This window comes from Blennius ocellaris (assembly GCF_963422515.1).
Source record: "Blennius ocellaris genome assembly, contig: SCAFFOLD_34, whole genome shotgun sequence".
NCBI classification, from domain to species: Eukaryota; Metazoa; Chordata; class Actinopteri; order Blenniiformes; family Blenniidae; genus Blennius; species Blennius ocellaris.
Window position 1 is genome coordinate 175604 of NW_027662125.1, and position 68564 is coordinate 244167.

A 68564-nucleotide genomic window follows, 5' to 3' on the forward strand; every position below is an offset into this window, starting at 1 on the left:
CCTCACCTTCTTGAGCCTTCAGCTCCTCACCTTCTTGAGCCTTCAGCTCCTCACCTTTTTGAGCCTTCAGCTCCTCACCCTCTTGAGCCTTCAGCTCCTCACCTTTTTAGCCTTCAGCTCCTCACCTTCTTGACCCTTCAGCTCCTCACCTTTTTGAGCCTTCAGCTCCTCACCCTCTTGAGACTTCAGCTCCTCACCTTTTTAACCTTCAGCTCCTCACCTTCTTGAGCCTTCAGCTCCTCACCATTTTAGCCTTCAGCTCCTCACCTTCTTGAGCCTTCAGCTCCTCACCTTTTCATCCTTCATCTCCTCAACTTCTTGCGCCTTCAGCTCCTCACCTTTTTAGCCTTTAGCTTCTCACCTTTTTAGCCTTCAGCTCCTCACCTTCTTGAGCCTTCAGCTCCTCACCTTTTTAGCCCTCAGCTCCTCACCTTCTTGAGCCTTCAGCTCCTCAACTTTTTAGCCTTCAGCTCCTCAACTTCTTGAGCCTTCAGCTCCTCACCTTTTTAGCCTTCAGCTCCTCACCCTCTTGAGCCTTCAGCTCCTCACCTTTTTAGGCTTCAGCTCCTTACCTTTTTAGCCTTCAGCTCCTCACCTTCTTGAGCCATCAGCTCCCCACCTTCTTGAGCCTTCAGCTCCTCACCTTCTTGAGCCTTCAGCTCCTCACCTTCTTGAGCCATCAGCTCCCCACCTTCTTGAGCCTTCAGCTCCTCACCTTCTTGAACCTTCAGCTCCTCACTTTTTTAGCCTTCAGCTCCTCACCTTCTTGAGCCATCAGCTCCCCACCTTCTTGAGCCTTCAGCTCCTCACCTTCTTGAGCCTTCAGCTCCTCACCTTCTTGAGCCATCAGCTCCCCACCTTCTTGAGCCTTCAGCTCCTCACCTTCTTGAACCTTCAGCTCCTCACCTTTTTAGCCTTCAGCTCCTCACCTTCTTGAGCCTTCAGCTCGTCACCTTCTGAGCCTTCAGCTCCACCTTTTTAGCCTTCTGCTCCTCACCTTCTTGAGCCTTCAGCTCCTCACCTTTTTAGCCTTCTGCTCCTCACCTTCTTAACCCTTCAGCTCCTCACCTTTTTAGCCTTCAGCTCCTCACCTTCTTGAACCTTCAGCTCCTCACCTTCTTGAGCCTTCAGCTCCTCACCTTCTTGAGCCTTCAGCTCCTCACCTTTTTGAGCCTTCAGCTCCTCACCCTCTTGAGCCTTCAGCTCCTCACCTTTTTAGCCTTCAGCTCCTCACCTTCTTGACCCTTCAGCTCCTCACCTTTTTGAGCCTTCAGCTCCTCACCCTCTTGAGACTTCAGCTCCTCACCTTTTTAACCTTCAGCTCCTCACCTTCTTGAGCCTTCAGCTCCTCACCATTTTAGCCTTCAGCTCCTCACCTTCTTGAGCCTTCAGCTCCTCACCTTTTCATCCTTCATCTCCTCAACTTCTTGCGCCTTCAGCTCCTCACCTTTTTAGCCTTTAGCTTCTCACCTTTTTAGCCTTCAGCTCCTCACCTTCTTGAGCCTTCAGCTCCTCACCTTTTTAGCCCTCAGCTCCTCACCTTCTTGAGCCTTCAGCTCCTCAACTTTTTAGCCTTCAGCTCCTCAACTTCTTGAGCCTTCAGCTCCTCACCTTTTTAGCCTTCAGCTCCTCACCCTCTTGAGCCTTCAGCTCCTCACCTTTTTAGGCTTCAGCTCCTTACCTTTTTAGCCTTTAGTTCCTCACCTTCTTGACCCTTCAGCTCCTCACCTTCTTGAGCCTTCAGCTCCTCAACTTTTTAGCCTTCAGCTCCTCACCTTCTTGAGCCTTCAGCTCCTCACCTTCTTGAGCCTTCTGCTCCTCACCTTTTTAGCCTTCAGCTCCTCACCTTTTTAGCCTTCAACTCCTCACCCTCTTGAGCCTTCAGCTCCTCACCCTCTTGAGCCTTCAGATCCTCACCTTTTTAGCCTTCAGTTCGTCACCTTCTGAGCCTTCAGCTCCACCTTTTTAGCCTTCTGCTCCTCACCTTCTTGAGCCTTCAGCTCCTCACCGTTTTAGCCTTCTGCTCCTCACCTTCTTAACCCTTCAGCTCCTCACCTTTTTAGCCTTCAGCTCCTCACCTTCTTGAACCTTCAGCTCCTCACCTTCTTGAGCCTTCAGCTCCTCACCTTCTTGAGCCTTCAGCTCCTCACCTTTTTGAGCCTTCAGCTCCTCACCCTCTTGAGCCTTCAGCTCCTCACCTTTTTAGCCTTCAGCTCCTCACCTTCTTGACCCTTCAGCTCCTCACCTTCTTGAGCCTTCAGCTCCTCACCTTCTTGAGCCTTCAGCTCCTCACCTTCTTGCGCCTTCAGCTCCTCACCTTCTTGCGCCTTCAGCTCCTCACCTTCTTGCGCCTTCAGCTCCTCACCATTTTAGCCTTTAGCTCCTCACCTTCTTGAGCCTTCAGCTCCTCACCTTCTTGAGCCATTAGCTCCCCACCTTCTTGAGCCTTCAGCTCCTCACCCTCTTGAGCCTTCAGATCCTCACCTTTTTAGCCTTCAGCTCTTCACCTTCTGAGCCTTCAGCTCCACCTTTTTAGCCTTCTGCTCCTCACCTTCTTGAGCCTTCAGCTCCTCACCGTTTTAGCCTTCTGCTCCTCACCTTCTTAACCCTTCAGCTCCTCACCTTTTTAGCCTTCAGCTCCTCACCTTCTTGAACCTTCAGATCCTCACCTTTTTAGCCTTCAGCTCGTCACCTTCTGAGCCTTCAGCTCCACCTTTTTAGCCTTCTGCTCCTCACCTTCTTGAGCCTTCAGCTCCTCACCGTTTTAGCCTTCTGCTCCTCACCTTCTTAACCCTTCAGCTCCTCACCTTTTTAGCCTTCAGCTCCTCACCTTCTTGAACCTTCAGCTCCTCACCTTCTTGAGCCTTCAGCTCCTCACCTTCTTGAGCCTTCAGCTCCTCACCTTTTTGAGCCTTCAGCTCCTCACCCTCTTGAGCCTTCAGCTCCTCACCTTTTTAGCCTTCAGCTCCTCACCTTCTTGAGCCTTCAGCTCCTCACCTTCTTGAGCCTTCTGCTCCTCACCTTTTTAGCCTTCAGCTCCTCACCTTTTTAGCCTTCAACTCCTCACCCTCTTGAGCCTTCAGCTCCTCACCCTCTTGAGCCTTCAGATCCTCACCTTTTTAGCCTTCAGTTCGTCACCTTCTGAGCCTTCAGCTCCACCTTTTTAGCCTTCTGCTCCTCACCTTCTTGAGCCTTCAGCTCCTCACCGTTTTAGCCTTCTGCTCCTCACCTTCTTAACCCTTCAGCTCCTCACCTTTTTAGCCTTCAGCTCCTCACCTTCTTGAACCTTCAGCTCCTCACCTTCTTGAGCCTTCAGCTCCTCACCTTCTTGAGCCTTCAGCTCCTCACCTTTTTGAGCCTTCAGCTCCTCACCCTCTTGAGCCTTCAGCTCCTCACCTTTTTAGCCTTCAGCTCCTCACCTTCTTGACCCTTCAGCTCCTCACCTTCTTGAGCCTTCAGCTCCTCACCTTCTTGAGCCTTCAGCTCCTCACCTTCTTGCGCCTTCAGCTCCTCACCTTCTTGCGCCTTCAGCTCCTCACCTTCTTGCGCCTTCAGCTCCTCACCATTTTAGCCTTTAGCTCCTCACCTTCTTGAGCCTTCAGCTCCTCACCTTCTTGAGCCATTAGCTCCCCACCTTCTTGAGCCTTCAGCTCCTCACCCTCTTGAGCCTTCAGATCCTCACCTTTTTAGCCTTCAGCTCTTCACCTTCTGAGCCTTCAGCTCCACCTTTTTAGCCTTCTGCTCCTCACCTTCTTGAGCCTTCAGCTCCTCACCGTTTTAGCCTTCTGCTCCTCACCTTCTTAACCCTTCAGCTCCTCACCTTTTTAGCCTTCAGCTCCTCACCTTCTTGAACCTTCAGATCCTCACCTTTTTAGCCTTCAGCTCGTCACCTTCTGAGCCTTCAGCTCCACCTTTTTAGCCTTCTGCTCCTCACCTTCTTGAGCCTTCAGCTCCTCACCGTTTTAGCCTTCTGCTCCTCACCTTCTTAACCCTTCAGCTCCTCACCTTTTTAGCCTTCAGCTCCTCACCTTCTTGAACCTTCAGCTCCTCACCTTCTTGAGCCTTCAGCTCCTCACCTTCTTGAGCCTTCAGCTCCTCACCTTTTTGAGCCTTCAGCTCCTCACCCTCTTGAGCCTTCAGCTCCTCACCTTTTTAGCCTTCAGCTCCTCACCTTCTTGACCCTTCAGCTCCTCACCTTCTTGAGCCTTCAGCTCCTCACCTTCTTGAGCCTTCAGCTCCTCACCTTCTTGCGCCTTCAGCTCCTCACCTTCTTGCGCCTTCAGCTCCTCACCTTCTTGCGCCTTCAGCTCCTCACCATTTTAGCCTTTAGCTCCTCACCTTCTTGAGCCTTCAGCTCCTCACCTTCTTGAGCCATCAGCTCCCCACCTTCTTGAGCCTTCAGCTCCTCACCTTCTTGAACCTTCAGCTCCTCACCTTTTTAGCCTTCAGCTCCTCACCTTCTTGAGCCTTCAGCTCCTCACCTTCTTGAGCCTTCAGCTCCTCACCTTTTTAGCCTTCAGCTCCTCACCTTCTTGACCCTTCAGCTCCTCACCATTTTAGCCTTCAGCTCCTCACCTTCTTGAGCCTTCAGCTCCTCACCCTCTTGACCCTTCAGCTCCTCAACTTCTTGAGCCTTCAGCTCCTCACCTTCTTGAGCCTTCAGCTCCTCACCTTCTTGACCCTTCAGCTCCTCACCTTCTTGAGCCTTCAGCTCCTCACCTTCTTGAGCCTTCAGCTCCTCACCTTTTTAGCCTTCAGCTCCTCACCTTCTTGACCCTACAGCTCCTCACCTTCTTGAGCCTTCAGCTCCTCAACTTCTTGCGCCTTCAGGTCCTCACCTTCTTGCGCCTTCAGCTCCTCACCATTTTAGCCTTCAGCTCCTCACCTTCTTGAGCCTTCAGCTCCTCACCTTCTTGACCCTTCAGCTCCTCACCTTCTTGAGCCATCAGCTCCTCACCTTTTTAGCCTTCAGCTCCTCACCTTCTTGAGCCTTCAGCTCCTCACCTTTTTAGCCTTCAGCTCCTCACCTTTTTAGCCTTCAGCTCCTCACCCTCTTGAGCCTTCAGCTCCTCACCTTTTTAGGCTTCAGCTCCTTACCTTTTTAGCCTTCAGCTCCTCACCTTCTTGAGCCTTCAGCTCCTCACCCTCTTGAGCCTTCAGCTCCTCACCTTTTTAGCCTTCAGCTCCTCACCCTCTTGAGACTTCAGCTCCTCACCCTCTTGAGCCTTCAGCTCCTCACCTTTTTAGCCTTCAGCTCGTCACCTTCTGAGCCTTCAGCTCCACCTTTTTAGCCTTCAGCTCCTCACCTTCTTGAACCTTCAGCTCCTCACCTTTTTAGCCTTCAGCTCCTCACCTTCTTGAGCCTTCAGCTCCTCACCTTCTTGAGACTTCAGCTCCTCACCTTTTTGAGCCTTCAGCTCCTCACCCTCTTGAGCCTTCAGCTCCTCACCTTTTTAGCCTTCAGCTCCTCACCTTCTTTAGCCTTCAGCTCCTCACCTTTTTAGCCTTCAGCTCCTGACCTTCTTGACCCTTCAGCTCCTCACCTTCTTGAGCCTTCAGCTCCTCACCTTCTTGAGCCTTCAGCTCCTCACCTTCTTGAGCCTTCAGCTCCTCACCTTCTTGCGCCTTCAGCTCCTCACCTTCTTGCGCCTTCAGCTCCTCACCATTTTAGCCTTCAGCTCCTCACCTTCTTGAGCCTTCAGCTCCTCACCTTCTTGACCCTTCAGCTCCTCACCTTCTTGAGCCATCAGCTCCCCACCTTCTTGAGCCTTCAGCTCCTCACCTTTTTAGCCTTCAGCTCCTCACCTTCTTGCACCTTCAGCTCCTCACCATTTTAGCCTTCAGCTCCTCACCTTTTTAGCCTTCAGCTCCTCACGTTCTTGAGCCTTCAGCTCCTCACCTTCTTGAGCCTTCAGCTCCTCACCTTTTTGAGCCTTCAGCTCCTCACCCTCTTGAGACTTCAGCTCCTCACCTTTTTAACCTTCAGCTCCTCACCTTCTTGAGCCTTCAGCTCCTCACCTTTTTAGCCTTCAGCTCCTCACCTTCTTGACCCTACAGCTCCTCACCTTCTTGAGCCTTCAGCTCCTCACCTTCTTGAGCCTTCAGCTCCTCACCTTCTTGAGCCTTCAGCTCCTCACCTTCTTGAGCCTTCAGCTCCTCACCTTTTTAGCCTTCTGCTCCTCACCTTCTTGACCCTTCAGCTCCTCACCTTTTTAGCCTTCAGCTCCTCACCTTCTTGAACCTTCAGCTCCTCACCTTTTTAGCCTTCAGCTCCTCACCTTCTTGAGCCTTCAGCTCCTCACCTTCTTGAGCCTTCAGCTCCTCACCTTTTTAGCCTTCAGCTCCTCACCTTCTTGAGCCTTCAGCTCCTCACCTTTTTAGCCTTCAGATCCTCACCTTCTTGAGCCTTCAGCTCCTCACCTTTTTAGCCTTCAGATCCTCACCTTTTTAGCCTTCAGATCCTCACCTTCTTGAGCCTTCAGCTCCTCACCTTTTTAGCCTTCTGCTCCTCACCTTCTTAACCCTTCAGCTCCTTACCTTTTTAGCCTTCAGCTCCTCACCTTCTTGAGCCATCAGCTCCCCACCTTCTTGAGCCTTCAGCTCCTCACCTTCTTGAGCCTTCAGCTCCTCACCTTCTTGAGCCTTCAGCTCCTCACCTTCTTGAGCCATCAGCTCCCCACCTTCTTGAGCCTTCAGCTCCTCACCTTCTTGAACCTTCAGCTCCTCACTTTTTTAGCCTTCAGCTCCTCACCTTCTTGAGCCATCAGCTCCCCACCTTCTTGAGCCTTCAGCTCCTCACCTTCTTGAGCCTTCAGCTCCTCACCTTCTTGAGCCATCAGCTCCCCACCTTCTTGAGCCTTCAGCTCCTCACCTTCTTGAACCTTCAGCTCCTCACCTTCTTGAGCCTTCAGCTCCTCACCTTCTTGAGCCTTCAGCTCCTCACCTTTTTGAGCCTTCAGATCCTCACCTTTTTAGCCTTCAGATCCTCACCTTCTTGAGCCTTCAGCTCCTCACCTTTTTAGCCTTCAGATCCTCACCTTCTTGAGCCTTCAGCTCCTCACCTTTTTAGCCTTCTGCTCCTCACCTTCTTAACCCTTCAGCTCCTCACCTTTTTAGCCTTCAGCTCCTCACCTTCTTGAGCCTTCAGCTCCTCACCTTTTTGAGCCTTCAGCTCCTCACCCTCTTGAGCCTTCAGCTCCTCACCTTTTTAGCCTTCAGCTCCTCACCTTCTTGAGCCTTCAGCTCCTCACCTTTTTAGCCTTCAGCTCCTCACCTTCTTGACCCTACAGCTCCTCACCTTCTTGAGCCTTCAGCTCCTCACCTTCTTGCGCCTTCAGCTCCTCACCATTTTAGCCTTCAGCTCCTCACCTTCTTGACCCTTCAGCTCCTCACCTTCTTGACCCTTCAGCTCCTCACCTTCTTCAGCCTTCAGCTCCTCACCTTCTTGAGCCTTCAGCTCCTCACCTTCTTGACCCTTCAGCTCCTCACCTTCTTGAGCCTTCAGCTCCTCACCTTCTTGAGCCTTCAGCTCCTCACCTTTTTAGCCTTCAGCTCCTCACCTTCTTGACCCTACAGCTCCTCACCTTCTTGAGCCTTCAGCTCCTCAACTTCTTGCGCCTTCAGGTCCTCACCTTCTTGCGCCTTCAGCTCCTCACCATTTTAGCCTTCAGCTCCTCACCTTCTTGAGCCTTCAGCTCCTCACCTTCTTGACCCTTCAGCTCCTCACCTTCTTGAGCCTTCAGCTCCTCACCTTTTTAGCCTTATGCTCCTCACCTTCTTAACCCTTCAGCTCCTCACCTTTTTAGCCTTCAGCTCCTCACCTTCTTGAGCCTTCAGCTCCTCACCTTTTTGAGCCTTCAGCTCCTCACCCTCTTGAGCCTTCAGCTCCTCACCTTTTTAGCCTTCAGCTCCTCACCTTCTTGAGCCTTCAGCTCCTCACCTTTTTAGCCTTCAGCTCCTCACCTTCTTGACCCTACAGCTCCTCACCTTCTTGAGCCTTCAGCTCCTCACCTTCTTGCGCCTTCAGCTCCTCACCATTTTAGCCTTCAGCTCCTCACCTTCTTGACCCTTCAGCTCCTCACCTTCTTCAGCCTTCAGCTCCTCACCTTCTTGAGCCTTCAGCTCCTCACCTTCTTGACCCTTCAGCTCCTCACCTTCTTGACCCTTCAGCTCCTCACCTTCTTGAGCCTTCAGCTCCTCACCTTCTTGAGCCTTCAGCTCCTCACCTTTTTAGCCTTCAGCTCCTCACCTTCTTGACCCTACAGCTCCTCACCTTCTTGAGCCTTCAGCTCCTCAACTTCTTGCGCCTTCAGCTCCTCAGCATTTTAGCCTTCAGCTCCTCACCTTCTTGAGCCTTCAGCTCCTCACCTTCTTGACCCTTCAGCTCCTCACCATTTTAGCCTTCAGCTCCTCACCTTTTTAGCCTTCCGCTCCTCACCTTCTTGAGCCTTCAGCTCCTCACCTTTTTAGCTTTCAGCTCCACACCTTCTTGAGCCTTCAGCTCCTCACCTTTTTAGCCTTCAGCTCCTCACCTTTTTAGCCTTCAGCTCCTCACCTTTTTGAGCCTTCAGCTCCTCACCCTCTTGAGCCTTCAGCTCCTCACCTTTTTAGCCTTCAGCTCCTCACCTTCTTGACCCTTCAGCTCCTCACCTTTTTGAGCCTTCAGCTCCTCACCCTCTTGAGACTTCAGCTCCTCACCTTTTTAACCTTCAGCTCCTCACCTTCTTGAGCCTTCAGCTCCTCACCATTTTAGCCTTCAGCTCCTCACCTTCTTGAGCCTTCAGCTCCTCACCTTTTCATCCTTCATCTCCTCAACTTCTTGCGCCTTCAGCTCCTCACCTTTTTAGCCTTTAGCTTCTCACCTTTTTAGCCTTCAGCTCCTCACCTTCTTGAGCCTTCAGCTCCTCACCTTTTTAGCCCTCAGCTCCTCACCTTCTTGAGCCTTCAGCTCCTCAACTTTTTAGCCTTCAGCTCCTCAACTTCTTGAGCCTTCAGCTCCTCACCTTTTTAGCCTTCAGCTCCTCACCCTCTTGAGCCTTCAGCTCCTCACCTTTTTAGGCTTCAGCTCCTTACCTTTTTAGCCTTCAGCTCCTCACCTTCTTGACCCTTCAGCTCCTCACCTTCTTGAGCCTTCAGCTCCTCAACTTTTTAGCCTTCAGCTCCTCACCTTCTTGAGCCTTCAGCTCCTCACCTTCTTGAGCCTTCTGCTCCTCACCTTTTTAGCCTTCAGCTCCTCACCTTTTTAGCCTTCAGCTCTTCACCTTCTGAGCCTTCAGCTCCACCTTTTTAGCCTTCTGCTCCTCACCTTCTTGAGCCTTCAGCTCCTCACCGTTTTAGCCTTCTGCTCCTCACCTTCTTAACCCTTCAGCTCCTCACCTTTTTAGCCTTCAGCTCCTCACCTTCTTGAACCTTCAGATCCTCACCTTTTTAGCCTTCAGCTCGTCACCTTCTGAGCCTTCAGCTCCACCTTTTTAGCCTTCTGCTCCTCACCTTCTTGAGCCTTCAGCTCCTCACCGTTTTAGCCTTCTGCTCCTCACCTTCTTAACCCTTCAGCTCCTCACCTTTTTAGCCTTCAGCTCCTCACCTTCTTGAACCTTCAGCTCCTCACCTTCTTGAGCCTTCAGCTCCTCACCTTCTTGAGCCTTCAGCTCCTCACCTTTTTGAGCCTTCAGCTCCTCACCCTCTTGAGCCTTCAGCTCCTCACCTTTTTAGCCTTCAGCTCCTCACCTTCTTGACCCTTCAGCTCCTCACCTTCTTGAGCCTTCAGCTCCTCACCTTCTTGAGCCTTCAGCTCCTCACCTTCTTGCGCCTTCAGCTCCTCACCTTCTTGCGCCTTCAGCTCCTCACCTTCTTGCGCCTTCAGCTCCTCACCATTTTAGCCTTTAGCTCCTCACCTTCTTGAGCCTTCAGCTCCTCACCTTCTTGAGCCATCAGCTCCCCACCTTCTTGAGCCTTCAGCTCCTCACCTTCTTGAACCTTCAGCTCCTCACCTTTTTAGCCTTCAGCTCCTCACCTTCTTGAGCCTTCAGCTCCTCACCTTCTTGAGCCTTCAGCTCCTCACCTTTTTAGCCTTCAGCTCCTCACCTTCTTGACCCTTCAGCTCCTCACCATTTTAGCCTTCAGCTCCTCACCTTCTTGAGCCTTCAGCTCCTCACCCTCTTGACCCTTCAGCTCCTCAACTTCTTGAGCCTTCAGCTCCTCACCTTCTTGAGCCTTCAGCTCCTCACCTTCTTGACCCTTCAGCTCCTCACCTTCTTGAGCCTTCAGCTCCTCACCTTCTTGAGCCTTCAGCTCCTCACCTTTTTAGCCTTCAGCTCCTCACCTTCTTGACCCTACAGCTCCTCACCTTCTTGAGCCTTCAGCTCCTCAACTTCTTGCGCCTTCAGGTCCTCACCTTCTTGCGCCTTCAGCTCCTCACCATTTTAGCCTTCAGCTCCTCACCTTCTTGAGCCTTCAGCTCCTCACCTTCTTGACCCTTCAGCTCCTCACCTTCTTGAGCCATCAGCTCCTCACCTTTTTAGCCTTCAGCTCCTCACCTTCTTGAGCCTTCAGCTCCTCACCTTTTTAGCCTTCAGCTCCTCACCTTTTTAGCCTTCAGCTCCTCACCCTCTTGAGCCTTCAGCTCCTCACCTTTTTAGGCTTCAGCTCCTTACCTTTTTAGCCTTCAGCTCCTCACCTTCTTGAGCCTTCAGCTCCTCACCCTCTTGAGCCTTCAGCTCCTCACCTTTTTAGCCTTCAGCTCCTCACCCTCTTGAGACTTCAGCTCCTCACCCTCTTGAGCCTTCAGCTCCTCACCTTTTTAGCCTTCAGCTCGTCACCTTCTGAGCCTTCAGCTCCACCTTTTTAGCCTTCAGCTCCTCACCTTCTTGAACCTTCAGCTCCTCACCTTTTTAGCCTTCAGCTCCTCACCTTCTTGAGCCTTCAGCTCCTCACCTTCTTGAGACTTCAGCTCCTCACCTTTTTGAGCCTTCAGCTCCTCACCCTCTTGAGCCTTCAGCTCCTCACCTTTTTAGCCTTCAGCTCCTCACCTTCTTTAGCCTTCAGCTCCTCACCTTTTTAGCCTTCAGCTCCTGACCTTCTTGACCCTTCAGCTCCTCACCTTCTTGAGCCTTCAGCTCCTCACCTTCTTGAGCCTTCAGCTCCTCACCTTCTTGAGCCTTCAGCTCCTCACCTTCTTGCGCCTTCAGCTCCTCACCTTCTTGCGCCTTCAGCTCCTCACCATTTTAGCCTTCAGCTCCTCACCTTCTTGAGCCTTCAGCTCCTCACCTTCTTGACCCTTCAGCTCCTCACCTTCTTGAGCCATCAGCTCCCCACCTTCTTGAGCCTTCAGCTCCTCACCTTTTTAGCCTTCAGCTCCTCACCTTCTTGCACCTTCAGCTCCTCACCATTTTAGCCTTCAGCTCCTCACCTTTTTAGCCTTCAGCTCCTCACGTTCTTGAGCCTTCAGCTCCTCACCTTCTTGAGCCTTCAGCTCCTCACCTTTTTGAGCCTTCAGCTCCTCACCCTCTTGAGACTTCAGCTCCTCACCTTTTTAACCTTCAGCTCCTCACCTTCTTGAGCCTTCAGCTCCTCACCTTTTTAGCCTTCAGCTCCTCACCTTTTTAGCCTTCAGCTCCTCACCTTCTTGACCCTACAGCTCCTCACCTTCTTGAGCCTTCAGCTCCTCACCTTCTTGAGCCTTCAGCTCCTCACCTTCTTGAGCCTTCAGCTCCTCACCTTCTTGAGCCTTCAGCTCCTCACCTTTTTAGCCTTCTGCTCCTCACCTTCTTGACCCTTCAGCTCCTCACCTTTTTAGCCTTCAGCTCCTCACCTTCTTGAACCTTCAGCTCCTCACCTTTTTAGCCTTCAGCTCCTCACCTTCTTGAGCCTTCAGCTCCTCACCTTCTTGAGCCTTCAGCTCCTCACCTTTTTAGCCTTCAGCTCCTCACCTTCTTGAGCCTTCAGCTCCTCACCTTTTTAGCCTTCAGATCCTCACCTTCTTGAGCCTTCAGCTCCTCACCTTTTTAGCCTTCAGATCCTCACCTTTTTAGCCTTCAGATCCTCACCTTCTTGAGCCTTCAGCTCCTCACCTTTTTAGCCTTCTGCTCCTCACCTTCTTAACCCTTCAGCTCCTTACCTTTTTAGCCTTCAGCTCCTCACCTTCTTGAGCCATCAGCTCCCCACCTTCTTGAGCCTTCAGCTCCTCACCTTCTTGAGCCTTCAGCTCCTCACCTTCTTGAGCCATCAGCTCCCCACCTTCTTGAGCCTTCAGCTCCTCACCTTCTTGAACCTTCAGCTCCTCACTTTTTTAGCCTTCAGCTCCTCACCTTCTTGAGCCATCAGCTCCCCACCTTCTTGAGCCTTCAGCTCCTCACCTTCTTGAGCCTTCAGCTCCTCACCTTCTTGAGCCATCAGCTCCCCACCTTCTTGAGCCTTCAGCTCCTCACCTTCTTGAACCTTCAGCTCCTCACCTTCTTGAGCCTTCAGCTCCTCACCTTCTTGAGCCTTCAGCTCCTCACCTTTTTGAGCCTTCAGATCCTCACCTTTTTAGCCTTCAGATCCTCACCTTCTTGAGCCTTCAGCTCCTCACCTTTTTAGCCTTCAGCTCCTCACCTTCTTGAGCCTTCAGCTCCTCACCTTTTTAGCCTTCTGCTCCTCACCTTCTTAACCCTTCAGCTCCTCACCTTTTTAGCCTTCAGCTCCTCACCTTCTTGAGCCTTCAGCTCCTCACCTTTTTGAGCCTTCAGCTCCTCACCCTCTTGAGCCTTCAGCTCCTCACCTTTTTAGCCTTCAGCTCCTCACCTTCTTGAGCCTTTAGCTCCTCACCTTTTTAGCCTTCAGCTCCTCACCTTCTTGACCCTACAGCTCCTCACCTTCTTGAGCCTTCAGCTCCTCACCTTCTTGCGCCTTCAGCTCCTCACCATTTTAGCCTTCAGCTCCTCACCTTCTTGACCCTTCAGCTCCTCACCTTCTTGACCCTTCAGCTCCTCACCTTCTTCAGCCTTCAGCTCCTCACCTTCTTGAGCCTTCAGCTCCTCACCTTCTTGACCCTTCAGCTCCTCACCTTCTTGAGCCTTCAGCTCCTCACCTTCTTGAGCCTTCAGCTCCTCACCTTTTTAGCCTTCAGCTCCTCACCTTCTTGACCCTACAGCTCCTCACCTTCTTGAGCCTTCAGCTCCTCAACTTCTTGCGCCTTCAGGTCCTCACCTTCTTGCGCCTTCAGCTCCTCACCATTTTAGCCTTCAGCTCCTCACCTTCTTGAGCCTTCAGCTCCTCACCTTCTTGACCCTTCAGCTCCTCACCTTCTTGAGCCTTCAGCTCCTCACCTTTTTAGCCTTCAGCTCCTCACCTTCTTGAGCCTTCAGCTCCTCACCTTTTTGAGCCTTCAGCTCCTCACCCTCTTGAGCCTTCAGCTCCTCACCTTTTTAGCCTTCAGCTCCTCACCTTCTTGAGCCTTCAGCTCCTCACCTTTTTAGCCTTCAGCTCCTCACCTTCTTGACCCTACAGCTCCTCACCTTCTTGAGCCTTCAGCTCCTCACCTTCTTGCGCCTTCAGCTCCTCACCATTTTAGCCTTCAGCTCCTCACCTTCTTGACCCTTCAGCTCCTCACCTTCTTCAGCCTTCAGCTCCTCACCTTCTTGAGCCTTCAGCTCCTCACCTTCTTGACCCTTCAGCTCCTCACCTTCTTGACCCTTCAGCTCCTCACCTTCTTGAGCCTTCAGCTCCTCACCTTCTTGAGCCTTCAGCTCCTCACCTTTTTAGCCTTCAGCTCCTCACCTTCTTGACCCTACAGCTCCTCACCTTCTTGAGCCTTCAGCTCCTCAACTTCTTGCGCCTTCAGCTCCTCAGCATTTTAGCCTTCAGCTCCTCACCTTCTTGAGCCTTCAGCTCCTCACCTTCTTGACCCTTCAGCTCCTCACCATTTTAGCCTTCAGCTCCTCACCTTTTTAGCCTTCCGCTCCTCACCTTCTTGAGCCTTCAGCTCCTCACCTTTTTAGCTTTCAGCTCCACACCTTCTTGAGCCTTCAGCTCCTCACCTTTTTAGCCTTCAGCTCCTCACCTTTTTAGCCTTCAGCTCCTCACCTTCTTGAGCCTTCAGCTCCTCACCTTCTTGACCCTTCAGCTCCTCACCTTCTTGACCCTTCAGCTCCTCACCTTCTTGAGCCTTCAGCTCCTCACCTTTTTAGCCTTCAGCTCCTCACCTTCTTGCACCTTCATCTCCTCACCATTTTAGCCTTCAGCTCCTCACCTTTTTAGCCTTCAGCTCCTCACCTTCTTGAGCCTTCAGCTCCTCACCTTCTTGAGCCTTCAGCTCCTCACCTTTTTGAGCCTTCAGCTCCTCACCCTCTTGAGACTTCAGCTCCTCACCTTTTTAACCTTCAGCTCCTCACCTTTTTAACCTTCAGCTCCTCACCTTCTTGAGCCTTCAGCTCCTCATCTTCTTGACCCTTCAGCTCCTGACCTTCTTGAGCCATCAGCTCCCCACCTTCTTGAGCCTTCAGCTCCTCAACTTTTTAGCCTTCAGCTCCTCACCTTCTTGAGCCTTCAGCTCCTCACCTTCTTGAGCCTTCTGCTCCTCACCTTTTTAGCCTTCAGCTCCTCACCTTTTTAGCCTTCAACTCCTCACCCTCTTGAGCCTTCAGCTCCTCACCCTCTTGAGCCTTCAGATCCTCACCTTTTTAGCCTTCAGCTCGTCACCTTCTGAGCCTTCAGCTCCACCTTTTTAGCCTTCTGCTCCTCACCTTCTTGAGCCTTCAGCTCCTCACCTTTTTAGCCTTCTGCTCCTCACCTTCTTAACCCTTCAGCTCCTCACCTTTTTAGCCTTCAGCTCCTCACCTTCTTGAACCTTCAGCTCCTCACCTTCTTGAGCCTTCAGCTCCTCACCTTCTTGAGCCTTCAGCTCCTCACCTTTTTGAGCCTTCAGCTCCTCACCCTCTTGAGCCTTCAGCTCCTCACCTTTTTAGCCTTCAGCTCCTCACCTTCTTGACCCTTCAGCTCCTCACCTTCTTGAGCCTTCAGCTCCTCACCTTCTTGAGCCTTCAGCTCCTCACCTTCTTGCGCCTTCAGCTCCTCACCTTCTTGCGCCTTCAGCTCCTCACCTTCTTGCGCCTTCAGCTCCTCACCATTTTAGCCTTCAGCTCCTCACCTTCTTGAGCCTTCAGCTCCTCACCTTCTTGAGCCATCAGCTCCCCACCTTCTTGAGCCTTCAGCTCCTCACCTTCTTGAACCTTCAGCTCCTCACCTTTTTAGCCTTCAGCTCCTCACCTTCTTGAGCCTTCAGCTCCTCACCTTCTTGAGCCTTCAGCTCCTCACCTTTTTAGCCTTCAGCTCCTCACCTTCTTGACCCTTCAGCTCCTCACCATTTTAGCCTTCAGCTCCTCACCTTCTTGAGCCTTCAGCTCCTCACCCTCTTGACCCTTCAGCTCCTCACCTTCTTGAGCCTTCAGCTCCTCACCTTCTTGAGCCTTCAGCTCCTCACCTTCTTGACCCTTCAGCTCCTCACCTTCTTGAGCCTTCAGCTCCTCACCTTCTTGAGCCTTCAGCTCCTCACCTTTTTAGCCTTCAGCTCCTCACCTTCTTGACCCTACAGCTCCTCACCTTCTTGAGCCTTCAGCTCCTCAACTTCTTGCGCCTTCAGGTCCTCACCTTCTTGCGCCTTCAGCTCCTCACCATTTTAGCCTTCAGCTCCTCACCTTCTTGAGCCTTCAGCTCCTCACCTTCTTGACCCTTCAGCTCCTCACCTTCTTGAGCCATCAGCTCCTCACCTTTTTAGCCTTCAGCTCCTCACCTTCTTGAGCCTTCAGCTCCTCACCTTCTTGAGCCTTCAGCTCCTCACCTTTTTAGCCTTCAGCTCCTCACCTTTTTAGCCTTCAGCTCCTCACCCTCTTCAGCCTTCAGCTCCTCACCTTTTTAGGCTTCAGCTCCTTACCTTTTTAGCCTTCAGCTCCTCACCTTCTTGAGCCTTCAGCTCCTCACCCTCTTGAGCCTTCAGCTCCTCACCTTTTTAGCCTTCAGCTCCTCACCCTCTTGAGAAATCAGCTCCTCACCCTCTTGAGCCTTCAGCTCCTCACCTTTTTAGCCTTCAGCTCGTCACCTTCTGAGCCTTCAGCTCCACCTTTTTAGCCTTCAGCTCCTCACCTTCTTGAACCTTCAGCTCCTCACCTTTTTAGCCTTCAGCTCCTCACCTTCTTGAGCCTTCAGCTCCTCACCTTCTTGAGACTTCAGCTCCTCACCTTTTTGAGCCTTCAGCTCCTCACCCTCTTGAGCCTTCAGCTCCTCACCTTTTTAGCCTTCAGCTCCTCACCTTCTTTAGCCTTCAGCTCCTCACCTTTTTAGCCTTCAGCTCCTGACCTTCTTGACCCTACAGCTCCTCACCTTCTTGAGCCTTCAGCTCCTCACCTTCTTGAGCCTTCAGCTCCTCACCTTCTTGAGCCTTCAGCTCCTCACCTTTTTAGCCTTCAGCTCCTCACCTTCTTGAGCCTTCAGCTCCTCACCTTTTTAGCCTTCAGATCCTCACCTTCTTGAGACTTCAGCTCCTCACCTTTTTAGCCTTCAGCTCCTCACCTTTTTAGCCTTCAGCTCCTCACCTTCTTTAGCCTTCAGCTCCTCACCTTTTTAGCCTTCAGCTCCTGACCTTCTTGACCCTACAGCTCCTCACCTTCTTGAGCCTTCAGCTCCTCACCTTCTTGAGCCTTCAGCTCCTCACCTTCTTGAGCCTTCAGCTCCTCACCTTTTTAGCCTTCAGCTCCTCACCTTCTTGAGCCTTCAGCTCCTCACCTTTTTAGCCTTCAGCTCCTCACCTTCTTGCACCTTCATCTCCTCACCATTTTAGCCTTCAGCTCCTCACCTTTTTAGCCTTCAGCTCCTCACCTTCTTGAGCCTTCAGCTCCTCACCTTCTTGAGCCTTCAGCTCCTCACCTTTTTGAGCCTTCAGCTCCTCACCCTCTTGAGACTTCAGCTCCTCACCTTTTTAACCTTCAGCTCCTCACCTTTTTAACCTTCAGCTCCTCACCTTCTTGAGCCTTCAGCTCCTCATCTTCTTGACCCTTCAGCTCCTGACCTTCTTGAGCCATCAGCTCCCCACCTTCTTGAGCCTTCAGCTCCTCAACTTTTTAGCCTTCAGCTCCTCACCTTCTTGAGCCTTCAGCTCCTCACCTTCTTGAGCCTTCTGCTCCTCACCTTTTTAGCCTTCAGCTCCTCACCTTTTTAGCCTTCAACTCCTCACCCTCTTGAGCCTTCAGCTCCTCACCCTCTTGAGCCTTCAGATCCTCACCTTTTTAGCCTTCAGCTCGTCACCTTCTGAGCCTTCAGCTCCACCTTTTTAGCCTTCTGCTCCTCACCTTCTTGAGCCTTCAGCTCCTCACCTTTTTAGCCTTCTGCTCCTCACCTTCTTAACCCTTCAGCTCCTCACCTTTTTAGCCTTCAGCTCCTCACCTTCTTGAACCTTCAGCTCCTCACCTTCTTGAGCCTTCAGCTCCTCACCTTCTTGAGCCTTCAGCTCCTCACCTTTTTGAGCCTTCAGCTCCTCACCCTCTTGAGCCTTCAGCTCCTCACCTTTTTAGCCTTCAGCTCCTCACCTTCTTGACCCTTCAGCTCCTCACCTTCTTGAGCCTTCAGCTCCTCACCTTCTTGAGCCTTCAGCTCCTCACCTTCTTGCGCCTTCAGCTCCTCACCTTCTTGCGCCTTCAGCTCCTCACCTTCTTGCGCCTTCAGCTCCTCACCATTTTAGCCTTCAGCTCCTCACCTTCTTGAGCCTTCAGCTCCTCACCTTCTTGAGCCATCAGCTCCCCACCTTCTTGAGCCTTCAGCTCCTCACCTTCTTGAACCTTCAGCTCCTCACCTTTTTAGCCTTCAGCTCCTCACCTTCTTGAGCCTTCAGCTCCTCACCTTCTTGAGCCTTCAGCTCCTCACCTTTTTAGCCTTCAGCTCCTCACCTTCTTGACCCTTCAGCTCCTCACCATTTTAGCCTTCAGCTCCTCACCTTCTTGAGCCTTCAGCTCCTCACCCTCTTGACCCTTCAGCTCCTCACCTTCTTGAGCCTTCAGCTCCTCACCTTCTTGAGCCTTCAGCTCCTCACCTTCTTGACCCTTCAGCTCCTCACCTTCTTGAGCCTTCAGCTCCTCACCTTCTTGAGCCTTCAGCTCCTCACCTTTTTAGCCTTCAGCTCCTCACCTTCTTGACCCTACAGCTCCTCACCTTCTTGAGCCTTCAGCTCCTCAACTTCTTGCGCCTTCAGCTCCCCACCTTCTTGCGCCTTCAGCTCCTCACCATTTTAGCCTTCAGCTCCTCACCTTCTTGCGCCTTCAGCTCCTCACCATTTTAGCCTTCAGCTCCTCACCTTCTTGAGCCTTCAGCTCCTCACCTTCTTGACCCTTCAGCTCCTCACCTTCTTGAGCCATCAGCTCCTCACCTTTTTAGCCTTCAGCTCCTCACCTTCTTGAGCCTTCAGCTCCTCACCTTCTTGAGCCTTCAGCTCCTCACCTTTTTAGCCTTCAGCTCCTCACCTTTTTAGCCTTCAGCTCCTCACCCTCTTGAGCCTTCAGCTCCTCACCTTTTTAGGCTTCAGCTCCTTACCTTTTTAGCCTTCAGCTCCTCACCTTCTTGAGCCTTCAGCTCCTCACCCTCTTGAGCCTTCAGCTCCTCACCTTTTTAGCCTTCAGCTCCTCACCCTCTTGAGAAATCAGCTCCTCACCCTCTTGAGCCTTCAGCTCCTCACCTTTTTAGCCTTCAGCTCGTCACCTTCTGAGCCTTCAGCTCCACCTTTTTAGCCTTCAGCTCCTCACCTTCTTGAACCTTCAGCTCCTCACCTTTTTAGCCTTCAGCTCCTCACCTTCTTGAGCCTTCAGCTCCTCACCTTCTTGAGACTTCAGCTCCTCACCTTTTTGAGCCTTCAGCTCCTCACCCTCTTGAGCCTTCAGCTCCTCACCTTTTTAGCCTTCAGCTCCTCACCTTCTTTAGCCTTCAGCTCCTCACCTTTTTAGCCTTCAGCTCCTGACCTTCTTGACCCTACAGCTCCTCACCTTCTTGAGCCTTCAGCTCCTCACCTTCTTGAGCCTTCAGCTCCTCACCTTCTTGAGCCTTCAGCTCCTCACCTTTTTAGCCTTCAGCTCCTCACCTTCTTGAGCCTTCAGCTCCTCACCTTTTTAGCCTTCAGATCCTCACCTTCTTGAGACTTCAGCTCCTCACCTTTTTAGCCTTCAGATCCTCACCTTTTTAGCCTTCAGATCCTCACCTTCTTGAGCCTTCAGCTCCTCACCTTTTTAGCCTTCAGCTCCTCACCTTCTTGAGCCATCAGCTCCTCACCTTTTTAGCCTTCTGCTCCTCACCTTCTTGAGCCTTCGGCTCCTCACCTTTTTAGCCTTCTGCTCCTCACCTTCTTAACCCTTCAGCTCCTCACCTTTTTAGCCTTCAGCTCCTCACCTTCTTGAGCCTTCAGCTCCTCACCTTCTTGAGCCTTCAGCTCCTCACCTTTTTAGCCTTCAGCTCCTCACCTTCTTGAGCCTTCAGCTCCTCACCTTTTTAGCCTTCAGATCCTCACCTTCTTGAGCCTTCAGCTCCTCACCTTTTTAGCCTTCAGATCCTCACCTTTTTAGCCTTCAGATCCTCACCTTCTTGAGCCTTCAGCTCCTCACCTTTTTAGCCTTCAGCTCCTCACCTTCTTGAGCCATCAGCTCCTCACCTTTTTAGCCTTCTGCTCCTCACCTTCTTGAGCCTTCAGCTCCTCACCTTTTTAGCCTTCTGCTCCTCACCTTCTTAACCCTTCAGCTCCTCACCTTTTTAGCCTTCAGCTCCTCACCTTCTTGAGCCTTCAGCTCCTCACCTTTTTGAGCCTTCAGCTCCTCACCCTCTTGAGCCTTCAGCTCCTCACCTTTTTAGCCTTCAGCTCCTCACCTTCTTGAGCCTTCAGCTCCTCACCTTTTTAGCCTTCAGCTCCTCACCTTCTTGACCCTACAGCTCCTCACCTTCTTGAGCCTTCAGCTCCTCACCTTCTTGCGCCTTCAGCTCCTCACCATTTTAGCCTTCAGCTCCTCACCTTCTTGACCCTTCAGCTCCTCACCTTCTTGACCCTTCAGCTCCTCACCTTCTTCAGCCTTCAGCTCCTCACCTTCTTGAGCCTTCAGCTCCTCACCTTCTTGACCCTTCAGCTCCTCACCTTCTTGAGCCTTCAGCTCCTCACCTTCTTGAGCCTTCAGCTCCTCACCTTTTTAGCCTTCAGCTCCTCACCTTCTTGACCCTACAGCTCCTCACCTTCTTGAGCCTTCAGCTCCTCAACATCTTGCGCCTTCAGGTCCTCACCTTCTTGCGCCTTCAGCTCCTCACCATTTTAGCCTTCAGCTCCTCACCTTCTTGAGCCTTCAGCTCCTCACCTTCTTGACCCTTCAGCTCCTCACCTTCTTGAGCCTTCAGCTCCTCACCTTTTTAGCCTTATGCTCCTCACCTTCTTAACCCTTCAGCTCCTCACCTTTTTAGCCTTCAGCTCCTCACCTTCTTGAGCCTTCAGCTCCTCACCTTTTTGAGCCTTCAGCTCCTCACCCTCTTGAGCCTTCAGCTCCTCACCTTTTTAGCCTTCAGCTCCTCACCTTCTTGAGCCTTCAGCTCCTCACCTTTTTAGCCTTCAGCTCCTCACCTTTTTAGCCTTCAGCTCCTCACCTTCTTGACCCTACAGCTCCTCACCTTCTTGAGCCTTCAGCTCCTCACCTTCTTGCGCCTTCAGCTCCTCACCATTTTAGCCTTCAGCTCCTCACCTTCTTGACCCTTCAGCTCCTCACCTTCTTCAGCCTTCAGCTCCTCACCTTCTTGAGCCTTCAGCTCCTCACCTTCTTGACCCTTCAGCTCCTCACCTTCTTGAGCCTTCAGCTCCTCACCTTTTTAGCCTTCAGCTCCTCACCTTCTTGAGCCTTCAGCTCCTCACCTTTTTAGCCTTCAGCTCCTCACCTTCTTGACCCTACAGCTCCTCACCTTCTTGAGCCTTCAGCTCCTCACCTTCTTGCGCCTTCAGCTCCTCACCTTCTTGACCCTTCAGCTCCTCACCTTCTTCAGCCTTCAGCTCCTCACCTTCTTGAGCCTTCAGCTCCTCACCTTCTTGACCCTTCAGCTCCTCACCTTCTTGAGCCTTCAGCTCCTCACCTTCTTGAGCCTTCAGCTCCTCACCTTTTTAGCCTTCAGCTCCTCACCTTCTTGACCCTACAGCTCCTCACCTTCTTGAGCCTTCAGCTCCTCAACTTCTTGCGCCTTCAGGTCCTCACCTTCTTGCGCCTTCAGCTCCTCACCATTTTAGCCTTCAGCTCCTCACCTTCTTGAGCCTTCAGCTCCTCACCTTCTTGACCCTTCAGCTCCTCACCTTCTTGAGCCTTCAGCTCCTCACCTTTTTAGCCTTATGCTCCTCACCTTCTTAACCCTTCAGCTCCTCACCTTTTTAGCCTTCAGCTCCTCACCTTCTTGAGCCTTCAGCTCCTCACCTTTTTGAGCCTTCAGCTCCTCACCCTCTTGAGCCTTCAGCTCCTCACCTTTTTAGCCTTCAGCTCCTCACCTTCTTGAGCCTTCAGCTCCTCACCTTTTTAGCCTTCAGCTCCTCACCTTCTTGACCCTACAGCTCCTCACCTTCTTGAGCCTTCAGCTCCTCACCTTCTTGCGCCTTCAGATCCTCACCATTTTAGCCTTCAGCTCCTCACCTTCTTGACCCTTCAGCTCCTCACCTTCTTCAGCCTTCAGCTCCTCACCTTCTTGAGCCTTCAGCTCCTCACCTTCTTGACCCTTCAGCTCCTCACCTTCTTGACCCTTCAGCTCCTCACCTTCTTGAGCCTTCAGCTCCTCACCTTTTTAGCCTTCAGCTCCTCACCTTCTTGACCCTACAGCTCCTCACCTTCTTGAGCCTTCAGCTCCTCAACTTCTTGCGCCTTCAGCTCCTCAGCATTTTAGCCTTCAGCTCCTCACCTTCTTGAGCCTTCAGCTCCTCACCTTCTTGACCCTTCAGCTCCTCACCATTTTAGCCTTCAGCTCCTCACCTTTTTAGCCTTCCGCTCCTCACCTTCTTGAGCCTTCAGCTCCTCACCTTTTTAGCTTTCAGCTCCACACCTTCTTGAGCCTTCAGCTCCTCACCTTTTTAGCCTTCAGCTCCTCACCTTTTTAGCCTTCAGCTCCTCACCTTCTTGAGCCTTCAGCTCCTCACCTTCTTGACCCTTCAGCTCCTCACCTTCTTGACCCTTCAGCTCCTCACCTTCTTGAGCCTTCAGCTCCTCACCTTTTTAGCCTTCAGCTCCTCACCTTCTTGCACCTTCATCTCCTCACCATTTTAGCCTTCAGCTCCTCACCTTTTTAGCCTTCAGCTCCTCACCTTCTTGAGCCTTCAGCTCCTCACCTTCTTGAGCCTTCAGCTCCTCACCTTTTTGAGCCTTCAGCTCCTCACCCTCTTGAGACTTCAGCTCCTCACCTTTTTAACCTTCAGCTCCTCACCTTTTTAACCTTCAGCTCCTCACCTTCTTGAGCCTTCAGCTCCTCATCTTCTTGACCCTTCAGCTCCTGACCTTCTTGAGCCTTCAGCTCCTCAACTTTTTAGCCTTCAGCTCCTCACCTTCTTGAGCCTTCAGCTCCTCACCTTCTTGAGCCTTCTGCTCCTCACCTTTTTAGCCTTCAGCTCCTCACCTTTTTAGCCTTCAACTCCTCACCCTCTTGAGCCTTCAGCTCCTCACCCTCTTGAGCCTTCAGATCCTCACCTTTTTAGCCTTCAGCTCGTCACCTTCTGAGCCTTCAGCTCCACCTTTTTAGCCTTCTGCTCCTCACCTTCTTGAGCCTTCAGCTCCTCACCTTTTTAGCCTTCTGCTCCTCACCTTCTTAACCCTTCAGCTCCTCACCTTTTTAGCCTTCAGCTCCTCACCTTCTTGAACCTTCAGCTCCTCACCTTTTTAGCCTTCAGCTCCTCACCTTCTTGAGCCTTCAGCTCCTCACCTTCTTGAGCCTTCAGCTCCTCACCTTTTTGAGCCTTCAGCTCCTCACCCTCTTGAGACTTCAGCTCCTCACCTTTTTAACCTTCAGCTCCTCACCTTTTTAACCTTCAGCTCCTCACCTTCTTGAGCCTTCAGCTCCTCATCTTCTTGACCCTTCAGCTCCTGACCTTCTTGAGCCTTCAGCTCCTCACCTTTTTAGCCTTCAGCTCCTCACCTTCTTGACCCTTCAGCTCCTCACCTTCTTGAGCCTTCAGCTCCTCACCTTCTTGAGCCTTCAGCTCCTCACCTTCTTGCGCCTTCAGCTCCTCACCTTCTTGCGCCTTCAGCTCCTCACCTTCTTGCGCCTTCAGCTCCTCACCATTTTAGCCTTCAGCTCCTCACCTTCTTGAGCCTTCAGCTCCTCACCTTCTTGAGCCATCAGCTCCCCACCTTCTTGAGCCTTCAGCTCCTCACCTTCTTGAACCTTCAGCTCCTCACCTTTTTAGCCTTCAGCTCCTCACCTTCTTGAGCCTTCAGCTCCTCACCTTCTTGAGCCTTCAGCTCCTCACCTTTTTAGCCTTCAGCTCCTCACCTTCTTGACCCTTCAGCTCCTCACCATTTTAGCCTTCAGCTCCTCACCTTCTTGAGCCTTCAGCTCCTCACCCTCTTGACCCTTCAGCTCCTCACCTTCTTGAGCCTTCAGCTCCTCACCTTCTTGAGCCTTCAGCTCCTCACCTTCAGCTCCTCACCTTCTTGACCCTTCAGCTCCTCACCTTCTTGAGCCTTCAGCTCCTCACCTTCTTGAGCCTTCAGCTCCTCACCTTCTTGAGCCTTCAGCTCCTCACCTTCTTGAGCCTTCAGCTCCTCACCTTTTTAGCCTTCAGCTCCTCACCTTCTTGACCCTACAGCTCCTCACCTTCTTGAGCCTTCAGCTCCTCAACTTCTTGCGCCTTCAGGTCCTCACCTTCTTGCGCCTTCAGCTCCTCACCATTTTAGCCTTCAGCTCCTCACCTTCTTGAGCCTTCAGCTCCTCACCTTCTTGACCCTTCAGCTCCTCACCTTCTTGAGCCATCAGCTCCTCACCTTTTTAGCCTTCAGCTCCTCACCTTCTTGAGCCTTCAGCTCCTCACCTTCTTGAGCCTTCAGCTCCTCACCTTCTTGACCCTTCAGCTCCTCACCATTTTAGCCTTCAGCTCCTCACCTTTTTAGCCTTCCGCTCCTCACCTTCTTGAGCCTTCAGCTCCTCACCTTTTTAGCTTTCAGCTCCACACCTTCTTGAGCCTTCAGCTCCTCACCTTTTTAGCCTTCAGCTCCTTACCTTTTTAGCCTTCAGCTCCTCACCTTCTTGAGCCTTCAGCTCCTCACCTTCTTGACCCTTCAGCTCCTCACCTTCTTGACCCTTCAGCTCCTCACCTTCTTGAGCCTTCAGCTCCTCACCTTTTTAGCCTTCAGCTCCTCACCTTCTTGCACCTTCATCTCCTCACCATTTTAGCCTTCAGCTCCTCACCTTTTTAGCCTTCAGCTCCTCACCTTCTTGAGCCTTCAGCTCCTCACCTTCTTGAGCCTTCAGCTCCTCACCTTTTTGAGCCTTCAGCTCCTCACCCTCTTGAGACTTCAGCTCCTCACCTTTTTAACCTTCAGCTCCTCACCTTTTTAACCTTCAGCTCCTCACCTTCTTGAGCCTTCAGCTCCTCACCTTCTTGACCCTTCAGCTCCTGACCTTCTTGAGCCATCAGCTCCCCACCTTCTTGAGCCTTCAGCTCCTCAACTTTTTAGCCTTCAGCTCCTCACCTTCTTGAGCCTTCAGCTCCTCACCTTCTTGAGCCTTCTGCTCCTCACCTTTTTAGCCTTCAGCTCCTCACCCTCTTGAGCCTTCAGCTCCTCACCCTCTTGAGCCTTCAGATCCTCACCTTTTTAGCCTTCAGCTCGTCACCTTCTGAGCCTTCAGCTCCACCTTTTTAGCCTTCAGCTCCTCACCTTCTTGAGCCATCAGCTCCCCACCTTCTTGAGCCATCAGCTCCCCACCTTCTTGAGCCTTCAGCTCCTCACCTTCTTGAACCTTCAGCTCCTCACCTTTTTAGCCTTCAGCTCCTCACCTTCTTGAGCCTTCAGCTCCTCACCTTCTTGAGCCTTCAGCTCCTCACCTTTTTAGCCTTCAGCTCCTCACCTTCTTGACCCTTCAGCTCCTCACCATTTTAGCCTTCAGCTCCTCACCTTCTTGAGCCTTCAGCTCCTCACCCTCTTGACCCTTCAGCTCCTCACCTTCTTGAGCCTTCAGCTCCTCACCTTCTTGAGCCTTCAGCTCCTCACCTTCTTGACCCTTCAGCTCCTCACCTTCTTGAGCCTTCAGCTCCTCACCGTTTTAGCCTTCAGCTCCTCACCTTCTTGACCCTACAGCTCCTCACCTTCTTGAGCCTTCAGCTCCTCACCTTCTTGCGCCTTCAGCTCCTCACCATTTTAGCCTTCAGCTCCTCACCTTCTTGACCCTTCAGCTCCTCACCTTCTTCAGCCTTCAGCTCCTCACCTTCTTGAGCCTTCAGCTCCTCACCTTCTTGACCCTTCAGCTCCTCACCTTCTTGAGCCTTCAGCTCCTCACCTTCTTGAGCCTTCAGCTCCTCACCTTTTTAGCCTTCAGCTCCTCACCTTCTTGACCCTACAGCTCCTCACCTTCTTGAGCCTTCAGCTCCTCAACTTCTTGCGCCTTCAGCTCCTCAGCATTTTAGCCTTCAGCTCCTCACCTTCTTGAGCCTTCAGCTCCTCACCTTCTTGACCCTTCAGCTCCTCACCATTTTAGCCTTCAGCTCCTCACCTTTTTAGCCTTCCGCTCCTCACCTTCTTGAGCCTTCAGCTCCTCACCTTTTTAGCTTTCAGCTCCACACCTTCTTGAGCCTTCAGCTCCTCACCTTTTTAGCCTTCAGCTCCTCACCTTTTTAGCCTTCAGCTCCTCACCTTCTTGAGCCTTCAGCTCCTCACCTTCTTGACCCTTCAGCTCCTCACCTTCTTGACCCTTCAGCTCCTCACCTTCTTGAGCCTTCAGCTCCTCACCTTTTTAGCCTTCAGCTCCTCACCTTCTTGCACCTTCATCTCCTCACCATTTTAGCCTTCAGCTCCTCACCTTTTTAGCCTTCAGCTCCTCACCTTCTTGAGCCTTCAGCTCCTCACCTTCTTGAGCCTTCAGCTCCTCACCTTTTTGAGCCTTCAGCTCCTCACCCTCTTGAGACTTCAGCTCCTCACCTTTTTAACCTTCAGCTCCTCACCTTTTTAACCTTCAGCTCCTCACCTTCTTGAGCCTTCAGCTCCTCACCTTCTTGACCCTTCAGCTCCTGACCTTCTTGAGCCATCAGCTCCCCACCTTCTTGAGCCTTCAGCTCCTCACCTTTTTAGCCTTCAGCTCCTCACCTTCTTGCACCTTCAGCTCCTCACCATTTTAGCCTTCAGCTCCTCACCTTTTTAGCCTTCAGCTCCTCACCTTTTTAGCCTTCAGCTCCCCACCTCACCTTCTTGACCCTACAGCTCCTCACCTTCTTGAGCCTTCAGCTCCTCACCTTTCTGAGCCTTCAGCTCCTCACCTTCTTGAGCCTTCAGCTCCTCACCTTTTTAGCCTTCTGCTCCTCACCTTCTTGACCCTTCAGCTCCTCACCCTTTTAGCCTTCAGCTCCTCACCTTCTTGAACCTTCAGCTCCTCACCTTTTTAGCCTTCAGCTCCTCACCTTTTTAGCCTTCAGCTACTCACCTTCTTGAGCCTTCAGCTCCTCAACTTCTTGCGCCTTCAGCTCCTCACCATTTTAGCCTTCAGCTCCTCACCTTCTTGAGCCTTCAGCTCCTCACCTTCTTGACCCTTCAGCTCCTCACCTTCTTGACCCATCAGCTCCTAACCATTTTAGCCTTCAGCTCCTCACCTTTTTAGCCTTCCGCTCCTCACCTTTTTGAGCCTTCAGCTCCTCACCTTTTTAGCCTTCAGCTCCTCACCTTTTTAGCCTTCAGCTCCTCACCTTCTTGAGCCTTCAGCTCCTCACCTTCTTGACCCTTCAGCTCCTCACCTTCTTGAGCCATCAGCTCCCCACCTTTTTAGCCTTCAGCTCCTCACCTTTTTAGCCTTCTGCTCCTCACCTTCTTAACCCTTCAGCTCCTCACCTTCTTGAGACTTCAGCTCCTCACCTTTTTAGCCTTCAGCTCCTCACCTTCTTGACCCTACAGCTACTCACCTTCTTGAGCCTTCAGCTCCTCAACTTCTTGCGCCTTCAGCTCCTCACCATTTTAGCCTTCAGCTCCTCACCTTCTTGAGCCTTCAGCTCCTCACCTTCTTGACCCTTCAGCTCCTCACCTTCTTGACCCATCAGCTCCTCACCATTTTAGCCTTCAGCTCCTCACCTTTTTAGCCTTCCGCTCCTCACCTTTTTGAGCCTTCAGCTCCTCACCTTTTTAGCCTTCAGCTCCTCACCTTTTTAGCCTTCAGCTCCTCACCTTCTTGAGCCTTCAGCTCCTCACCTTCTTGAGCCATCAGCTCCCCACCTTCTTGAGCCTTCAGCTCCTCACCTTTTTAGCCTTCAGCTCCTCACCTTCTTGACCCTACAGCTCCTCACCTTCTTGAGCCTTCAGCTCCTCAACTTCTTGCGCCTTCAGCTCCTCAGCATTTTAGCCTTCAGCTCCTCACCTTCTTGAGCCTTCAGCTCCTCACCTTCTTGACCCTTCAGCTCCTCACCATTTTAGCCTTCAGCTCCTCACCTTTTTAGCCTTCCGCTCCTCACCTTCTTGAGCCTTCAGCTCCTCACCTTTTTAGCTTTCAGCTCCACACCTTCTTGAGCCTTCAGCTCCTCACCTTTTTAGCCTTCAGCTCCTCACCTTTTTAGCCTTCAGCTCCTCACCTTCTTGAGCCTTCAGCTCCTCACCTTCTTGACCCTTCAGCTCCTCACCTTCTTGAACCTTCAGCTCCTCACCTTCTTGAGCCTTCAGCTCCTCACCTTCTTGAGCCTTCAGCTCCTCACCTTTTTGAGCCTTCAGCTCCTCACCCTCTTGAGCCTTCAGCTCCTCACCTTTTTAGCCTTCAGCTCCTCACCTTCTTGACCCTTCAGCTCCTCACCTTCTTGAGCCTTCAGCTCCTCACCTTCTTGAGCCTTCAGCTCCTCAACTTCTTGCGCCTTCAGCTCCTCACCTTCTTGCGCCTTCAGCTCCTCACCTTCTTGCGCCTTCAGCTCCTCACCATTTTAGCCTTCAGCTCCTCACCTTCTTGAGCCTTCAGCTCCTCACCTTCTTGAGCCATCAGCTCCCCACCTTCTTGAGCCTTCAGCTCCTCACCTTCTTGAACCTTCAGCTCCTCACCTTTTTAGCCTTCAGCTCCTCACCTTCTTGAGCCTTCAGCTCCTCACCTTCTTGAGCCTTCAGCTCCTCACCTTTTTAGCCTTCAGCTCCTCACCTTCTTGACCCTTCAGCTCCTCACCATTTTAGCCTTCAGCTCCTCACCTTCTTGAGCCTTCAGCTCCTCACCCTCTTGACCCTTCAGCTCCTCACCTTCTTGAGCCTTCAGCTCCTCACCTTCTTGAGCCTTCAGCTCCTCACCTTCTTGACCCTTCAGCTCCTCACCTTCTTGAGCCTTCAGCTCCTCACCTTTTTAGCCTTCAGCTCCTCACCTTCTTGACCCTACAGCTCCTCACCTTCTTGAGCCTTCAGCTCCTCACCTTCTTGCGCCTTCAGCTCCTCACCATTTTAGCCTTCAGCTCCTCACCTTCTTGACCCTTCAGCTCCTCACCTTCTTCAGCCTTCAGCTCCTCACCTTCTTGAGCCTTCAGCTCCTCACCTTCTTGACCCTTCAGCTCCTCCTTGAGCCTTCAGCTCCTCACCTTCTTGAGCCTTCAGCTCCTCACCTTTTTAGCCTTCAGCTCCTCACCTTCTTGACCCTACAGCTCCTCACCTTCTTGAGCCTTCAGCTCCTCAACTTCTTGCGCCTTCAGCTCCTCAGCATTTTAGCCTTCAGCTCCTCACCTTCTTGAGCCTTCAGCTCCTCACCTTCTTGACCCTTCAGCTCCTCACCATTTTAGCCTTCAGCTCCTCACCTTTTTAGCCTTCCGCTCCTCACCTTCTTGAGCCTTCAGCTCCTCACCTTTTTAGCTTTCAGCTCCACACCTTCTTGAGCCTTCAGCTCCTCACCTTTTTAGCCTTCAGCTCCTCACCTTTTTAGCCTTCAGCTCCTCACCTTCTTGAGCCTTCAGCTCCTCACCTTCTTGACCCTTCAGCTCCTCACCTTCTTGACCCTTCAGCTCCTCACCTTCTTGAGCCTTCAGCTCCTCACCTTTTTAGCCTTCAGCTCCTCACCTTCTTGCACCTTCATCTCCTCACCATTTTAGCCTTCAGCTCCTCACCTTTTTAGCCTTCAGCTCCTCACCTTCTTGAGCCTTCAGCTCCTCACCTTCTTGAGCCTTCAGCTCCTCACCTTTTTGAGCCTTCAGCTCCTCACCCTATTGAGACTTCAGCTCCTCACCTTTTTAACCTTCAGCTCCTCACCTTTTTAACCTTCAGCTCCTCACCTTCTTGAGCCTTCAGCTCCTCACCTTCTTGACCCTTCAGCTCCTGACCTTCTTGAGCCATCAGCTCCCCACCTTCTTGAGCCTTCAGCTCCTCACCTTTTTAGCCTTCAGCTCCTCACCTTCTTGCACCTTCAGCTCCTCACCATTTTAGCCTTCAGCTCCTCACCTTTTTAGCCTTCAGCTCCTCACCTTTTTAGCCTTCAGCTCCCCACCTCACCTTCTTGACCCTACAGCTCCTCACCTTCTTGAGCCTTCAGCTCCTCACCTTCTTGAGCCTTCAGCTCCTCACCTTCTTGCACCTTCAGCTCCTCACCATTTTAGCCTTCAGCTCCTCACCTTTTTAGCCTTCAGCTCCTCACCTTTTTAGCCTTCAGCTCCCCACCTCACCTTCTTGACCCTACAGCTCCTCACCTTCTTGAGCCTTCAGCTCCTCACCTTCTTGAGCCTTCAGCTCCTCACCTTCTTGAGCCTTCAGCTCCTCACCTTTTTAGCCTTCTGCTCCTCACCTTCTTGACCCTTCAGCTCCTCACCCTTTTAGCCTTCAGCTCCTCACCTTCTTGAACCTTCAGCTCCTCACCTTTTTAGCCTTCAGCTCCTCACCTTTTTAGCCTTCAGCTACTCACCTTCTTGAGCCTTCAGCTCCTCAACTTCTTGCGCCTTCAGCTCCTCACCATTTTAGCCTTCAGCTCCTCACCTTCTTGAGCCTTCAGCTCCTCACCTTCTTGACCCTTCAGCTCCTCACCTTCTTGACCCATCAGCTCCTAACCATTTTAGCCTTCAGCTCCTCACCTTTTTAGCCTTCCGCTCCTCACCTTTTTGAGCCTTCAGCTCCTCACCTTTTTAGCCTTCAGCTCCTCACCTTTTTAGCCTTCAGCTCCTCACCTTCTTGAGCCTTCAGCTCCTCACCTTCTTGACCCTTCAGCTCCTCACCTTCTTGAGCCATCAGCTCCCCACCTTTTTAGCCTTCAGCTCCTCACCTTTTTAGCCTTCTGCTCCTCACCTTCTTAACCCTTCAGCTCCTCACCTTCTTGAGCCTTCAGCTCCTCACCTTTTTAGCCTTCAGCTCCTCACCTTCTTGACCCTACAGCTACTCACCTTCTTGAGCCTTCAGCTCCTCAACTTCTTGCGCCTTCAGCTCCTCACCATTTTAGCCTTCAGCTCCTCACCTTCTTGAGCCTTCAGCTCCTCACCTTCTTGACCCTTCAGCTCCTCACCTTCTTGACCCATCAGCTCCTCACCATTTTAGCCTTCAGCTCCTCACCTTTTTAGCCTTCCGCTCCTCACCTTTTTGAGCCTTCAGCTCCTCACCTTTTTAGCCTTCAGCTCCTCACCTTTTTAGCCTTCAGCTCCTCACCTTTTTAGCCTTCAGCTCCTCACCTTCTTGAGCCTTCAGCTCCTCACCTTCTTGAGCCATCAGCTCCCCACCTTCTTGAGCCTTCAGCTCCTCACCTTTTTAGCCTTCAGCTCCTCACCTTCTTGACCCTACAGCTCCTCACCTTCTTGAGCCTTCAGCTCCTCAACTTCTTGCGCCTTCAGCTCCTCAGCATTTTAGCCTTCAGCTCCTCACCTTCTTGAGCCTTCAGCTCCTCACCTTCTTGACCCTTCAGCTCCTCACCATTTTAGCCTTCAGCTCCTCACCTTTTTAGCCTTCCGCTCCTCACCTTCTTGAGCCTTCAGCTCCTCACCTTTTTAGCTTTCAGCTCCACACCTTCTTGAGCCTTCAGCTCCTCACCTTTTTAGCCTTCAGCTCCTCACCTTTTTAGCCTTCAGCTCCTCACCTTCTTGAGCCTTCAGCTCCTCACCTTCTTGACCCTTCAGCTCCTCACCTTCTTGACCCTTCAGCTCCTCACCTTTTTAGCCTTCAGCTCCTCACCTTCTTGCACCTTCATCTCCTCACCATTTTAGCCTTCAGCTCCTCACCTTTTTAGCCTTCAGCTCCTCACCTTCTTGAGCCTTCAGCTCCTCACCTTCTTGAGCCTTCAGCTCCTCACCTTCTTGAGCCTTCAGCTCCTCACCTTTTTGAGCCTTCAGCTCCTCACCCTCTTGAGACTTCAGCTCCTCACCTTTTTAACCTTCAGCTCCTCACCTTTTTAACCTTCAGCTCCTCACCTTCTTGAGCCTTCAGCTCCTCACCTTCTTGACCCTTCAGCTCCTGACCTTCTTGAGCCATCAGCTCCCCACCTTCTTGAGCCTTCAGCTCCTCAACTTTTTAGCCTTCAGCTCCTCACCTTCTTGAGCCTTCAGCTCCTCACCTTCTTGAGCCTTCTGCTCCTCACCTTTTTAGCCTTCAGCTCCTCACCTTTTTAGCCTTCAACTCCTCACCCTCTTGAGCCTTCAGCTCCTCACCCTCTTGAGCCTTCAGATCCTCACCTTTTTAGCCTTCAGCTCGTCACCTTCTGAGCCTTCAGCTCCACCTTTTTAGCCTTCTGCTCCTCACCTTCTTGAGCCTTCAGCTCCTCACCTTTTTAGCCTTCTGCTCCTCACCTTCTTAACCCTTCAGCTCCTCACCTTTTTAGCCTTCAGCTCCTCACCTTCTTTAACCTTCAGCTCCTCACCTTCTTGAGCCTTCAGCTCCTCACCTTCTTGAGCCTTCAGCTCCTCACCTTTTTGAGCCTTCAGCTCCTCACCCTCTTGAGCCTTCAGCTCCTCACCTTTTTAGCCTTCAGCTCCTCACCTTCTTGACCCTTCAGCTCCTCACCTTCTTGAGCCTTCAGCTCCTCACCTTCTTGAGCCTTCAGCTCCTCAACTTCTTGCGCCTTCAGCTCCTCACCTTCTTGCGCCTTCAGCTCCTCACCTTCTTGCGCCTTCAGCTCCTCACCATTTTAGCCTTCAGCTCCTCACCTTCTTGAGCCTTCAGCTCCTCACCTTCTTGAGCCATCAGCTCCCCACCTTCTTGAGCCTTCAGCTCCTCACCTTCTTGAACCTTCAGCTCCTCACCTTTTTAGCCTTCAGCTCCTCACCTTCTTGAGCCTTCAGCTCCTCACCTTCTTGAGCCTTCAGCTCCTCACCTTTTTAGCCTTCAGCTCCTCACCTTCTTGACCCTTCAGCTCCTCACCATTTTAGCCTTCAGCTCCTCACCTTCTTGAGCCTTCAGCTCCTCACCCTCTTGACCCTTCAGCTCCTCACCTTCTTGAGCCTTCAGCTCCTCACCTTCTTGAGCCTTCAGCTCCTCACCTTCTTGACCCTTCAGCTCCTCACCTTCTTGAGCCTTCAGCTCCTCACCTTTTTAGCCTTCAGCTCCTCACCTTCTTGACCCTACAGCTCCTCACCTTCTTGAGCCTTCAGCTCCTCAACTTCTTGCGCCTTCAGCTCCTCAGCATTTTAGCCTTCAGCTCCTCACCTTCTTGAGCCTTCAGCTCCTCACCTTCTTGACCCTTCAGCTCCTCACCATTTTAGCCTTCAGCTCCTCACCTTTTTAGCCTTCCGCTCCTCACCTTCTTGAGCCTTCAGCTCCTCACCTTTTTAGCTTTCAGCTCCACACCTTCTTGAGCCTTCAGCTCCTCACCTTTTTAGCCTTCAGCTCCTCACCTTTTTAGCCTTCAGCTCCTCACCTTCTTGAGCCTTCAGCTCCTCACCTTCTTGACCCTTCAGCTCCTCACCTTCTTGACCCTTCAGCTCCTCACCTTCTTGAGCCTTCAGCTCCTCACCTTTTTAGCCTTCAGCTCCTCACCTTCTTGCACCTTCATCTCCTCACCATTTTAGCCTTCAGCTCCTCACCTTTTTAGCCTTCAGCTCCTCACCTTCTTGAGCCTTCAGCTCCTCACCTTCTTGAGCCTTCAGCTCCTCACCTTTTTGAGCCTTCAGCTCCTCACCCTCTTGAGACTTCAGCTCCTCACCTTTTTAACCTTCAGCTCCTCACCTTTTTAACCTTCAGCTCCTCACCTTCTTGAGCCTTCAGCTCCTCACCTTCTTGACCCTTCAGCTCCTGACCTTCTTGAGCCATCAGCTCCCCACCTTCTTGAGCCTTCAGCTCCTCACCTTTTTAGCCTTCAGCTCCTCACCTTCTTGCACCTTCAGCTCCTCACCATTTTAGCCTTCAGCTCCTCACCTTTTTAGCCTTCAGCTCCTCACCTTTTTAGCCTTCCGCTCCTCACCTTTTTGAGCCTTCAGCTCCTCACCTTTTTAGCCTTCAGCTCCTCACCTTTTTAGCCTTCAGCTCCTCACCTTCTTGAGCCTTCAGCTCCTCACCTTCTTGACCCTTCAGCTCCTCACCTTCTTGAGCCATCAGCTCCCCACCTTTTTAGCCTTCAGCTCCTCACCTTTTTAGCCTTCTGCTCCTCACCTTCTTAACCCTTCAGCTCCTCACCTTCTTGAGCCTTCAGCTCCTCACCTTTTTAGCCTTCAGCTCCTCACCTTCTTGACCCTACAGCTACTCACCTTCTTGAGCCTTCAGCTCCTCAACTTCTTGCGCCTTCAGCTCCTCACCATTTTAGCCTTCAGCTCCTCACCTTCTTGAGCCTTCAGCTCCTCACCTTCTTGACCCTTCAGCTCCTCACCTTCTTGACCCATCAGCTCCTCACCATTTTAGCCTTCAGCTCCTCACCTTTTTAGCCTTCCGCTCCTCACCTTTTTGAGCCTTCAGCTCCTCACCTTTTTAGCCTTCAGCTCCTCACCTTTTTAGCCTTCAGCTCCTCACCTTTTTAGCCTTCAGCTCCTCACCTTCTTGAGCCTTCAGCTCCTCACCTTTTTAGCCTTCTGCTCCTCACCTTCTTAACCCTTCAGCTCCTCACCTTTTTAGCCTTCAGCTCCTCACCTTCTTTAACCTTCAGCTCCTCACCTTCTTGAGCCTTCAGCTCCTCACCTTCTTGAGCCTTCAGCTCCTCACCTTTTTGAGCCTTCTGCTCCTCACCTTCTTGAGCCTTCAGCTCCTCACCTTTTTAGCCTTCTGCTCCTCACCTTCTTAACCCTTCAGCTCCTCACCTTTTTAGCCTTCAGCTCCTCACCTTCTTTAACCTTCAGCTCCTCACCTTCTTGAGCCTTCAGCTCCTCACCTTCTTGAGCCTTCAGCTCCTCACCTTTTTGAGCCTTCAGCTCCTCACCCTCTTGAGCCTTCAGCTCCTCACCTTTTTAGCCTTCAGCTCCTCACCTTCTTGACCCTTCAGCTCCTCACCTTCTTGAGCCTTCAGCTCCTCACCTTCTTGAGCCTTCAGCTCCTCAACTTCTTGCGCCTTCAGCTCCTCACCTTCTTGCGCCTTCAGCTCCTCACCTTCTTGCGCCTTCAGCTCCTCACCATTTTAGCCTTCAGCTCCTCACCTTCTTGAGCCTTCAGCTCCTCACCTTCTTGAGCCATCAGCTCCCCACCTTCTTGAGCCTTCAGCTCCTCACCTTCTTGAACCTTCAGCTCCTCACCTTTTTAGCCTTCAGCTCCTCACCTTCTTGAGCCTTCAGCTCCTCACCTTCTTGAGCCTTCAGCTCCTCACCTTTTTAGCCTTCAGCTCCTCACCTTCTTGACCCTTCAGCTCCTCACCATTTTAGCCTTCAGCTCCTCACCTTCTTGAGCCTTCAGCTCCTCACCCTCTTGACCCTTCAGCTCCTCACCTTCTTGAGCCTTCAGCTCCTCACCTTCTTGAGCCTTCAGCTCCTCACCTTCTTGACCCTTCAGCTCCTCACCTTCTTGAGCCTTCAGCTCCTCACCTTTTTAGCCTTCAGCTCCTCACCTTCTTGACCCTACAGCTCCTCACCTTCTTGAGCCTTCAGCTCCTCAACTTCTTGCGCCTTCAGCTCCTCAGCATTTTAGCCTTCAGCTCCTCACCTTCTTGAGCCTTCAGCTCCTCACCTTCTTGACCCTTCAGCTCCTCACCATTTTAGCCTTCAGCTCCTCACCTTTTTAGCCTTCCGCTCCTCACCTTCTTGAGCCTTCAGCTCCTCACCTTTTTAGCTTTCAGCTCCACACCTTCTTGAGCCTTCAGCTCCTCACCTTTTTAGCCTTCAGCTCCTCACCTTTTTAGCCTTCAGCTCCTCACCTTCTTGAGCCTTCAGCTCCTCACCTTCTTGACCCTTCAGCTCCTCACCTTCTTGACCCTTCAGCTCCTCACCTTCTTGAGCCTTCAGCTCCTCACCTTTTTAGCCTTCAGCTCCTCACCTTCTTGCACCTTCATCTCCTCACCATTTTAGCCTTCAGCTCCTCACCTTTTTAGCCTTCAGCTCCTCACCTTCTTGAGCCTTCAGCTCCTCACCTTCTTGAGCCTTCAGCTCCTCACCTTTTTGAGCCTTCAGCTCCTCACCCTCTTGAGACTTCAGCTCCTCACCTTTTTAACCTTCAGCTCCTCACCTTTTTAACCTTCAGCTCCTCACCTTCTTGAGCCTTCAGCTCCTCACCTTCTTGACCCTTCAGCTCCTGACCTTCTTGAGCCATCAGCTCCCCACCTTCTTGAGCCTTCAGCTCCTCACCTTTTTAGCCTTCAGCTCCTCACCTTCTTGCACCTTCAGCTCCTCACCATTTTAGCCTTCAGCTCCTCACCTTTTTAGCCTTCAGCTCCTCACCTTTTTAGCCTTCCGCTCCTCACCTTTTTGAGCCTTCAGCTCCTCACCTTTTTAGCCTTCAGCTCCTCACCTTTTTAGCCTTCAGCTCCTCACCTTCTTGAGCCTTCAGCTCCTCACCTTCTTGACCCTTCAGCTCCTCACCTTCTTGAGCCATCAGCTCCCCACCTTTTTAGCCTTCAGCTCCTCACCTTTTTAGCCTTCTGCTCCTCACCTTCTTAACCCTTCAGCTCCTCACCTTCTTGAGCCTTCAGCTCCTCACCTTTTTAGCCTTCAGCTCCTCACCTTCTTGACCCTACAGCTACTCACCTTCTTGAGCCTTCAGCTCCTCAACTTCTTGCGCCTTCAGCTCCTCACCATTTTAGCCTTCAGCTCCTCACCTTCTTGAGCCTTCAGCTCCTCACCTTCTTGACCCTTCAGCTCCTCACCTTCTTGACCCATCAGCTCCTCACCATTTTAGCCTTCAGCTCCTCACCTTTTTAGCCTTCCGCTCCTCACCTTTTTGAGCCTTCAGCTCCTCACCTTTTTAGCCTTCAGCTCCTCACCTTTTTAGCCTTCAGCTCCTCACCTTTTTAGCCTTCAGCTCCTCACCTTCTTGAGCCTTCAGCTCCTCACCTTCTTGAGCCATCAGCTCCCCACCTTCTTGAGCCTTCAGCTCCTCACCTTTTTAGCCTTCAGCTCCTCACCTTCTTGACCCTACAGCTCCTCACCTTCTTGAGCCTTCAGCTCCTCAACTTCTTGCGCCTTCAGCTCCTCAGCATTTTAGCCTTCAGCTCCTCACCTTCTTGAGCCTTCAGCTCCTCACCTTCTTGACCCTTCAGCTCCTCACCATTTTAGCCTTCAGCTCCTCACCTTTTTAGCCTTCCGCTCCTCACCTTCTTGAGCCTTCAGCTCCTCACCTTTTTAGCTTTCAGCTCCACACCTTCTTGAGCCTTCAGCTCCTCACCTTTTTAGCCTTCAGCTCCTCACCTTTTTAGCCTTCAGCTCCTCACCTTCTTGAGCCTTCAGCTCCTCACCTTCTTGACCCTTCAGCTCCTCACCTTCTTGACCCTTCAGCTCCTCACCTTTTTAGCCTTCAGCTCCTCACCTTCTTGCACCTTCATCTCCTCACCATTTTAGCCTTCAGCTCCTCACCTTTTTAGCCTTCAGCTCCTCACCTTCTTGAGCCTTCAGCTCCTCACCTTCTTGAGCCTTCAGCTCCTCACCTTCTTGAGCCTTCAGCTCCTCACCTTTTTGAGCCTTCAGCTCCTCACCCTCTTGAGACTTCAGCTCCTCACCTTTTTAACCTTCAGCTCCTCACCTTTTTAACCTTCAGCTCCTCACCTTCTTGAGCCTTCAGCTCCTCACCTTCTTGACCCTTCAGCTCCTGACCTTCTTGAGCCATCAGCTCCCCACCTTCTTGAGCCTTCAGCTCCTCAACTTTTTAGCCTTCAGCTCCTCACCTTCTTGAGCCTTCAGCTCCTCACCTTCTTGAGCCTTCTGCTCCTCACCTTTTTAGCCTTCAGCTCCTCACCTTTTTAGCCTTCAACTCCTCACCCTCTTGAGCCTTCAGCTCCTCACCCTCTTGAGCCTTCAGATCCTCACCTTTTTAGCCTTCAGCTCGTCACCTTCTGAGCCTTCAGCTCCACCTTTTTAGCCTTCTGCTCCTCACCTTCTTGAGCCTTCAGCTCCTCACCTTTTTAGCCTTCTGCTCCTCACCTTCTTAACCCTTCAGCTCCTCACCTTTTTAGCCTTCAGCTCCTCACCTTCTTTAACCTTCAGCTCCTCACCTTCTTGAGCCTTCAGCTCCTCACCTTCTTGAGCCTTCAGCTCCTCACCTTTTTGAGCCTTCAGCTCCTCACCCTCTTGAGCCTTCAGCTCCTCACCTTTTTAGCCTTCAGCTCCTCACCTTCTTGACCCTTCAGCTCCTCACCTTCTTGAGCCTTCAGCTCCTCACCTTCTTGAGCCTTCAGCTCCTCAACTTCTTGCGCCTTCAGCTCCTCACCTTCTTGCGCCTTCAGCTCCTCACCTTCTTGCGCCTTCAGCTCCTCACCATTTTAGCCTTCAGCTCCTCACCTTCTTGAGCCTTCAGCTCCTCACCTTCTTGAGCCATCAGCTCCCCACCTTCTTGAGCCTTCAGCTCCTCACCTTCTTGAACCTTCAGCTCCTCACCTTTTTAGCCTTCAGCTCCTCACCTTCTTGAGCCTTCAGCTCCTCACCTTCTTGAGCCTTCAGCTCCTCACCTTTTTAGCCTTCAGCTCCTCACCTTCTTGACCCTTCAGCTCCTCACCATTTTAGCCTTCAGCTCCTCACCTTCTTGAGCCTTCAGCTCCTCACCCTCTTGACCCTTCAGCTCCTCACCTTCTTGAGCCTTCAGCTCCTCACCTTCTTGAGCCTTCAGCTCCTCACCTTCTTGACCCTTCAGCTCCTCACCTTCTTGAGCCTTCAGCTCCTCACCTTTTTAGCCTTCAGCTCCTCACCTTCTTGACCCTACAGCTCCTCACCTTCTTGAGCCTTCAGCTCCTCAACTTCTTGCGCCTTCAGCTCCTCAGCATTTTAGCCTTCAGCTCCTCACCTTCTTGAGCCTTCAGCTCCTCACCTTCTTGACCCTTCAGCTCCTCACCATTTTAGCCTTCAGCTCCTCACCTTTTTAGCCTTCCGCTCCTCACCTTCTTGAGCCTTCAGCTCCTCACCTTTTTAGCTTTCAGCTCCACACCTTCTTGAGCCTTCAGCTCCTCACCTTTTTAGCCTTCAGCTCCTCACCTTTTTAGCCTTCAGCTCCTCACCTTCTTGAGCCTTCAGCTCCTCACCTTCTTGACCCTTCAGCTTCTCACCTTCTTGACCCTTCAGCTCCTCACCTTCTTGAGCCTTCAGCTCCTCACCTTTTTAGCCTTCAGCTCCTCACCTTTTTAGCCTTCAGCTCCTCACCTTCTTGAGCCTTCAGCTCCTCACCTTCTTGACCCTTCAGCTCCTCACCTTCTTGACCCTTCAGCTCCTCACCTTCTTGACCCTTCAGCTCCTCACCTTCTTGAGCCTTCAGCTCCTCACCTTCTTGCACCTTCATCTCCTCACCATTTTAGCCTTCAGCTCCTCACCTTTTTAGCCTTCAGCTCCTCACCTTCTTGAGCCTTCAGCTCCTCACCTTCTTGAGCCTTCAGCTCCTCACCTTTTTGAGCCTTCAGCTCCTCACCCTCTTGAGACTTCAGCTCCTCACCTTTTTAACCTTCAGCTCCTCACCTTTTTAACCTTCAGCTCCTCACCTTCTTGAGCCTTCAGCTCCTCACCTTCTTGACCCTTCAGCTCCTGACCTTCTTGAGCCATCAGCTCCCCACCTTCTTGAGCCTTCAGCTCCTCACCTTTTTAGCCTTCAGCTCCTCACCTTCTTGCACCTTCAGCTCCTCACCATTTTAGCCTTCAGCTCCTCACCTTTTTAGCCTTCAGCTCCTCACCTTTTTAGCCTTCCGCTCCTCACCTTTTTGAGCCTTCAGCTCCTCACCTTTTTAGCCTTCAGCTCCTCACCTTTTTAGCCTTCAGCTCCTCACCTTCTTGAGCCTTCAGCTCCTCACCTTCTTGACCCTTCAGCTCCTCACCTTCTTGAGCCATCAGCTCCCCACCTTTTTAGCCTTCAGCTCCTCACCTTTTTAGCCTTCTGCTCCTCACCTTCTTAACCCTTCAGCTCCTCACCTTCTTGAGCCTTCAGCTCCTCACCTTTTTAGCCTTCAGCTCCTCACCTTCTTGACCCTACAGCTACTCACCTTCTTGAGCCTTCAGCTCCTCAACTTCTTGCGCCTTCAGCTCCTCACCATTTTAGCCTTCAGCTCCTCACCTTCTTGAGCCTTCAGCTCCTCACCTTCTTGACCCTTCAGCTCCTCACCTTCTTGACCCATCAGCTCCTCACCATTTTAGCCTTCAGCTCCTCACCTTTTTAGCCTTCCGCTCCTCACCTTTTTGAGCCTTCAGCTCCTCACCTTTTTAGCCTTCAGCTCCTCACCTTTTTAGCCTTCAGCTCCTCACCTTTTTAGCCTTCAGCTCCTCACCTTCTTGACCCTACAGCTCCTCACCTTCTTGAGCCTTCAGCTCCTCAACTTCTTGCGCCTTCAGCTCCTCAGCATTTTAGCCTTCAGCTCCTCACCTTCTTGAGCCTTCAGCTCCTCACCTTCTTGACCCTTCAGCTCCTCACCATTTTAGCCTTCAGCTCCTCACCTTTTTAGCCTTCCGCTCCTCACCTTCTTGAGCCTTCAGCTCCTCACCTTTTTAGCTTTCAGCTCCACACCTTCTTGAGCCTTCAGCTCCTCACCTTTTTAGCCTTCAGCTCCTCACCTTTTTAGCCTTCAGCTCCTCACCTTCTTGAGCCTTCAGCTCCTCACCTTCTTGACCCTTCAGCTCCTCACCTTCTTGACCCTTCAGCTCCTCACCTTTTTAGCCTTCAGCTCCTCACCTTCTTGCACCTTCATCTCCTCACCATTTTAGCCTTCAGCTCCTCACCTTTTTAGCCTTCAGCTCCTCACCTTCTTGAGCCTTCAGCTCCTCACCTTCTTGAGCCTTCAGCTCCTCACCTTCTTGAGCCTTCAGCTCCTCACCTTTTTGAGCCTTCAGCTCCTCACCCTCTTGAGACTTCAGCTCCTCACCTTTTTAACCTTCAGCTCCTCACCTTTTTAACCTTCAGCTCCTCACCTTCTTGAGCCTTCAGCTCCTCACCTTCTTGACCCTTCAGCTCCTGACCTTCTTGAGCCATCAGCTCCCCACCTTCTTGAGCCTTCAGCTCCTCAACTTTTTAGCCTTCAGCTCCTCACCTTCTTGAGCCTTCAGCTCCTCACCTTCTTGAGCCTTCTGCTCCTCACCTTTTTAGCCTTCAGCTCCTCACCTTTTTAGCCTTCAACTCCTCACCCTCTTGAGCCTTCAGCTCCTCACCCTCTTGAGCCTTCAGATCCTCACCTTTTTAGCCTTCAGCTCGTCACCTTCTGAGCCTTCAGCTCCACCTTTTTAGCCTTCTGCTCCTCACCTTCTTGAGCCTTCAGCTCCTCACCTTTTTAGCCTTCTGCTCCTCACCTTCTTAACCCTTCAGCTCCTCACCTTTTTAGCCTTCAGCTCCTCACCTTCTTTAACCTTCAGCTCCTCACCTTCTTGAGCCTTCAGCTCCTCACCTTCTTGAGCCTTCAGCTCCTCACCTTTTTGAGCCTTCAGCTCCTCACCCTCTTGAGCCTTCAGCTCCTCACCTTTTTAGCCTTCAGCTCCTCACCTTCTTGACCCTTCAGCTCCTCACCTTCTTGAGCCTTCAGCACCTCACCTTCTTGAGCCTTCAGCTCCTCAACTTCTTGCGCCTTCAGCTCCTCACCTTCTTGCGCCTTCAGCTCCTCACCTTCTTGCGCCTTCAGCTCCTCACCATTTTAGCCTTCAGCTCCTCACCTTCTTGAGCCTTCAGCTCCTCACCTTCTTGAGCCATCAGCTCCCCACCTTCTTGAGCCTTCAGCTCCTCACCTTCTTGAACCTTCCGCTCCTCACCTTTTTAGCCTTCAGCTCCTCACCTTCTTGAGCCTTCAGCTCCTCACCTTCTTGAGCCTTCAGCTCCTCACCTTTTTAGCCTTCAGCTCCTCACCTTCTTGACCCTTCAGCTCCTCACCATTTTAGCCTTCAGCTCCTCACCTTCTTGAGCCTTCAGCTCCTCACCCTCTTGACCCTTCAGCTCCTCACCTTCTTGAGCCTTCAGCTCCTCACCTTCTTGAGCCTTCAGCTCCTCACCTTCTTGACCCTTCAGCTCCTCACCTTCTTGACCCTTCAGCTCCTCACCTTTTTAGCCTTCAGCTCCTCACCTTCTTGACCCTACAGCTCCTCACCTTCTTGAGCCTTCAGCTCCTCAACTTCTTGCGAATTCAGCTCCTCAGCATTTTAGCCTTCAGCTCCTCACCTTCTTGAGCCTTCAGCTCCTCACCTTCTTGACCCTTCAGCTCCTCACCATTTTAGCCTTCAGCTCCTCACCTTTTTAGCCTTCCGCTCCTCACCTTCTTGAGCCTTCAGCTCCTCACCTTTTTAGCTTTCAGCTCCACACCTTCTTGAGCCTTCAGCTCCTCACCTTTTTAGCCTTCAGCTCCTCACCTTTTTAGCCTTCAGCTCCTCACCTTCTTGAGCCTTCAGCTCCTCACCTTCTTGACCCTTCAGCTCCTCACCTTCTTGAGCCTTCAGCTCCTCACCTTTTTAGCCTTCAGCTCCTCACCTTCTTGCACCTTCATCTCCTCACCATTTTAGCCTTCAGCTCCTCACCTTTTTAGCCTTCAGCTCCTCACCTTCTTGAGCCTTCAGCTCCTCACCTTCTTGAGCCTTCAGCTCCTCACCTTTTTGAGCCTTCAGCTCCTCACCCTCTTGAGACTTCAGCTCCTCACCTTTTTAACCTTCAGCTCCTCACCTTTTTAACCTTCAGCTCCTCACCTTCTTGAGCCTTCAGCTCCTCACCTTCTTGACCCTTCAGCTCCTGACCTTCTTGAGCCATCAGCTCCCCACCTTCTTGAGCCTTCAGCTCCTCACCTTTTTAGCCTTCAGCTCCTCACCTTTTTAGCCTTCCGCTCCTCACCTTCTTGAGCCTTCAGCTCCTCACCTTTTTAGCTTTCAGCTCCACACCTTCTTGAGCCTTCAGCTCCTCACCTTTTTAGCCTTCAGCTCCTCACCTTTTTAGCCTTCAGCTCCTCACCTTCTTGAGCCTTCAGCTCCTCACCTTCTTGACCCTTCAGCTCCTCACCTTCTTGACCCTTCAGCTCCTCACCTTCTTGAGCCTTCAGCTCCTCACCTTTTTAGCCTTCAGCTCCTCACCTTCTTGCACCTTCATCTCCTCACCATTTTAGCCTTCAGCTCCTCACCTTTTTAGCCTTCAGCTCCTCACCTTCTTGAGCCTTCAGCTCCTCACCTTCTTGAGCCTTCAGCTCCTCACCTTTTTGAGCCTTCAGCTCCTCACCCTCTTGAGACTTCAGCTCCTCACCTTTTTAACCTTCAGCTCCTCACCTTTTTAACCTTCAGCTCCTCACCTTCTTGAGCCTTCAGCTCCTCACCTTCTTGACCCTTCAGCTCCTGACCTTCTTGAGCCATCAGCTCCCCACCTTCTTGAGCCTTCAGCTCCTCACCTTTTTAGCCTTCAGCTCCTCACCTTCTTGCACCTTCAGCTCCTCACCATTTTAGCCTTCAGCTCCTCACCTTTTTAGCCTTCAGCTCCTCACCTTTTTAGCCTTCCGCTCCTCACCTTTTTGAGCCTTCAGCTCCTCACCTTTTTAGCCTTCAGCTCCTCACCTTTTTAGCCTTCAGCTCCTCACCTTCTTGAGCCTTCAGCTCCTCACCTTCTTGACCCTTCAGCTCCTCACCTTCTTGAGCCATCAGCTCCCCACCTTTTTAGCCTTCAGCTCCTCACCTTTTTAGCCTTCTGCTCCTCACCTTCTTAACCCTTCAGCTCCTCACCTTCTTGAGCCTTCAGCTCCTCACCTTTTTAGCCTTCAGCTCCTCACCTTCTTGACCCTACAGCTACTCACCTTCTTGAGCCTTCAGCTCCTCAACTTCTTGCGCCTTCAGCTCCTCACCATTTTAGCCTTCAGCTCCTCACCTTCTTGAGCCTTCAGCTCCTCACCTTCTTGACCCTTCAGCTCCTCACCTTCTTGACCCATCAGCTCCTCACCATTTTAGCCTTCAGCTCCTCACCTTTTTAGCCTTCCGCTCCTCACCTTTTTGAGCCTTCAGCTCCTCACCTTTTTAGCCTTCAGCTCCTCACCTTTTTAGCCTTCAGCTCCTCACCTTTTTAGCCTTCAGCTCCTCACCTTCTTGACCCTACAGCTCCTCACCTTCTTGAGCCTTCAGCTCCTCAACTTCTTGCGCCTTCAGCTCCTCAGCATTTTAGCCTTCAGCTCCTCACCTTCTTGAGCCTTCAGCTCCTCACCTTCTTGACCCTTCAGCTCCTCACCATTTTAGCCTTCAGCTCCTCACCTTTTTAGCCTTCCGCTCCTCACCTTCTTGAGCCTTCAGCTCCTCACCTTTTTAGCTTTCAGCTCCACACCTTCTTGAGCCTTCAGCTCCTCACCTTTTTAGCCTTCAGCTCCTCACCTTTTTAGCCTTCAGCTCCTCACCTTCTTGAGCCTTCAGCTCCTCACCTTCTTGACCCTTCAGCTCCTCACCTTCTTGACCCTTCAGCTCCTCACCTTTTTAGCCTTCAGCTCCTCACCTTCTTGCACCTTCATCTCCTCACCATTTTAGCCTTCAGCTCCTCACCTTTTTAGCCTTCAGCTCCTCACCTTCTTGAGCCTTCAGCTCCTCACCTTCTTGAGCCTTCAGCTCCTCACCTTCTTGAGCCTTCAGCTCCTCACCTTTTTGAGCCTTCAGCTCCTCACCCTCTTGAGACTTCAGCTCCTCACCTTTTTAACCTTCAGCTCCTCACCTTTTTAACCTTCAGCTCCTCACCTTCTTGAGCCTTCAGCTCCTCACCTTCTTGACCCTTCAGCTCCTGACCTTCTTGAGCCATCAGCTCCCCACCTTCTTGAGCCTTCAGCTCCTCAACTTTTTAGCCTTCAGCTCCTCACCTTCTTGAGCCTTCAGCTCCTCACCTTCTTGAGCCTTCTGCTCCTCACCTTTTTAGCCTTCAGCTCCTCACCCTCTTGAGACTTCAGCTCCTCACCTTTTTAACCTTCAGCTCCTCACCTTTTTAACCTTCAGCTCCTCACCTTCTTGAGCCTTCAGCTCCTCACCTTCTTGACCCTTCAGCTCCTGACCTTCTTGAGCCATCAGCTCCCCACCTTCTTGAGCCTTCAGCTCCTCACCTTTTTAGCCTTCAGCTCCTCACCTTTTTAGCCTTCCGCTCCTCACCTTCTTGAGCCTTCAGCTCCTCACCTTTTTAGCTTTCAGCTCCACACCTTCTTGAGCCTTCAGCTCCTCACCTTTTTAGCCTTCAGCTCCTCACCTTTTTAGCCTTCAGCTCCTCACCTTCTTGAGCCTTCAGCTCCTCACCTTCTTGACCCTTCAGCTCCTCACCTTCTTGACCCTTCAGCTCCTCACCTTCTTGAGCCTTCAGCTCCTCACCTTTTTAGCCTTCAGCTCCTCACCTTCTTGCACCTTCATCTCCTCACCATTTTAGCCTTCAGCTCCTCACCTTTTTAGCCTTCAGCTCCTCACCTTCTTGAGCCTTCAGCTCCTCACCTTCTTGAGCCTTCAGCTCCTCACCTTTTTGAGCCTTCAGCTCCTCACCCTCTTGAGACTTCAGCTCCTCACCTTTTTAACCTTCAGCTCCTCACCTTTTTAACCTTCAGCTCCTCACCTTCTTGAGCCTTCAGCTCCTCACCTTCTTGACCCTTCAGCTCCTGACCTTCTTGAGCCATCAGCTCCCCACCTTCTTGAGCCTTCAGCTCCTCACCTTTTTAGCCTTCAGCTCCTCACCTTCTTGCACCTTCAGCTCCTCACCATTTTAGCCTTCAGCTCCTCACCTTTTTAGCCTTCAGCTCCTCACCTTTTTAGCCTTCCGCTCCTCACCTTTTTGAGCCTTCAGCTCCTCACCTTTTTAGCCTTCAGCTCCTCACCTTTTTAGCCTTCAGCTCCTCACCTTCTTGAGCCTTCAGCTCCTCACCTTCTTGACCCTTCAGCTCCTCACCTTCTTGAGCCATCAGCTCCCCACCTTTTTAGCCTTCAGCTCCTCACCTTTTTAGCCTTCTGCTCCTCACCTTCTTAACCCTTCAGCTCCTCACCTTCTTGAGCCTTCAGCTCCTCACCTTTTTAGCCTTCAGCTCCTCACCTTCTTGACCCTACAGCTACTCACCTTCTTGAGCCTTCAGCTCCTCAACTTCTTGCGCCTTCAGCTCCTCACCATTTTAGCCTTCAGCTCCTCACCTTCTTGAGCCTTCAGCTCCTCACCTTCTTGACCCTTCAGCTCCTCACCTTCTTGACCCATCAGCTCCTCACCATTTTAGCCTTCAGCTCCTCACCTTTTTAGCCTTCCGCTCCTCACCTTTTTGAGCCTTCAGCTCCTCACCTTTTTAGCCTTCAGCTCCTCACCTTTTTAGCCTTCAGCTCCTCACCTTTTTAGCCTTCAGCTCCTCACCTTCTTGACCCTACAGCTCCTCACCTTCTTGAGCCTTCAGCTCCTCAACTTCTTGCGCCTTCAGCTCCTCAGCATTTTAGCCTTCAGCTCCTCACCTTCTTGAGCCTTCAGCTCCTCACCTTCTTGACCCTTCAGCTCCTCACCATTTTAGCCTTCAGCTCCTCACCTTTTTAGCCTTCCGCTCCTCACCTTCTTGAGCCTTCAGCTCCTCACCTTTTTAGCTTTCAGCTCCACACCTTCTTGAGCCTTCAGCTCCTCACCTTTTTAGCCTTCAGCTCCTCACCTTTTTAGCCTTCAGCTCCTCACCTTCTTGAGCCTTCAGCTCCTCACCTTCTTGACCCTTCAGCTCCTCACCTTCTTGACCCTTCAGCTCCTCACCTTTTTAGCCTTCAGCTCCTCACCTTCTTGCACCTTCATCTCCTCACCATTTTAGCCTTCAGCTCCTCACCTTTTTAGCCTTCAGCTCCTCACCTTCTTGAGCCTTCAGCTCCTCACCTTCTTGAGCCTTCAGCTCCTCACCTTCTTGAGCCTTCAGCTCCTCACCTTTTTGAGCCTTCAGCTCCTCACCCTCTTGAGACTTCAGCTCCTCACCTTTTTAACCTTCAGCTCCTCACCTTTTTAACCTTCAGCTCCTCACCTTCTTGAGCCTTCAGCTCCTCACCTTCTTGACCCTTCAGCTCCTGACCTTCTTGAGCCATCAGCTCCCCACCTTCTTGAGCCTTCAGCTCCTCAACTTTTTAGCCTTCAGCTCCTCACCTTCTTGAGCCTTCAGCTCCTCACCTTCTTGAGCCTTCTGCTCCTCACCTTTTTAGCCTTCAGCTCCTCACCTTTTTAGCCTTCAACTCCTCACCCTCTTGAGCCTTCAGCTCCTCACCCTCTTGAGCCTTCAGATCCTCACCTTTTTAGCCTTCAGCTCGTCACCTTCTGAGCCTTCAGCTCCACCTTTTTAGCCTTCTGCTCCTCACCTTCTTGAGCCTTCAGCTCCTCACCTTTTTAGCCTTCTGCTCCTCACCTTCTTAACCCTTCAGCTCCTCACCTTTTTAGCCTTCAGCTCCTCACCTTCTTTAACCTTCAGCTCCTCACCTTCTTGAGCCTTCAGCTCCTCACCTTCTTGAGCCTTCAGCTCCTCACCTTTTTGAGCCTTCAGCTCCTCACCCTCTTGAGCCTTCAGCTCCTCACCTTTTTAGCCTTCAGCTCCTCACCTTCTTGACCCTTCAGCTCCTCACCTTCTTGACCCTTCAGCTCCTCACCTTTTTAGCCTTCAGCTCCTCACCTTCTTGACCCTACAGCTCCTCACCTTCTTGAGCCTTCAGCTCCTCAACTTCTTGCGAATTCAGCTCCTCAGCATTTTAGCCTTCAGCTCCTCACCTTCTTGAGCCTTCAGCTCCTCACCTTCTTGACCCTTCAGCTCCTCACCATTTTAGCCTTCAGCTCCTCACCTTTTTAGCCTTCCGCTCCTCACCTTCTTGAGCCTTCAGCTCCTCACCTTTTTAGCTTTCAGCTCCACACCTTCTTGAGCCTTCAGCTCCTCACCTTTTTAGCCTTCAGCTCCTCACCTTTTTAGCCTTCAGCTCCTCACCTTCTTGAGCCTTCAGCTCCTCACCTTCTTGACCCTTCAGCTCCTCACCTTCTTGACCCTTCAGCTCCTCACCTTCTTGAGCCTTCAGCTCCTCACCTTTTTAGCCTTCAGCTCCTCACCTTCTTGCACCTTCATCTCCTCACCATTTTAGCCTTCAGCTCCTCACCTTTTTAGCCTTCAGCTCCTCACCTTCTTGAGCCTTCAGCTCCTCACCTTCTTGAGCCTTCAGCTCCTCACCTTTTTGAGCCTTCAGCTCCTCACCCTCTTGAGACTTCAGCTCCTCACCTTTTTAACCTTCAGCTCCTCACCTTTTTAACCTTCAGCTCCTCACCTTCTTGAGCCTTCAGCTCCTCACCTTCTTGACCCTTCAGCTCCTGACCTTCTTGAGCCATCAGCTCCCCACCTTCTTGAGCCTTCAGCTCCTCACCTTTTTAGCCTTCAGCTCCTCACCTTCTTGCACCTTCAGCTCCTCACCATTTTAGCCTTCAGCTCCTCACCTTTTTAGCCTTCAGCTCCTCACCTTTTTAGCCTTCAGCTCCCCACCTCACCTTCTTGACCCTACAGCTCCTCACCTTCTTGAGCCTTCAGCTCCTCACTTCTTGAGCCTTCAGCTCCTCACCTTCTTGAGCCTTCAGCTCCTCACCTTTTTAGCCTTCTGCTCCTCACCTTCTTGACCCTTCAGCTCCTCACCCTTTTAGCCTTCAGCTCCTCACCTTCTTGAACCTTCAGCTCCTCACCTTTTTAGCCTTCAGCTCCTCACCTTTTTAGCCTTCAGCTACTCACCTTCTTGCGCCTTCAGCTCCTCACCATTTTAGCCTTCAGCTCCTCACCTTCTTGAGCCTTCAGCTCCTCACCTTCTTGACCCTTCAGCTCCTCACCTTCTTGACCCATCAGCTCCTAACCATTTTAGCCTTCAGCTCCTCACCTTTTTAGCCTTCCGCTCCTCACCTTTTTGAGCCTTCAGCTCCTCACCTTTTTAGCCTTCAGCTCCTCACCTTTTTAGCCTTCAGCTCCTCACCTTCTTGAGCCTTCAGCTCCTCACCTTCTTGACCCTTCAGCTCCTCACCTTCTTGAGCCATCAGCTCCCCACCTTCTTGAGCCTTCAGCTCCTCACCTTTTTAGCCTTCAGCTCCTCACCTTTTTAGCCTTCTGCTCCTCACCTTCTTAACCCTTCAGCTCCTCACCTTCTTGAGCCTTCAGCTCCTCACCTTTTTAGCCTTCAGCTCCTCACCTTCTTGACCCTACAGCTACTCACCTTCTTGAGCCTTCAGCTCCTCAACTTCTTGCGCCTTCAGCTCCTCACCATTTTAGCCTTCAGCTCCTCACCTTCTTGAGCCTTCAGCTCCTCACCTTCTTGACCCTTCAGCTCCTCACCTTCTTGACCCATCAGCTCCTCACCATTTTAGCCTTCAGCTCCTCACCTTTTTAGCCTTCCGCTCCTCACCTTTTTGAGCCTTCAGCTCCTCACCTTTTTAGCCTTCAGCTCCTCACCTTTTTAGCCTTCAGCTCCTCACCTTCTTGAGCCTTCAGCTCCTCACCTTCTTGAGCCATCAGCTCCCCACCTTCTTGAGCCTTCAGCTCCTCACCTTTTTAGCCTTCAGCTCCTCACCTTCTTGCACCTTCAGCTCCTCACCATTTTAGCCTTCAGCTCCTCACCTTTTTAGCCTTCAGCTCCTCACCTTTTTAGCCTTCAGCTCCCCACCTCACCTTCTTGACCCTACAGCTCCTCACCTTCTTGAGCCTTCAGCTCCTCACCTTCTTGAGCCTTCAGCTCCTCACCTTCTTGAGCCTTCAGCTCATCACCTTTTTAGCCTTCTGCTCCTCACCTTCTTGACCCTTCAGCTCCTCACCCTTTTAGCCTTCAGCTCCTCACCTTCTTGAACCTTCAGCTCCTCACCTTTTTAGCCTTCAGCTCCTCACCTTCTTGAGCCTTCAGCTCCTCACCTTCTTGAGCCTTCAGCTCCTCACCTTCTTGAGCCTTCAGCTCCTCACCTTTTTAGCCTTCAGCTCCTCACCTTTTTAGCCTTCAGCTCCTCACCTTCTTGAGCCTTCAGCTCCTCACCTTCTTGACCCTACAGCTCCTCACCTTCTTGACCCTACAGCTCCTCACCTTCTTGAGCCTTCAGCTCCTCACCTTTTTAGCCTTCAGCTCCTCACCTTCTTGAGCCTTCAGCTCCTCACCTTTTTAGCCTTCAGCTCCTCACTTTCTTGAGCCTTCAGCTCCTCACCTTTTTAGCCTTCAGCTCCTCACCTTCTTGAGCCATCAGCTCCTCACCTTTTTAGCCTTCTGCTCCTCACCTTCTTGAGCCTTCAGCTCCTCACCTTTTTAGCCTTCTGCTCCTCACCTTCTTAACCCTTCAGCTCCTCACCTTCTTGAGCCTTCAGCTCCTCACCTTTTTAGCCTTCAGCTCCTCACCTTCTTGACCCTACAGCTACTCACCTTCTTGAGCCTTCAGCTCCTCAACTTCTTGCACCTTTAGCTCCTCACCATTTTAGCCTTCAGCTCCTCACCTTCTTGAGCCTTCAGCTCCTCACCTTCTTGACCCTTCAGCTCCTCACCTTCTTGACCCATCAGCTCCTAACCATTTTAGCCTTCAGCTCCTCACCTTTTTAGCCTTCCGCTCCTCACCTTTTTGAGCCTTCAGCTCCTCACCTTTTTAGCCTTCAGCTCCTCACCTTTTTAGCCTTCAGCTCCTCACCTTCTTGAGCCTTCAGCTCCTCACCTTCTTGACCCTTCAGCTCCTCACCTTCTTGAGCCATCAGCTCCCCACCTTTTTAGCCTTCAGCTCCTCACCTTTTTAGCCTTCTGCTCCTCACCTTCTTAACCCTTCAGCTCCTCACCTTCTTGAGCCTTCAGCTCCTCACCTTTTTAGCCTTCAGCTCCTCACCTTCTTGACCCTACAGCTACTCACCTTCTTGAGCCTTCAGCTCCTCAACTTCTTGCGCCTTCAGCTCCTCACCATTTTAGCCTTCAGCTCCTCACCTTCTTGAGCCTTCAGCTCCTCACCTTCTTGACCCTTCAGCTCCTCACCTTCTTGACCCATCAGCTCCTCACCATTTTAGCCTTCAGCTCCTCACCTTTTTAGCCTTCCGCTCCTCACCTTTTTGAGCCTTCAGCTCCTCACCTTTTTAGCCTTCAGCTCCTCACCTTTTTAGCCTTCAGCTCCTCACCTTCTTGAGCCTTCAGCTCCTCACCTTCTTGACCCTTCAGCTCCTCACCTTCTTGAGCCATCAGCTCCCCACCTTTTTAGCCTTCATCTCCTCACCATTTTAGCCATCAGCTCCTCACCTTCTTGAACCTTCAGCTCCTCACCTTTTTAGCCTTCAGCTCCTCACCTTCTTGAGCCTTCAGCTCCTCACCTTCTTGAGCCTTCAGCTCCTCACCTTCTTGCACCTTCATCTCCTCACCATTTTAGCCATCAGCTCCTCACCTTCTTGAACCTTCAGCTCCTCACCTTTTTAGCCTTCAGCTCCTCACCTTCTTGAGCCTTCAGCTCCTCACCTTCTTGAGCCTTCAGCTCCTCACCTTCTTGAGCCTTCAGCTCCTCACCTTTTTAGCCTTCAGCTCCTCACCTTCTTGAGCCTTCAGCTCCTCACCTTTTTAGCCTTCAGATCCTCACCTTCTTGACCCTACAGCTCCTCACCTTCTTGAGCCTTCAGCTCCTCACCTTTTTAGCCTTCAGCTCCTCACCTTCTTGAGCCTTCAGCTCCTCACCTTTTTAGCCTTCAGCTCCTCACCTTCTTGAGCCTTCAGCTCCTCACCTTTTTAGCCTTCTGCTCCTCACCTTCTTAACCCTTCAGCTCCTCACCTTTTTAGCCTTCAGCTCCTTACCTTTTTGAGCCTTCAGCTCCTCACCTTCTTGAGCCTTCAGCTCCTCACCTTCTTGAGCCTTCAGCTCCTCACCTTTTTAGCCTTCAGCTCCTCACCTTCTTGCACCTTCATCTCCTCACCATTTTAGCCTTCAGCTCCTCACCTTTTTAGCCTTCAGCTCCTCACCTTCTTGAGCCTTCAGCTCCTCACCTTTTTGAGCCTTCAGCTCCTCACCTTCTTGACCCTACAGCTCCTCACCTTCTTGAGCCTTCAGCTCCTCACCTTCTTGCGCCTTCAGCTCCTCACCTTCTTGAGCCTTTAGCTCCTCACCTTCTTGAGCCTTCAGCTCCTCACCTTCTTGACCCTTCAGCTCCTCACCTTCTTGACCCTTCAGCTCCTCACCTTCTTGAGCCTTCAGCTCCTCACCTTCTTGAGCCTTCAGCTCCTCACCTTCTTGAGCCTTCAGCTCCTCACCTTCTTGAGCCTTCAGCTCCTCACCTTCTTGAGCCTTCAGCTCCTCACCTTTTTAGCCTTCAGCTCCTCACCTTCTTGACCCTACAGCTCCTCACCTTCTTGAGCCTTCAGCTCCTCAACTTCTTGCGCCTTCAGCTCCTCACCTTCTTGACCCTTCAGCTCCTCACCTTCTTGAGCCTTCAGCTCCTCACCTTCTTGAGCCTTCAGCTCCTCACCTTTTTAGCCTTCAGCTCCTCACCTTCTTGACCCTACAGCTCCTCACCTTCTTGAGCCTTCAGCTCCTCAACTTCTTGCGCCTTCAGCTCCTCACCTTCTTGACCCTTCAGCTCCTCACCTTCTTGAGCCTTCAGCTCCTCACCTTTTTAGCCTTCAGCTCCTCACCTTCTTGAGCCATCAGCTCCTCACCTTTTTAGCCTTCCGCTCCTCACCTTTTTGAGCCTTCAGCTCCTCACCTTTTTAGCCTTCAGCTCCTCACCTTTTTAGCCTTCAGCTCCTCACCTTTTTAGCCTTCAGCTCCTCACCTTTTTAGCCTTCAGCTCCTCACCTTCTTGAGCCTTCAGCTCCTCACCTTCTTGAGCCATCAGCTCCCCACCTTCTTGAGCCTTCAGCTCCTCACCTTTTTAGCCTTCAGCTCCTCACCTTCTTGACCCTACAGCTCCTCACCTTCTTGAGCCTTCAGCTCCTCACCTTCTTGACCCTTCAGCTCCTCACCATTTTAGCCTTCAGCTCCTCACCTTTTTAGCCTTCCGCTCCTCACCTTCTTGAGCCTTCAGCTCCTCACCTTTTTAGCTTTCAGCTCCACACCTTCTTGAGCCTTCAGCTCCTCACCTTTTTAGCCTTCAGCTCCTCACCTTTTTAGCCTTCAGCTCCTCACCTTCTTGAGCCTTCAGCTCCTCACCTTCTTGACCCTTCAGCTCCTCACCTTCTTGACCCTTCAGCTCCTCACCTTCTTGAGCCTTCAGCTCCTCACCTTTTTAGCCTTCAGCTCCTCACCTTCTTGCACCTTCATCTCCTCACCATTTTAGCCTTCAGCTCCTCACCTTTTTAGCCTTCAGCTCCTCACCTTCTTGAGCCTTCAGCTCCTCACCTTCTTGAGCCTTCAGCTCCTCACCTTTTTGAGCCTTCAGCTCCTCACCCTCTTGAGACTTCAGCTCCTCACCTTTTTAACCTTCAGCTCCTCACCTTTTTAACCTTCAGCTCCTCACCTTCTTGAGCCTTCAGCTCCTCACCTTCTTGACCCTTCAGCTCCTGACCTTCTTGAGCCATCAGCTCCCCACCTTCTTGAGCCTTCAGCTCCTCAACTTTTTAGCCTTCAGCTCCTCACCTTCTTGAGCCTTCAGCTCCTCACCTTCTTGAGCCTTCTGCTCCTCACCTTTTTAGCCTTCAGCTCCTCACCTTTTTAGCCTTCAACTCCTCACCCTCTTGAGCCTTCAGCTCCTCACCCTCTTGAGCCTTCAGATCCTCACCTTTTTAGCCTTCAGCTCGTCACCTTCTGAGCCTTCAGCTCCACCTTTTTAGCCTTCTGCTCCTCACCTTCTTGAGCCTTCAGCTCCTCACCTTTTTAGCCTTCTGCTCCTCACCTTCTTAACCCTTCAGCTCCTCACCTTTTTAGCCTTCAGCTCCTCACCCTCTTGAGCCTTCAGCTCCTCACCTTTTTAGCCTTCAGCTCCTCACCTTCTTGACCCTTCAGCTCCTCACCTTCTTGAGCCTTCAGCTCCTCACCTTCTTGAGCCTTCAGCTCCTCAACTTCTTGCGCCTTCAGCTCCTCACCTTCTTGCGCCTTCAGCTCCTCACCTTCTTGCGCCTTCAGCTCCTCACCATTTTAGCCTTCAGCTCCTCACCTTCTTGAGCCTTCAGCTCCTCACCTTCTTGAGCCATCAGCTCCCCACCTTCTTGAGCCTTCAGCTCCTCACCTTCTTGAACCTTCAGCTCCTCACCTTTTTAGCCTTCAGCTCCTCACCTTCTTGAGCCTTCAGCTCCTCACCTTCTTGAGCCTTCAACTCCTCACCTTTTTAGCCTTCAGCTCCTCACCTTCTTGACCCTTCAGCTCCTCACCATTTTAGCCTTCAGCTCCTCACCTTCTTGAGCCTTCAGCTCCTCACCCTCTTGACCCTTCAGCTCCTCACCTTCTTGAGCCTTCAGCTCCTCACCTTCTTGAGCCTTCAGCTCCTCACCTTCTTGACCCTTCAGCTCCTCACCTTCTTGAGCCTTCAGCTCCTCACCTTTTTAGCCTTCAGCTCCTCACCTTCTTGACCCTACAGCTCCTCACCTTCTTGAGCCTTCAGCTCCTCACCTTCTTGCGCCTTCAGCTCCTCACCATTTTAGCCTTCAGCTCCTCACCTTCTTGACCCTTCAGCTCCTCACCTTCTTCAGCCTTCAGCTCCTCACCTTCTTGAGCCTTCAGCTCCTCACCTTCTTGACCCTTCAGCTCCTCACCTTCTTGAGCCTTCAGCTCCTCACCTTCTTGAGCCTTCAGCTCCTCACCTTCTTGAGCCTTCAGCTCCTCACCTTTTTAGCCTTCAGCTCCTCACCTTCTTGACCCTACAGCTCCTCACCTTCTTGAGCCTTCAGCTCCTCAACTTCTTGCGCCTTCAGCTCCTCAGCATTTTAGCCTTCAGCTCCTCACCTTCTTGAGCCTTCAGCTCCTCACCTTCTTGACCCTTCAGCTCCTCACCATTTTAGCCTTCAGCTCCTCACCTTTTTAGCCTTCCGCTCCTCACCTTCTTGAGCCTTCAGCTCCTCACCTTTTTAGCTTTCAGCTCCACACCTTCTTGAGCCTTCAGCTCCTCACCTTTTTAGCCTTCAGCTCCTCACCTTTTTAGCCTTCAGCTCCTCACCTTCTTGAGCCTTCAGCTCCTCACCTTCTTGACCCTTCAGCTCCTCACCTTCTTGACCCTTCAGCTCCTCACCTTCTTGACCCTTCAGCTCCTCACCTTCTTGAGCCTTCAGCTCCTCACCTTTTTAGCCTTCAGCTCCTCACCTTCTTGCACCTTCATCTCCTCACCATTTTAGCCTTCAGCTCCTCACCTTTTTAGCCTTCAGCTCCTCACCTTCTTGAGCCTTCAGCTCCTCACCTTCTTGAGCCTTCAGCTCCTCACCTTTTTGAGCCTTCAGCTCCTCACCCTCTTGAGACTTCAGCTCCTCACCTTTTTAAACTTCAGCTCCTCACCTTTTTAACCTTCAGCTCCTCACCTTCTTGAGCCTTCAGCTCCTCACCTTCTTGACCCTTCAGCTCCTGACCTTCTTGAGCCATCAGCTCCCCACCTTCTTGAGCCTTCAGCTCCTCACCTTTTTAGCCTTCAGCTCCTCACCTTCTTGCACCTTCAGCTCCTCACCATTTTAGCCTTCAGCTCCTCACCTTTTTAGCCTTCAGCTCCTCACCTTTTTAGCCTTCAGCTCCCCACCTCACCTTCTTGACCCTACAGCTCCTCACCTTCTTGAGCCTTCAGCTCCTCACCTTCTTGAGCCTTCAGCTCCTCACCTTCTTGAGCCTTCAGCTCCTCACCTTTTTAGCCTTCTGCTCCTCACCTTCTTGACCCTTCAGCTCCTCACCCTTTTAGCCTTCAGCTCCTCACCTTCTTGAACCTTCAGCTCCTCACCTTTTTAGCCTTCAGCTCCTCACCTTTTTAGCCTTCAGCTACTCACCTTCTTGAGCCTTCAGCTCCTCAACTTCTTGCGCCTTCAGCTCCTCACCATTTTAGCCTTCAGCTCCTCTCCTTCTTGAGCCTTCAGCTCCTCACCTTCTTGACCCTTCAGCTCCTCACCTTCTTGACCCATCAGCTCCTAACCATTTTAGCCTTCAGCTCCTCACCTTTTTAGCCTTCCGCTCCTCACCTTTTTGAGCCTTCAGCTCCTCACCTTTTTAGCCTTCAGCTCCTCACCTTTTTAGCCTTCAGCTCCTCACCTTCTTGAGCCTTCAGCTCCTCACCTTCTTGACCCTTCAGCTCCTCACCTTCTTGAGCCATCAGCTCCCCACCTTCTTGAGCCATCAGCTCCCCACCTTTTTAGCCTTCAGCTCCTCACCTTTTTAGCCTTCTGCTCCTCACCTTCTTAACCCTTCAGCTCCTCACCTTCTTGAGCCTTCAGCTCCTCACCTTTTTAGCCTTCAGCTCCTCACCTTCTTGAGCCTTCAGCTCCTCAACTTCTTGCGCCTTCAGCTCCTCACCATTTTAGCCTTCAGCTCCTCACCATTTTAGCCTTCAGCTCCTCACCTTCTTGAGCCTTCAGCTCCTCACCTTCTTGACCCTACAGCTCCTCACCTTCTTGACCCTACAGCTCCTCACCTTCTTGAGCCTTCAGCTCCTCACCTTTTTAGCCTTCAGCTCCTCACCTTCTTGAGCCTTCAGCTCCTCACCTTTTTAGCCTTCAGCTCCTCACTTTCTTGAGCCTTCAGCTCCTCACCTTTTTAGCCTTCAGCTCCTCACCTTCTTGAGCCATCAGCTCCTCACCTTTTTAGCCTTCTGCTCCTCACCTTCTTGAGCCTTCAGCTCCTCACCTTTTTAGCCTTCTGCTCCTCACCTTCTTAACCCTTCAGCTCCTCACCTTCTTGAGCCTTCAGCTCCTCACCTTTTTAGCCTTCAGCTCCTCACCTTCTTGACCCTACAGCTACTCACCTTCTTGAGCCTTCAGCTCCTCAACTTCTTGCGCCTTCAGCTCCTCACCATTTTAGCCTTCAGCTCCTCACCTTCTTGAGCCTTCAGCTCCTCACCTTCTTGACCCTTCAGCTCCTCACCTTCTTGACCCATCAGCTCCTAACCATTTTAGCCTTCAGCTCCTCACCTTTTTAGCCTTCCGCTCCTCACCTTTTTAGCCTTCCGCTCCTCACCTTTTTGAGCCTTCAGCTCCTCACCTTTTTAGCCTTCAGCTCCTCACCTTTTTAGCCTTCAGCTCCTCACCTTCTTGAGCCTTCAGCTCCTCACCTTCTTGACCCTTCAGCTCCTCACCTTCTTGAGCCATCAGCTCCCCACCTTTTTAGCCTTCAGCTCCTCACCTTTTTAGCCTTCTGCTCCTCACCTTCTTAACCCTTCAGCTCCTCACCTTCTTGAGCCTTCAGCTCCTCACCTTTTTAGCCTTCAGCTCCTCACCTTCTTGACCCTACAGCTACTCACCTTCTTGAGCCTTCAGCTCCTCAACTTCTTGCGCCTTCAGCTCCTCACCATTTTAGCCTTCAGCTCCTCACCTTCTTGAGCCTTCAGCTCCTCACCTTCTTGAGCCTTCAGCTCCTCACCTTCTTGACCCTTCAGCTCCTCACCATTTTAGCCTTCAGCTCCTCACCTTTTTAGCCTTCCGCTCCTCACCTTTTTGAGCCTTCAGCTCCTCACCTTTTTAGCCTTCAGCTCCTCACCTTTTTAACCTTCAGCTCCTCACCTTCTTGACCCTTCAGCTCCTCACCTTTTTAGCTTTCAGCTCCACACCTTCTTGAGCCTTCAGCTCCTCACCTTTTTAGCCTTCAGCTCCTCACCTTTTTAGCCTTCAGCTCCTCACCTTCTTGAGCCTTCAGCTCCTCACCTTCTTGACCCTTCAGCTCCTCACCTTCTTGACCCTTCAGCTCCTCACCTTCTTGACCCTTCAGCTCCTCACCTTCTTGAGCCTTCAGCTCCTCACCTTTTTAGCCTTCAGCTCCTCACCTTCTTGCACCTTCATCTCCTCACCATTTTAGCCTTCAGCTCCTCACCTTTTTAGCCTTCAGCTCCTCACCTTCTTGAGCCTTCAGCTCCTCACCTTCTTGAGCCTTCAGCTCCTCACCTTTTTGAGCCTTCAGCTCCTCACCCTCTTGAGACTTCAGCTCCTCACCTTTTTAAACTTCAGCTCCTCACCTTTTTAACCTTCAGCTCCTCACCTTCTTGAGCCTTCAGCTCCTCACCTTCTTGACCCTTCAGCTCCTGACCTTCTTGAGCCATCAGCTCCCCACCTTCTTGAGCCTTCAGCTCCTCACCTTTTTAGCCTTCAGCTCCTCACCTTCTTGCACCTTCAGCTCCTCACCATTTTAGCCTTCAGCTCCTCACCTTTTTAGCCTTCAGCTCCTCACCTTTTTAGCCTTCAGCTCCCCACCTCACCTTCTTGACCCTACAGCTCCTCACCTTCTTGAGCCTTCAGCTCCTCACCTTCTTGAGCCTTCAGCTCCTCACCTTCTTGAGCCTTCAGCTCCTCACCTTTTTAGCCTTCTGCTCCTCACCTTCTTGACCCTTCAGCTCCTCACCCTTTTAGCCTTCAGCTCCTCACCTTCTTGAACCTTCAGCTCCTCACCTTTTTAGCCTTCAGCTCCTCACCTTTTTAGCCTTCAGCTACTCACCTTCTTGAGCCTTCAGCTCCTCAACTTCTTGCGCCTTCAGCTCCTCACCATTTTAGCCTTCAGCTCCTCTCCTTCTTGAGCCTTCAGCTCCTCACCTTCTTGACCCTTCAGCTCCTCACCTTCTTGACCCATCAGCTCCTAACCATTTTAGCCTTCAGCTCCTCACCTTTTTAGCCTTCCGCTCCTCACCTTTTTGAGCCTTCAGCTCCTCACCTTTTTAGCCTTCAGCTCCTCACCTTTTTAGCCTTCAGCTCCTCACCTTCTTGAGCCTTCAGCTCCTCACCTTCTTGACCCTTCAGCTCCTCACCTTCTTGAGCCATCAGCTCCCCACCTTCTTGAGCCATCAGCTCCCCACCTTTTTAGCCTTCAGCTCCTCACCTTTTTAGCCTTCTGCTCCTCACCTTCTTGACCCTACAGCTACTCACCTTCTTGAGCCTTCAGCTCCTCAACTTCTTGCGCCTTCAGCTCCTCACCATTTTAGCCTTCAGCTCCTCACCATTTTAGCCTTCAGCTCCTCACCTTCTTGAGCCTTCAGCTCCTCACCTTCTTGACCCTACAGCTCCTCACCTTCTTGACCCTACAGCTCCTCACCTTCTTGAGCCTTCAGCTCCTCACCTTTTTAGCCTTCAGCTCCTCACCTTCTTGAGCCTTCAGCTCCTCACCTTTTTAGCCTTCAGCTCCTCACTTTCTTGAGCCTTCAGCTCCTCACCTTTTTAGCCTTCAGCTCCTCACCTTCTTGAGCCATCAGCTTCTCACCTTTTTAGCCTTCTGCTCCTCACCTTCTTGAGCCTTCAGCTCCTCACCTTTTTAGCCTTCTGCTCCTCACCTTCTTAACCCTTCAGCTCCTCACCTTCTTGAGCCTTCAGCTCCTCACCTTTTTAGCCTTCAGCTCCTCACCTTCTTGACCCTACAGCTACTCACCTTCTTGAGCCTTCAGCTCCTCAACTTCTTGCGCCTTCAGCTCCTCACCATTTTAGCCTTCAGCTCCTCACCTTCTTGAGCCTTCAGCTCCTCACCTTCTTGACCCTTCAGCTCCTCACCTTCTTGACCCATCAGCTCCTAACCATTTTAGCCTTCAGCTCCTCACCTTTTTAGCCTTCCGCTCCTCACCTTTTTGAGCCTTCAGCTCCTCACCTTTTTAGCCTTCAGCTCCTCACCTTTTTAGCCTTCAGCTCCTCACCTTCTTGAGCCTTCAGCTCCTCACCTTCTTGACCCTTCAGCTCCTCACCTTCTTGAGCCATCAGCTCCCCACCTTTTTAGCCTTCAGCTCCTCACCTTTTTAGCCTTCTGCTCCTCACCTTCTTAACCCTTCAGCTCCTCACCTTCTTGAGCCTTCAGCTCCTCACCTTTTTAGCCTTCAGCTCCTCACCTTCTTGACCCTACAGCTACTCACCTTCTTGAGCCTTCAGCTCCTCAACTTCTTGCGCCTTCAGCTCCTCACCATTTTAGCCTTCAGCTCCTCACCTTCTTGAGCCTTCAGCTCCTCACCTTCTTGACCCTTCAGCTCCTCACCTTCTTGACCCATCAGCTCCTCACCATTTTAGCCTTCAGCTCCTCACCTTTTTAGCCTTCCGCTCCTCACCTTTTTGAGCCTTCAGCTCCTCACCTTTTTAGCCTTCAGCTCCTCACCTTTTTAACCTTCAGCTCCTCACCTTCTTGACCCTTCAGCTCCTCACCTTCTTGAGCCATCAGCTCCCCACCTTTTTAGCCTTCATCTCCTCACCATTTTAGCCATCAGCTCCTCACCTTCTTGCACCTTCATCTCCTCACCATTTTAGCCTTCAGCTCCTCACCTTTTTAGCCTTCAGCTCCTCACCTTCTTGACCCTTCAGCTCCTCACCTTTTTAGCCTTCAGCTCCTCACCTTCTTGAACCTTCAGCTCCTCACCTTTTTAGCCTTCAGCTCCTCACCTTCTTGAGCCTTCAGCTCCTCACCTTCTTGAGCCTTCAGCTCCTCACCTTCTTGAGCCTTCAGCTCCTCACCTTTTTAGCCTTCAGCTCCTCACCTTCTTGAGCCTTCAGCTCCTCACCTTTTTAGCCTTCAGATCCTCACCTTCTTGACCCTACAGCTCCTCACCTTCTTGAGCCTTCAGCTCCTCACCTTTTTAGCCTTCAGCTCCTCACCTTCTTGAGCCTTCAGCTCCTCACCTTTTTAGCCTTCAGCTCCTCACCTTCTTGAGCCTTCAGCTCCTCACCTTTTTAGCCTTCTGCTCCTCACCTTCTTAACCCTTCAGCTCCTCACCTTTTTAGCCTTCAGCTCCTTACCTTTTTGAGCCTTCAGCTCCTCACCTTCTTGAGCCTTCAGCTCCTCACCTTTTTAGCCTTCAGCTCCTCACCTTCTTGCACCTTCATCTCCTCACCATTTTAGCCTTCAGCTCCTCACCTTTTTAGCCTTCAGCTCCTCACCTTCTTGAGCCTTCAGCTCCTCACCTTTTTGAGCCTTCAGCTCCTCACCCTCTTGAGCCTTCAGCTCCTCACCTTCTTGACCCTACAGCTCCTCACCTTCTTGAGCCTTCAGCTCCTCACCTTCTTGCGCCTTCAGCTCCTCACCTTCTTGAGCCTTTAGCTCCTCACCTTCTTGAGCCTTCAGCTCCTCACCTTCTTGACCCTTCAGCTCCTCACCTTCTTGACCCTTCAGCTCCTCACCTTCTTGACCCTTCAGCTCCTCACCTTCTTGAGCCTTCAGCTCCTCACCTTCTTGAGCCTTCAGCTCCTCACCTTCTTGAGCCTTCAGCTCCTCACCTTCTTGAGCCTTCAGCTCCTCACCTTTTTAGCCTTCAGCTCCTCACCTTCTTGACCCTACAGCTCCTCACCTTCTTGAGCCTTCAGCTCCTCAACTTCTTGCGCCTTCAGCTCCTCACCTTCTTGACCCTTCAGCTCCTCACCTTCTTGAGCCTTCAGCTCCTCACCTTTTTAGCCTTCAGCTCCTCACCTTCTTGAGCCATCAGCTCCTCACCTTTTTAGCCTTCTGCTCCTCACCTTCTTGAGCCTTCAGCTCCTCACCATTTTAGCCTTCAGCTCCTCACCATTTTAGCCTTCAGCTCCTCACCTTCTTGAGCCTTCAGCTCCTCACCTTCTTGACCCTTCAGCTCCTCACCTTCTTGACCCATCAGCTCCTCACCATTTTAGCCTTCAGCTCCTCACCTTTTTAGCCTTCCGCTCCTTACCTTTTTTATAGCCTTCAGCTCCTCACCTTCTTGAGCCTTCAGCTCCTCACCTTTTTAGCCTTCAGCTCCTCACCTTCTTGCACCTTCATCTCCTCACCATTTTAGCCTTCAGCTCCTCACCTTTTTAGCCTTCAGCTCCTCACCTTCTTGAGCCTTCAGCTCCTCACCCTCTTGAGCCTTCAGCTCCTCACCTTCTTGACCCTACAGCTCCTCACCTTCTTGAGCCTTCAGCTCCTCACCTTCTTGCGCCTTCAGCTCCTCACCATTTTAGCCTTTAGCTCCTCACCTTCTTGAGCCTTCAGCTCCTCACCTTCTTGACCCTTCAGCTCCTCACCTTCTTGAGCCTTCAGCTCCTCACCTTCTTGAGCCTTCAGCTCCTCACCTTCTTGACCCTTCAGCTCCTCACCTTCTTGAGCCTTCAGCTCCTCACCTTCTTGAGCCTTCAGCTCCTCACCTTTTTAGCCTTCAGCTCCTCACCTTCTTGACCCTACAGCTCCTCACCTTCTTGAGCCTTCAGCTCCTCAACTTCTTGCGCCTTCAGCTCCTCACCTTCTTGACCCTTCAGCTCCTCACCTTTTTAGCCTTCAGCTTCTCACCTTCTTGAACCTTCAGCTCCTCACCTTTTTAGCCTTCAGCTCCTCACCTTCTTGAGCCTTCAGCTCCTCACCTTCTTGAGCCTTCAGCTCCTCACCTTCTTGAGCCTTCAGCTCCTCACCTTCTTGAGCCTTCAGCTCCTCACCTTCTTGAGCCTTCAGCTCCTCACCTTTTTAGCCTTCAGCTCCTCACCTTCTTGAGCCTTCAGCTTCTCACCTTTTTAGCCTTCAGATCCTCACCTTCTTGACCCTACAGCTCCTCACCTTCTTGAGCCTTCTGCTCCTCACCTTTTTAGCCTTCAGCTCCTCACCTTCTTGAGCCATCAGCTCCTCACCTTTTTAGCCTTCTGCTCCTCACCTTCTTGAGCCTTCAGCTCCTCACCATTTTAGCCTTCAGCTCCTCACCATTTTAGCCTTCAGCTCCTCACCTTCTTGAGCCTTCAGCTCCTCACCTTCTTGACCCTTCAGCTCCTCACCTTCTTGACCCATCAGCTCCTCACCATTTTAGCCTTCAGCTCCTCACCTTTTTAGCCTTCCGCTCCTTACCTTTTTGAGCCTTCAGCTCCTCACCTTCTTGAGCCTTCAGCTCCTCACCTTCTTGAGCCTTCAGCTCCTCACCTTTTTAGCCTTCAGCTCCTCACCTTCTTGCACCTTCATCTCCTCACCATTTTAGCCTTCAGCTCCTCACCTTTTTAGCCTTCATCTCCTCACCATTTTAGCCATCAGCTCCTCACCTTCTTGCACCTTCATCTCCTCACCATTTTAGCCTTCAGCTCCTCACCTTTTTAGCCTTCAGCTCCTCACCTTCTTGACCCTTCAGCTCCTCACCTTTTTAGCCTTCAGCTCCTCACCTTCTTGAACCTTCAGCTCCTCACCTTTTTAGCCTTCAGCTCCTCACCTTCTTGAGCCTTCAGCTCCTCACCTTCTTGAGCCTTCAGCTCCTCACCTTCTTGAGCCTTCAGCTCCTCACCTTTTTAGCCTTCAGCTCCTCACCTTCTTGAGCCTTCAGCTTCTCACCTTTTTAGCCTTCAGATCCTCACCTTCTTGACCCTACAGCTCCTCACCTTCTTGAGCCTTCTGCTCCTCACCTTCTTAACCCTTCAGCTCCTCACCTTTTTAACCTTCAGCTCCTCACCTTTTTAGCCTCAGCTCCTCACCTTCTTGAGCCATCAGCTCCCCACCTTTTTAGCCTTCAGCTCCTCACCTTTTTAGCCTTCTGCTCCTCACCTTCTTAACCCTTCAGCTCCTCACCTTCTTGAGCCTTCAGCTCCTCACCTTTTTAGCCTTCAGCTCCTCACCTTCTTGACCCTACAGCTACTCACCTTCTTGAGCCTTCAGCTCCTCAACTTCTTGCGCCTTCAGCTCCTCACCATTTTAGCCTTCAGCTCCTCACCTTCTTGAGCCTTCAGCTCCTCACCTTCTTGACCCTTCAGCTCCTCACCTTCTTGACCCATCAGCTCCTCACCATTTTAGCCTTCAGCTCCTCACCTTTTTAGCCTTCCGCTCCTCACCTTTTTGAGCCTTCAGCTCCTCACCTTTTTAGCCTTCAGCTCCTCACCTTTTTAGCCTTCAGCTCCTCACCTTCTTGACCCTTCAGCTCCTCACCTTCTTGACCCTTCAGCTCCTCACCTTCTTGAGCCATCAGCTCCCCACCTTTTTAGCCTTCATCTCCTCACCATTTTAGCCATCAGCTCCTCACCTTCTTGCACCTTCATCTCCTCACCATTTTAGCCTTCAGCTCCTCACCTTTTTAGCCTTCAGCTCCTCACCTTCTTGACCCTTCAGCTCCTCACCTTTTTAGCCTTCAGCTCCTCACCTTCTTGAACCTTCAGCTCCTCACCTTTTTAGCCTTCAGCTCCTCACCTTCTTGAGCCTTCAGCTCCTCACCTTCTTGAGCCTTCAGCTCCTCACCCTCTTGAGCCTTCAGCTCCTCACCTTCTTGACCCTACAGCTCCTCACCTTCTTGAGCCTTCAGCTCCTCACCTTCTTGCGCCTTCAGCTCCTCACCATTTTAGCCTTTAGCTCCTCACCTTCTTGAGCCTTCAGCTCCTCACCTTCTTGACCCTTCAGCTCCTCACCTTCTTGAGCCTTCAGCTCCTCACCTTCTTGAGCCTTCAGCTCCTCACCTTCTTGAGCCTTCAGCTCCTCACCTTCTTGACCCTTCAGCTCCTCACCTTCTTGAGCCTTCAGCTCCTCACCTTCTTGAGCCTTCAGCTCCTCACCTTTTTAGCCTTCAGCTCCTCACCTTCTTGACCCTACAGCTCCTCACCTTCTTGAGCCTTCAGCTCCTCAACTTCTTGCGCCTTCCGCTCCTCACCTTTTTGAGCCTTCAGCTCCTCACCTTTTTAGCCTTCAGCTCCTCACCTTTTTAGCCTTCAGCTCCTCACCTTCTTGAGCCTTCAGCTCCTCACCTTCTTGACCCTTCAGCTCCTCACCTTCTTGAGCCATCAGCTCCCCACCTTTTTAGCCTTCAGCTCCTCACCTTTTTAGCCTTCTGCTCCTCACCTTCTTCACCCTTCAGCTCCTCACCTTCTTGAGCCTTCAGCTCCTCACCTTTTTAGCCTTCAGCTCCTCACCTTCTTGACCCTACAGCTACTCACCTTCTTGAGCCTTCAGCTCCTCAACTTCTTGCGCCTTCAGCTCCTCACCATTTTAGCCTTCAGCTCCTCACCTTCTTGAGCCTTCAGCTCCTCACCTTCTTGACCCTTCAGCTCCTCACCTTCTTGACCCTTCAGCTCCTCACCTTCTTGACCCATCAGCTCCTCACCATTTTAGCCTTCAGCTCCTCACCTTTTTAGCCTTCCGCTCCTCACCTTTTTGAGCCTTCAGCTCCTCACCCTCTTGAGCCTTCAGCTCCTCACCTTCTTGACCCTACAGCTCCTCACCTTCTTGAGCCTTCAGCTCCTCACCTTCTTGCGCCTTCAGCTCCTCACCTTCTTGAGCCTTTAGCTCCTCACCTTCTTGAGCCTTCAGCTCCTCACCTTCTTGACCCTTCAGCTCCTCACCTTCTTGACCCTTCAGCTCCTCACCTTCTTGAGCCTTCAGCTCCTCACCTTCTTGAGCCTTCAGCTCCTCACCTTCTTGAGCCTTCAGCTCCTCACCTTCTTGAGCCTTCAGCTCCTCACCTTTTTAGCCTTCAGCTCCTCACCTTCTTGACCCTACAGCTCCTCACCTTCTTGAGCCTTCAGCTCCTCAACTTCTTGCGCCTTCAGCTCCTCACCTTCTTGCGCCTTCCGCTCCTCACCTTTTTGAGCCTTCAGCTCCTCACCTTTTTAGCCTTCAGCTCCTCACCTTTTTAGCCTTCAGCTCCTCACCTTCTTGAGCCTTCAGCTCCTCACCTTCTTGACCCTTCAGCTCCTCACCTTCTTGAGCCATCAGCTCCCCACCTTTTTAGCCTTCAGCTCCTCACCTTTTTAGCCTTCTGCTCCTCACCTTCTTCACCCTTCAGCTCCTCACCTTCTTGAGCCTTCAGCTCCTCACCTTTTTAGCCTTCAGCTCCTCACCTTCTTGACCCTACAGCTACTCACCTTCTTGAGCCTTCAGCTCCTCAACTTCTTGCGCCTTCAGCTCCTCACCATTTTAGCCTTCAGCTCCTCACCTTCTTGAGCCTTCAGCTCCTCACCTTCTTGACCCTTCAGCTCCTCACCTTCTTGACCCTTCAGCTCCTCACCTTCTTGACCCATCAGCTCCTCACCATTTTAGCCTTCAGCTCCTCACCTTTTTAGCCTTCCGCTCCTCACCTTTTTGAGCCTTCAGCTCCTCACCCTCTTGAGCCTTCAGCTCCTCACCTTCTTGACCCTACAGCTCCTCACCTTCTTGAGCCTTCAGCTCCTCACCTTCTTGCGCCTTCAGCTCCTCACCTTCTTGAGCCTTTAGCTCCTCACCTTCTTGAGCCTTCAGCTCCTCACCTTCTTGACCCTTCAGCTCCTCACCTTCTTGACCCTTCAGCTCCTCACCTTCTTGAGCCTTCAGCTCCTCACCTTCTTGAGCCTTCAGCTCCTCACCTTCTTGAGCCTTCAGCTCCTCACCTTCTTGAGCCTTCAGCTCCTCACCTTTTTAGCCTTCAGCTCCTCACCTTCTTGACCCTACAGCTCCTCACCTTCTTGAGCCTTCAGCTCCTCAACTTCTTGCGCCTTCAGCTCCTCACCTTCTTGACCCTTCAGCTCCTCACCTTCTTGAGCCTTCAGCTCCTCACCTTTTTAGCCTTCAGCTCCTCACCTTCTTGAGCCATCAGCTCCTCACCTTTTTAGCCTTCTGCTCCTCACCTTCTTGAGCCTTCAGCTCCTCACCATTTTAGCCTTCAGCTCCTCACCATTTTAGCCTTCAGCTCCTCACCTTCTTGACCCTTCAGCTCCTCACCTTCTTGACCCATCAGCTCCTCACCATTTTAGCCTTCAGCTCCTCACCTTTTTAGCCTTCCGCTCCTTACCTTTTTTATAGCCTTCAGCTCCTCACCTTCTTGAGCCTTCAGCTCCTCACCTTCTTGAGCCTTCAGCTCCTCACCTTTTTAGCCTTCAGCTCCTCACCTTCTTGCACCTTCATCTCCTCACCATTTTAGCCTTCAGCTCCTCACCTTTTTAGCCTTCAGCTCCTCACCTTCTTGAGCCTTCAGCTCCTCACCTTTTTGAGCCTTCAGCTCCTCACCCTCTTGAGCCTTCAGCTCCTCACCTTCTTGACCCTACAGCTCCTCACCTTCTTGAGCCTTCAGCTCCTCACCTTCTTGCGCCTTCAGCTCCTCACCATTTTAGCCTTTAGCTCCTCACCTTCTTGAGCCTTCAGCTCCTCACCTTCTTGACCCTTCAGCTCCTCACCTTCTTGAGCCTTCAGCTCCTCACCTTCTTGAGCCTTCAGCTCCTCACCTTCTTGACCCTTCAGCTCCTCACCTTCTTGAGCCATCAGCTCCTCACCTTTTTAGCCTTCTGCTCCTCACCTTCTTGAGCCTTCAGCTCCTCACCATTTTAGCCTTCAGCTCCTCACCATTTTAGCCTTCAGCTCCTCACCTTCTTGAGCCTTCAGCTCCTCACCTTCTTGACCCTTCAGCTCCTCACCTTCTTGACCCATCAGCTCCTCACCATTTTAGCCTTCAGCTCCTCACCTTTTTAGCCTTCCGCTCCTTACCTTTTTGAGCCTTCAGCTCCTCACCTTCTTGAGCCTTCAGCTCCTCACCTTCTTGAGCCTTCAGCTCCTCACCTTTTTAGCCTTCAGCTCCTCACCTTCTTGCACCTTCATCTCCTCACCATTTTAGCCTTCAGCTCCTCACCTTTTTAGCCTTCATCTCCTCACCATTTTAGCCATCAGCTCCTCACCTTCTTGCACCTTCATCTCCTCACCATTTTAGCCTTCAGCTCCTCACCTTTTTAGCCTTCAGCTCCTTACCTTCTTGACCCTTCAGCTCCTCACCTTTTTAGCCTTCAGCTCCTCACCTTCTTGAACCTTCAGCTCCTCACCTTTTTAGCCTTCAGCTCCTCACCTTCTTGAGCCTTCAGCTCCTCACCTTCTTGAGCCTTCAGCTCCTCACCTTTTTAGCCTTCAGCTCCTCACCTTCTTGAGCCTTCAGCTTCTCACCTTTTTAGCCTTCAGATCCTCACCTTCTTGACCCTACAGCTCCTCACCTTCTTGAGCCTTCTGCTCCTCACCTTCTTAACCCTTCAGCTCCTCACCTTTTTAACCTTCAGCTCCTCACCTTTTTAGCCTCAGCTCCTCACCTTCTTGAGCCATCAGCTCCCCACCTTTTTAGCCTTCAGCTCCTCACCTTTTTAGCCTTCTGCTCCTCACCTTCTTAACCCTTCAGCTCCTCACCTTCTTGAGCCTTCAGCTCCTCACCTTTTTAGCCTTCAGCTCCTCACCTTCTTGACCCTACAGCTACTCACCTTCTTGAGCCTTCAGCTCCTCAACTTCTTGCGCCTTCAGCTCCTCACCATTTTAGCCTTCAGCTCCTCACCTTCTTGAGCCTTCAGCTCCTCACCTTCTTGACCCTTCAGCTCCTCACCTTCTTGACCCATCAGCTCCTCACCATTTTAGCCTTCAGCTCCTCACCTTTTTAGCCTTCCGCTCCTCACCTTTTTGAGCCTTCAGCTCCTCACCTTTTTAGCCTTCAGCTCCTCACCTTTTTAGCCTTCAGCTCCTCACCTTCTTGAGCCTTCAGCTCCTCACCTTCTTGACCCTTCAGCTCCTCACCTTCTTGAGCCATCAGCTCCCCACCTTTTTAGCCTTCATCTCCTCACCATTTTAGCCATCAGCTCCTCACCTTCTTGCACCTTCATCTCCTCACCATTTTAGCATTCAGCTCCTCACCTTTTTAGCCTTCAGCTCCTCACCTTCTTGACCCTTCAGCTCCTCACCTTTTTAGCCTTCAGCTCCTCACCTTCTTGAACCTTCAGCTCCTCACCTTTTTAGCCTTCAGCTCCTCACCTTCTTGAGCCTTCAGCTCCTCACCTTCTTGAGCCTTCAGCTCCTCACCCTCTTGAGCCTTCAGCTCCTCACCTTCTTGAGCCTTCAGCTCCTCACCTTCTTGACCCTTCAGCTCCTCACCTTCTTGAGCCTTCAGCTCCTCACCTTCTTGAGCCTTCAGCTCCTCACCTTTTTAGCCTTCAGCTCCTCACCTTCTTGACCCTACAGCTCCTCACCTTCTTGAGCCTTCAGCTCCTCAACTTCTTGCGCCTTCCGCTCCTCACCTTTTTGAGCCTTCAGCTCCTCACCTTTTTAGCCTTCAGC